We start from the raw sequence: 72,089 nt of genomic DNA, 5'->3' as shown, positions 1-72,089 counted from the left end.
AAACAGAAAATATTCAGATACAAACAAAAAGAAACACACGGAGGAAAAAGGATGATTTCATTGAAGTTCAAACAACAGGTACAGAAGTACACGAAGAGAAGGAAGACAAGATGCACAAAACAGATGCAGCAAAAGCAAAAACAAAACAACACAGACTCAATCTAAGACGACCCTAGCCTTGACAAGATCTTGGCCAGCATCTCTTGAACCCCATTGTTGTGCTCATTTTGCTTCTCTATGAAAGCTCTAAACTCATCCTGTTTCTTCTGAATATCTTCCAGAGTCGTTGCAAGACGAGAAGATTCATCAGAAGAAGCTTCACCGCTTCTAACCACAGGAATAGCATTGTGATCTGTAGCTTCCATAGATAGATCATTTGCAGGGATTTCCTCAACAGGAACTGATTCAGCAACATGATCTTCTACATCCGCTTCTTGCATAGAAGCATCTCCATATTTTGTAGCAGGAATTTCCGAATCTCCATTCTCAAGTGCCTGAAGAATGGCAGCAAGATTCCTGGGAGCAGAAGGACCTTCAACTTCTGGTGGGTCAACAACTTCTGGAATGACCAAGCTTGGGTTTTTCTCAGAAGGGTTTTCCCGCAGAAAGTCAAAGAGGGTCTTGAAATCCCCAAGTAGAACAGGATATTGAGGTATCCAGACCACAATTTCCCTGCAAGGGTTAGCTTCCATTGCAGCAGCCAGCCTTGCTTGTTCCAATTCATCCAGAAAGGGCTTCTCTTCCAAAAGATGTCTTCCTCTGAGACGAACAAACCAGAAGTCTTCATAGCTTCTCAGAATTCAACGAGGCCGTGGGGCAGCTTCTATACAGGCTTCCTGAAGTTCTAAAAACAGAGCATCTGATTTTCTGCATAGGATCCTCCAGAAGTTCCGCATAGCAACATCATTCAAGCCAGAACTTTCAGCAATTCTGAGAGTATCAAAGATACTTCTGAGATTCCTCTTTACTTTTTCAAAAATTTCACCAATAGGGTAGATGGGGTGGGATTTTAATTGGGTTTTTGAAAAGGCAGGGTTGGGGATGAAGTACGGTTGAGGTTCTCTATTCAACCTATAAGAAGATTCTGCTTCAGTATCAGAATCTAACACTACCACTTCAGCTTCAGGACGAGGCTTGGGAGTGTAGTTGCAATCACGGAGCAGCTGTTCATGTGATGCAGATGTTGGAAAAATAGAGTCACTATGGTTATTTAGAGAGGTAGAAGGAATAGGTTCAAAGGTGGCATGGGGAGGAGGTTGAGAGATGGAGATATTTGTGTGTGGTGGAAAGAGAGTTTGAAGAGGTGGTATATCCAGAACAGGATTGGTGGTGGGTGGAGACGAAGGAATGGTTACAGGAGAAGATGGAGGTGTAAGAACATGGACAGTTATAGGTGATTCAGATGTGGCTTTTTCTGGTTCAGGGATAGGGGCAACCTCTATTGGTGCAACTTCTGAGTTATCAGCAGGAGTAGAATCAGGTTCAGAAATACATATACCTTTGGATGCTTTCTGATGGGCTTTGACCACAGCCTCAGTCTTCTTCTGCTTCTTACTCTTCGGCTCTTCAACAATTTTTGTTTTGCCGCTAGAGATCTCTTTCATTCTGACGCTCGCCAGGACTTCCTGTTGATTCACAGCTTCTTGAACAACATTTTCTTCATCGGATTCTTGAAGAATCATCTTCCTTTTTCTGGTTTTCTTCTTCTCAACAACTTCAACAATCTCAGCATTGTTATTTGACTTCTTCTTCTTCTTTTTCTCAGCTTCCTTCTTTTTCTTCACAAAATCAACAGAAACAGCCTTAACAACTTTTGCAATGACTTCTTCTGGGACCACTTCTTTCTTGGTGGTAGCAGCAGGATGATCAAACTTTCTTTTGGTCCTTTCTTCCTTCTTGCGATTCACTATAATTGGAGCACCTTTCTCTTGATCTTTAAGACTTTTATCCTCTTTTTGTGACTTCAGATACCTAGTTCTGACTTCTGGTACCTCACTATTGAAGAAGGTTTTAAATTCAGCTAGAACTGGTTCTCTTCTGATTCTTGTTCCAGCAAGAGGTTGAGGAGTCTTAATGATAGCCTTAATCACTTTCATCTTCTTTAAAGTGAAGGCATTCAGACAGGCCCCAGTTGTGACAGCAAGGTCTTTGATAATACCTTCAGATTCCAGGTTTTCAACAATCTTGGAATGAACCAGAAGATTTGAGATAATTCTACCAAACGGAATGATGGTACAACTTTTTTCTCTGAAGGCATTTCTGGACTCCTTCACAGCCTTCCACATATGGTTGAAGATAATGTAGATAGCATCAACCTTCTTCTTAGTGGCAATGCAGTACAGAATGTATTTTTGCTCATTGTTGATGAAGTCAGAAGCATGTGTTCCTTTCCTGTGATAGAAACACCCAAGAAGAATCTTGGTCCAGATTTTGTAAAGATCTCTCAAGTCCTTGACATTCTTTGTTACATTTATGTCTGGGTAGAGAGTAGATAAAACATCTTCCCAATTTACCCTTTGATCGATTTCAAAAGCTCCTTCAGGGTTTTTCAGATCAAACATCACCCTTAAGATGTTCTCAGTTACTACCACAAACTTTCCATGGACGAAGGACAATATGGATTTTGGAGCGACAACTGCATGTACCCAGAATTCCTTGACAAGATCTGGGTAGACTGGTCCACAGAACTCAGCAAACAAAGAAGTCCATCCTTGAAAAATTATATCTTCTTTGAGATGAAAATCGTGTTCTTCAATGTTATCAAAATCAACCATAAGTTCACATAGAACTTCTAATTTATCCTTAGGAATGGAACACGCAACAACTGGAGTGAGTTCCTGATTAACTTCATCTTGAATATGGAGAGAAGTAGATGAACCAACATTTTGAGATGAAGAAGCAGCCATTGAAACAGAATGAACAGCTAGGAAGAACAAAATTCTGGGTTTTCCGTTAGGGTTTTAGAAGCGACTAAGAAGATTTCAAAAGAAAGTATGCAAGAAGAAAGAGAGACTCGGAGCGAAAAAGATATATGAGATGATTTGAAAAGAATATATAGAGACGGATTTAAAAAAAATGCAATAAGATTAGAAAATGAACAGTTACAGAATCAAGAGAAATCAATTTTCATTTATTGATAAGTGACGTTAGGTGAGAGAACGTGGTAAATGAAATGATTTAACACAGTTACCTAGGTCGGCGTTTTTTCAACTGCACGCTTTGTATAAACCGTACAGACACGTGTTCACCATCAGATAATGGATGACAGCTGTAAATTATGAATAGACTTTACGCCTTTTGATTCTGATCACTGCTTCTGATTGTCATTCTTAAGAAATGATCTGGTTCTGATAGGATCATCTTTCTTCCCAAGAATCACATCTTCTGAATGAGCTGAAGCAAGTCTAGGTGATCTTCTGATAGTTGGTTCTTCAGAAATTCTCAGATTCTCTAAAGATGCAGCGACTTGATCTTCTGATCCATTACTTCTGAGACTGCCAGCTTCTGCAGCTTTGCTTCTTGGTTCTACTGCTTCTGATATATCAATATCAAAATCTGCAAAATTCTCAAACTGCTTTGGTTTTTCAAGACCAAGCTTATCATCAAACCTGATATTGATTGATTCTTCTACAATCAATGTTTCAGTATTGTATACTCTGTAGCCTTTAGAGCGTTCAGAATATCCAAGAAGGAAACATTTTTGTGCTTTGAAATCAAACTTACCAAGATGATCTTTAGTATCCAGAATAAAACATACACATCCAAAAGGATGGAAATATGAAATGTTGGGCTTTCTGTTCTTCCACAATTAATAAGGAGTCTTATTTAGAATAGGTCTGATAGAGATTCTATTCTGAATATAACACGCAATGTTAATTGCTTCTGCCCAGAAATGCTTAGCCATATTGGTTTCATTGATCATGGTTCTGGCCATTTCTTGTAGAGTCCTATTCTTTCGCTCTACAACTCCATTTTGCTGTGGAGTTCTAGGGCAAGAGAAATCATGGGCAATACCATTTTCTTTGAAGAACTCCTCAAAGAATCTGTTCTCAAATTCGCCACCATGATCACTTCTGACCTTTATGATTTTACATTCTTTCTCAGATTGAATCTGAGTGCAGAATTCAAAGAACACTGAATGAGACTCATCCTTGTGTTTCAAGAACTTTACCCATGTCCAGCGGCTATAATCATTAACGATGACTAATCCATATTTCTTCCCTCTGACAGATGCTGTTTTGACTGGGCCAAACAGATCAATGTGGAAGAGTTCTAACGGCCTTGAGGTAGAAACAACATTCTTAGACTTGAATGCAGGTCTGGAGAACTTGCCCTTCTGACATGCTTCACAAAGAGCATCTGATTTGTATTTCAGATTTGGGAGTCCTCTGACCAGATTTAGTTTGTTAATCTGAGAAATCTTTCTCAAACTAGCATGTCCTAATCTTCTGTGCCAGACCCATTGCTCTTCAGAAACAGACATAAGACAAGTCACCTTCTGCTTCTCAAGATCAGAAAGATCAATCTTATAAATGTTGTTCTTCCTCTTGCCTGTAAATAGCATTGAGCCATCCTTCTGACTTACAGCCTTGCAAGACTTTTGATTGAAGATTATATCATAACCATTGTCACTTAATTGACTTATGGACAATAAGTTATGCGTTAATCCTTCTACAAGAAGTACATTAGTTATGGAAGGAGAGTTACCAAGACTTATGGTTCCTGAGCCAATGATTTTGCCCTTCTGATCTCCTCCAAACTTGACTTCTCCACCTAGTTTAAGCACCAGGTCTTGGAATGTAGACCTTCTTCCCGTCATGTGTCGCGAGCACCCAGAGTCCAGGTACCATGACATTTTGCTTTCTGTCCTCTTTGCCGCCAAGGATATCTGCAGTAGGAATAATCTTTTCCTTAGGTACCCACAATTTCTTGGGTCCTTTCTTGTTAGTTCTCCTCAAGTTCTGATTGAACTTGGGTTTAGCAAAATATTTAACAGGAGGAACAGCATGATATTTCTTATTCTGAGTTCCATGATATTTCTTAGGTTGTGTCACATGCTTCTTAGTGTGTGTTATGTGAAAACTTTGTGCATGTGATGTGTGCTTAATATCATGGGAGTGGCCAAATTTAAATTGGTTATATAGAGGCTTGTATGATATTTTCATATCATCCATAGAATCAAGCTTGTATGGGATTTCACCCTCATAACCAATGCCAACTCTCTTGTTCCCAGACACAGCATATATCATAGAAGCTAGCTGACTTTTGCCAATACTTCTAGATAAGAACTTCCTGAAACTTAAATCATATTCTTTCAGAATATGATTCAGATTGGGAGTGGATTTTTCTGAATCAGAAGGAGATCCAACATTATTGGATAATTTTAAAACTTTTTCTTTTAATTCAGAATTTTCCAACTCAAGCTTCTTAGTTTCAAATTCAAATTGCTTTTTCAGCTTTTTGTATTTGATACTAATATGAGCTTTTAATTCAAGAAGCTCTGTTAGACTGGAAACTAACTCTTCTCTAGATAGTTTAGAAAATACCTCTTCAGAATCTGATTCTGATGTGGATTCTAATCCAACATCTTCTGTCGCCATCAGCGCAAAGTTTGCCTGCTCTCCTTCAGAGTCTGATCCTGATTCTGATTCAGAATCATCCCATGTTGCCATAAGACCTTTCTTCTTATGAAACTTCTTCTTGGGATTCTCCTTCTGAAGTTTTGGACACTCATTCTTGAAATGTCCAGGCTCATTGCACTCATAGCAGACAGCCTTCTTCTTGTCAGATCTTCTGTCACCAAAAGATTCTCCTCGTTCAAATTTCTTTGAACTTCTGAAGCCTATGAACTTCCTTTGCTTGCTCTTCCAGAGTTGGTTCACCCTTCTGGAGATCATGGACAGTTCATCTTCTTCTTCAGATTCTGATTCTTCAGGATCTTCTTCTCTAGCCTGAAAAGCGTTAGTGCATTTTTTAACATTTGATTTTAATGCAATAGACTTACCTTTCTTCTGAGGTTCATTAGCGTCAAGTTCAATCTCATGACTCCTCAGGGCACTGATCAGCTCTTCCAAAGAAACTTCATTCAGATTCTTCGCAATCTTGAATGCAGTCACCATTGGGCCCCATCTTCTGGGCAAACTTCTGATGATCTTCGTTACATGATCAGCCTTGGTGTAGCCTTTGTCGAGAACTCTCAATCCAGCAGTCAGAGTTTGAAATCTTGAAAACATCTTTTCAATGTCTTCATCGTCCTCCATCTTGAAGGCTTCATACTTCTGGATTAGTGCAAGAGCTTTAGTCTCCTTGACTTGAGCATTTCCTTCATGAGTCATTTTCAAGGACTCATATATGTCATGGGCCGTTTCCTTGTTAGATATCTTCTCATACTCAGCATGAGAGATAGCATTCAGCAAAACAGTCCTGCATTTGTGATGATTCTTGAATTCTTTCTTTTGATCATCAGTCATTTCGCTTCTCGTGAGCCTTACACCAGTAGCTTTAACAGGATGTTTGTAACCATCCAACAGAAGATCCCATAGATCAGCATCTAGACCAAGAAAGTAACTTTCCAGTTTATCTTTCCAGTATTCAAAGTTTTCACCTTCAAATACTGGTGGTCTAGTATAACCATTGTTACCATTGTATTGCTCAGCAGAGCCAAATGTAGATGCAGCTGGATTTGTTGGATCTTCACCAGCCATCTTTTACTGAAGCGTTTTTCTCTTCCTGAATCTTTTCTAAACACGGTTAAGTGCTTGCACCTTAGAATCGGCGCTCTGATACCAATTGAAGGATAGAGAAACACTTAGAAAGGGGGGGTTTGAATAAGTGTAGTCTAAAAGCTTGAACGATAAAAACAATATGCACAGTTATTTTTATCTTGGTTCGTTGTTAACTAAACTACTCCAGTCCACCCCCACGGAGTGATTTACCTCACCTGAGGATTTAATCCACTAATCGCAACAGATTACAATGGTTTTCCACTTAGTCCGCGACTAAGTCTTCTAGAGTATCCTGATCACAACCTGATCACTCCAGGAACAAATGCTTAGACACAAGCTAAGACTTTCTTAGAGTATCCTGACCACCACGTGATCACTCTAATTACAACTGCTTAGACACAAGCTAAGACTTCCTAGAGTATCCTGATCAACACTTGATCACTCTAGTTACTTACAAATTAATGTAATCAATTCTAAGAGTATTACAAATGCTTCTGAAAAGCTATAATCACAACAGTGATATTTCTCTTAACGTTTAAGCTTAATCTCACTAATATATTACAACAGCAATGTAGTGAGTTTTGATGAAGATGAAGTTTCTGAGCTTTGAATTGAGCAGCGTTTCAGCAAGTTAATATTCAAAGAATTTGGTTCAAAGTTGTTCACAGTTGTTAACCTTGCTTCTCATCAGAACTTCATATTTATAGGCGTTTGAGAAGATGATCGTTGAGCGCATTTAATGCTTTGCGTATTCCGTACAGCTTTGCATTTAATGTTTCACGCTTTTGTCAACTACCTCGAGCCTTGTTCACGCTGTGTCTACTGACGTTGCCTTTAATAGCTTCCAACGTTCCTTTTGTCAGTCAGCGTAGCCTGCCACCTGTACTTTCTTCTGATCTGATGTTTGAATATAATATTTGAATATCATCAGAGTCAAACAGCTTGGTGCATAGCATCTTCTTGTCTTCTGACCTTGAAGTGCTTCTGAGCGTGATACCATGAGAACTTCAGTGCTTCTGCTTCTGATCCCAAGTTCTTCTGATGCTTTCATAGACCCATGTTCTGATTCTGCCTTGACCATCTTCTGATGTCTTGCCAGACCATGTTCTGATGTTGCATGCTGAACCTTCTGAGACAAAGCTTCTGAGCGCTGATTTGTGCATACTCTTTATATATTTCCTGAAATGGAAATTGCAATGTATTAGAGTACCACATTATCTCACACAAAATTCATATCCTTGTTATCATCAAAACTAAGAATATTGATCAGAACAAATCTTGTTCTAACAATATAACACCTCTCAAATCTTGGATTTAACCCTTCACCAGAACATGTTGTGTTGAGTTTGAATGTATTCCCCGGGGACGCCCTTCTTAACTCAGCACCATAAGACCAAAGGAGGTTGAATTGCTTACTAGAGTCACCTTCCATAATCTGTCTAGCAATCTGCCTTGCCTTGAATGCCCTACAACCTGGGATTTCTGTTGCATATCTAAGCCTAACATCTGCTACCACATCATTCAACTTCATCTTTGTGTTGTTCTTCAACCCATCCACAATTACCTTAGCCACCCAATCAGCTTTAGCACATCTATTAAAGAATTGTCTTCCACACTTGTGCTTAGAATACAAGGTTTTAATCCTAAAAGTAGTGGATGTTAGGACTCTACTACATAGCACAGTGTAGTCACACTTCTCCTTATCCTTACATACAACCCTATATCTATTGGCATCATTCTTTTCAAACTTAACTTCCCTCCCATTAAGAACATTGTGCTCTAGTATAGCATCTTTAAACTGCATAAGTGAACGAAACTCCATTCCAACTTTAAAAACAAAATCTTTAGTGAAAGATTCTTCTGCATTGAACCTTATAACACATGGTCTATCATCACCACTTTCATCATCAGCTCCACTATCCAATTCATCTGTCATGTATTCCTCCTCAATTACATGTGCCTTGCCCATCTCATCTGTAATAAATATGTTATTGTCTGGTTCATTAGGGACAACATTGTTTGTAACAGGTGGACTCCTAATTTCACTAGATTTACCTACACCAACTACTTCCTCAAAGTCATCTTCAAACCCATTCATCCTTTCTTCCTCACTGTCATCAAAGTGTACATCCTTGATAGACTCATCACTTGAATCTCCACTGCATTCAGCTAATGGTTCTTTCTCTGATGCACAAGACTTACCTGTCCCTTTTTGCCTAACAGAGTCCATAAAAGTCAGCTCTCCTTCATCTGGTTTTGGCTCACAATATATCTCAACTTCAGTTTCATGACCAATAGCATAAGCAGCCAACTCAGCAGAATCTCCATCATCTCTGAATGGTTTTAAATCAGCTTCAAACGATCCTTCTTCATGTTTCCACCACATCTTAACCATCTTAAAATCAAACTCAGGGTCAATACTCTTCACTAAATCACAGGCCTCAAAGAAAGACCAATAGTGAACATCTTGACCACTAAAAGCATACATTTCCCCACCATCATATTTCAGTTCAGGGTCTTTTACAAACTTGCCCCTTGTGTAGAAAATTACTTTAAACTTAGACATTTCCTATTACGACAACAAAATACTTAATTCAATTTCTAATTAGGGCAACAAAAGACGACAACAAAAGTACATATGCTGTACTCAACAGATACGACATAATAATCAGAATCTTTGTCCTATAGTAGTTAATGTTTGTTTAACAACCACTATCATTAGAAAATAGCAAGAAGTCGAAAAAAGATGAACCATTCACATACCTGGTCCACGCAAAGTCGAACGAACGAATCAGCTCCACTAGGCTTCATTTTGGGACCACAAGGTGCTTCGTTTTAGGACCACAAAGATGCTTCTTGTCTGGGATGTTGGGACCACGATGTTGAAAGATGATGCTTTATCTAGGGTTTGCAGTTGAAAAGAGGAGAGCTTGAGTGAAAACGAAATGGTTAATCTGTGGGTGAGTATTTGTTTAAGTGAGTTTACCCTTATCATATCCACGCTGGCGAATCAGAATAAAATAAAATCCACGTATGCGTTACACGTCACCCTCCGTTAGTGGAATCTAACGGGAGGGACTAATAATGGGGACGAAAAATATTACAGGGATCAAAGTTCGAAGAAAAATTTTGTAGGGACTAAAACTGAAAAGTGCCATATTTACAGGGACTAAAAACTTATTTAACCCTTGAAAAAAATTATTTTTCTTTATAATTGTGACTTTCAAAATTCAAAGTAGTAATGCTTATTATCTTGTCAAAATTACATTTAATATTTATTATGGAGAGAGAAAAAAATAAATTGAAATAATAAATAGTTAAAAATATTATAGATAAAATGAAAGTTATTATCCCTCCGGTCTCATTTATAAAAAAAAATTCTCTTTTTAAATACATTGAATAAATAATGTATCTAGACACATATTATCCAAATACATTATTTATTCAATTTATCTAAAAATAGAATCTTTTCTTATAAATGAGACCGGAGGACGAGTTAGTAATTATTAAGAAGGGTGCTATGCTTACACCCAAAAGTTAACACCCAGGGGTTACACCGTAAAAAATACTGCCCTGATTTCATTTATTTGTTTGAGTCAGTACAATGAAAAAATAGTGATTAAATATTTTAAAAAACAAAAGAGTAGTATTATACGGTGTAGGTGTCCCAATCAGTGTACCAATAACATTTCTCAATTATTAATTCTTTGATACGTGTAGAAAGTAAAAAAAAAAAAAAATTATAAAGTAACGGAAGAATATAACCTATGATTGAAAAATCAGCCAAACTACAACGATGAAGGGTTCATTTCACTTGAGATTGCGACTGCAACTGCATGCAATGATGTATGTAACAACTTGAGCGTAGCAGCTCCAAACTTTGCTCATTTCCTTTCCATGTGCTATTGTTTTTCATTCATTCAATCGCTATCTATAATAAATTGCTCGTGTTTTTCAATTTTCCTTCCGTGAACGTGAATTGAACGTTCTTCCTGCATTATTGTATTCTGAATATTCAATTTTAATTCTTTAATTCACCCTTTTTAGGTTAATCACAACATGAATGAACCTCAACAAAAGCAATTTAGAATGTGAAAACACACACCACAAGATTCCTTTTTATTATATTATTATTATTATTATTTATATCTTATTGCCATAACGTGAATATGTATTACTCTATTGACAAATTTGTTTTCTTCTGCCATATTCTTAGTACATTCCATTTTGAAGTGCTTAGGTGTTATTTTGGATTAAGACTCTGCTTTTGTTGTAGATTTCAGTTCATTTGATGCAATGGGAGTGTTTGAGAGTTTCACCCTTTCAGATTGGTGTCATAGTAATCAGCATTGTTTGGAATTAGCCAAAAAGCATATGAGCAGTAGGAGGGAGGCAGCTTCTTTCACCTTAGGTTTAGTAAGTGTTATTGTTTGGGTTGTTGCTGAGATTCCTCAAATCATCACAAACTACAAAGCCAAATCAACTGATGGTCTATCTGCCACTTTCTTGATCACATGGATTATTGGGTATGTTAGTATGTTACCTTTTTATTAAGATATTCTCAGGGCTGATTGCGCTTTTCTTATCTGATTCCGTTTAGAAAATTGTAAAGAATTGGATGGGATGCGTCTCATCCGATCTGCGGGTGCACTTCACATACACATGTCTATTCTAGCCTCCTAGAATCGTTCGTCTAGTATTTTCATTCACTATTTTGATACTGCTTATTTATGTATTGCAGGGATCTATTCAACCTATTTGGATGCATACTGGAACCTGCAACAGTGAGTGTCTCTCTCTAATGTCTTCTTGAATATTGAAGTAGTTTGCTTCTTAAGTTTTAAAGTTTTCTATTCTTCCAAACAAGTACCCCCTTTACAGTATTCATATTGGACTTTGTAACATATGCCGATACGTAATTGGTATTGACTTCTTTTATTTCTTTATGCAGCTTCCAACTCAGTTATATATGGCAGTGGTAAGGACTCTAGCTGAAGACTGATGGGTTATGTTACCTAGGAAATCGTTATTGTTATCTGAATTTCCATTTCTCAATTAGACTGCACGATGTTACATTTTTACTGATGTATTGATATGCAGCTGTATACCTTCGTAACTGTAGCACTTGGTTCACAATCCATTTACTATGGCTACATATACAAGAGACAGCTCAAGGTGCAAATTCGTATCCCTATGCTGAGATACATTCAGTAAACTCAAATTGTGTTATACAATATTTTCATCTGTATTCTATCATTGCATGAATAAGCAGGTTGAGACACCAACAAAAGTCAGTGATGCTGAACAGAGTCATGAATTTGATGATTTCAGTAGAGGAGCTGTTCTGAGTTCTCCTATTCCTCTTCCAGCACATCTTCCAAGCATATCTACTGGAAGAGAATTATTCTACCAGTAATAAACCTTTCTCTGTTAAGCTGTTCAAAACTTATTTATCTTCAATGTGTTTAAACAGAGAAAAAAGTTTAATAATCCACTTATTTCTTTGAAATTCTGTGTTGACATCACTTTAGTCTGAAATATAAGTGACATTATTAGTCCCTCAATAATAGAAATTGACATAAAAAACATCCTTTTGTGCACAAACTGTGAAATTAAGGACCAAATTACTTTCATTTCCTTATTGGGGCACTAAATTGATGTCAACTTCTTGTGATTGAGGGGCTGAGTTGATGCCATTTTTTATTTATTGACGGACTAAATTGATGTCACTTTCTTAAGATGATTAAAACAATGTCACTCTCTATCTTCTTGGAAGAGGAAGGTTAAGATGATAGAAAATTATTTCATCATGTCCTATCTTGAAGCAAATCTGACACTGCATGCGAGTCCTACCTCCATTTCTACCACCACTACCTCTAACGTTGCTGAATCTACCTCCACTAACACCACGAGATCCATCAAATTGCCGTGAGGACTCTTGACTTGTAATTTGTGACTGAGCTTCTTGAGAGGCAATCGAGTCAGAGTTAGGCAGTGGTACTGCACAATGGCGGGGTCTCCAATTGATTAAAGAATGTCTGCCATCTACTGAATGCGACCCAGGTACTGCGCAATGGCGGGGTCTCCTTTTTCGATAAACTCGAGTTCATAGCAAAGTTGGGGCGACTTTCACATAGATCCGCGTTCTTTGTAACTGATCTATGGCTGTTCATATTTCAAGTGCGTGGACGCATCTAACAACTCTAGGAAGAACTGAATCTGAGAGAGTAGTGAGCAGCCATGTGAAAAAGAGAGATGATTGTTCAGGTTCAGTGGAAGCCACGGAGATGGATCATACGCTCATGATACTATAATACAGAAAAAAAGATGATGAATGCATATTCATCTTTAGTTTGTTAGAAGTGAAAGAAGTGGAAAATTGTTATTGAATTGAACAGTAAAAGTGAAGATTAGTTACAATGAATAGCTAGCTTGCGTTTTATAGAATGCTTGAGTTGAACTGAGTGTAACTGACTCAGTGACAGCTCAGCACGAGGTGGTTATAACAGCCTTCTAGAGTTTTCTAACTAACTTCTTCCTATTGTAATTCTGTTTTGTTAATTGAATACAAAACAGTTACTGCTACTATAATCTAATAAGATGTCTCTCTTTCTCTGTCCAAGAATATTCTAGAATATGAATTCTTCATCCTCGCTACTTTTCAAATACTATTGGGCTTCTTGGTATGGATGACCTCTTTTGTGGTAATACAACGAGAATAAGCATAAAGCTACACAAGATATCTAGTTAGCCTTGCTTTCTCAATATTTCAGATAGTTCTTTGTATACTCATTTATGTTTTGAATTCATTAGGTCAGCAAGATCTCTGACCAAGACTCATACACCAACATCAGGATCCATCTTAGCCCAAAGAATGACTCCTAATTCTCCTTTTCTAGATTCTTTGAAAGAGAACTTGCTTGGTTCAGCCTTTGCCAGACAATCTGCCCCATCTTTGAAGATAAAGTCTACTCTATGTTTGGTAAACATCTAGTTCTACTACTACTTCATATATGATTAGGACATTGTTAGCATTTAAATCTAATTGCATCTAGGCTTTATTCAGGTGTCCACATTAAGTTTTTTTGGTGTTATCAATCTCTATAAATCAGTAGATAAAGGAATTAATCCCATGGTCTCAAACCCAAGACAGCAATTTGTGGTTTATGTCGGAAGAAAGCTTTTCCAGGTACAAGTCACAGCTCTGTTACATGTGTTGCAAAAATCGATCGTTGTACTTGAATATTCACCTACATGTTTATTATTTTGTTGACAAAACCATGTATTTTTTTTATTTCATTGGTACTTTTACGAAACATCTTTTAACCAAAACAAAGACCAACGACTTGATCTTTTGGAATTATAGGTTCATGACTGTTATATTTATGTTAAAACTTTCAATCATTTTAAAGCAAAAATAAAATGAGATATTCTTCGCGGTATTTGTCATGAATTCCTGCAGGTCAGTGGGGATCAGTTGTTGGAAAATGGTGCATCAGGAAACAGTAGCATTGGGACTTTCCTTGGTTGGGCAATGACATTTCTATATTTGAGTGGAAGGATGCCTCAAATTTGGTTAAATGTGAGTTATGTACTTACTTTCCTGTAGCCTAGTATGTGGTTACTTGATATAAGTCTATTCATTGTTGGATCACACACTTCAACTGGTTGTGTATACTAATGCATATCTCAACAATTTTGCAGATCAGAAGGGGACATGCTGAGGTTAGAAACTCTAAATATTAATGCTGCAATCCTTTATAAATTCTGTTTGTGTTTATCATTAGCAACTGTAAATCCCTTCAACAGATTCACCCTTATGAGAGTAGTAAAAGATATTTTATTTCTAGTTGCACGAAGCATTGTTCATGCTTAGTGAGAAAAGTTTGAAGTCTTTTATGATCTGTAGGGCCTGAATCCTTTGATGTTTCTCTTTGCTTTAATCGGGAATGCTACTTATGTTGCAAGGTAAGCTTCTGCTTCATAATTCATATTATCTTCTCTGTTTTAAGTATCGGCGCCAAAGTAACTTTTGTCAATTGAAAATACAGCAAAGGTGTGAAATTATCACTTGGATTTAATGAGCATGCACTTTATCTTTTTATGCAGCATACTTGTGAGCAGCTTGGATTGGTCAAATATCAGACCAAATCTACCATGGTTGGTAGATGCAGGAGGATGTGTCCTTCTTGATTTTTTTGTATCCTTTTAATTTTAGATATTTTTCTTATAAAATTATTCTTGCAAGAGAACAGTTGATTCTACATAGTTTAAGTTATATGTAGGATCAGCAAAGATAACCTTGGTTCAGATTATTCACTTTGAACCTCTTGGCTATGTCTCATAATGTTAAACTAACAAGAGGTCTAATACATGTCTACCTTAATATCTGTTTTAGATTTTAATGCAGTTTCTATATTTTCGCTGCCAAACCTCGCCGGGCCTGTAAATAAATATAAACAGCATACTGCTTCTTATTGAGGAGGAAACAAGGATATTCAGGTTCCGTACTCTCTCCTGTATGTATGTACATGTGTTTCTGTGACATGTTATGATGTGTTTATCAGTTTATTCATACCATGTATTGGAGGCTGCTAAGACTAATTGCTCATGAAACAGGATATACACATATTACTATTAATAATGTTGTCTTTCATGGTTAATTTTCATTTCAGTTGATCATAAATATTGGTGATTCTCTCCAATTTCAACCAGATCTGGATTATTTCATAAAGCTGACTTGATGTATGTTCATAGAAATCTTTCAACCTCTCCACCAAGTTGGCCTTCATATGTGAGCTTGAAGCTGTATTGGTGAATGATACCTGCTTAATTGTAAGATCATTGGCCTGGTGGCCAGAAAAACAAGAGGAAGTGGTTACGTTCATTTGAATCGGCAATTTTGTATGAGGCTGATGCTGCCATTTTGCATTCCTTTTCAACTTCCTAGCTACGTTCATATTATTGATGCCATTTATAAAGACATTAGTTATTATTCTTCAACTTTTAATCCACACTTGTGTTTTGTTGGTCTAACTCAATTGATAACCAATGTAATTGCTTGTATTTATGTAGTTTGGTCTTAAATTTAAATGTTTTTTTTACTTGCTCAAGAAGACTCTTCCCAGCATGTAATCCTAAAAGATTTATACAGCAAGTAGTTTTCGAATTTAAAAATAAAATTTGGTATTTACTTGTATTCATAGGCTATAAGATGTTCTGAGGTAGCATTAAGCCTGGGAAGCTTTACCCTTGGGGTTTCAGTGGCACCATTAGACCCTTGAAGGCATAACACAATATACACCGATGCATCACGACCGAGTTCTAGATCATATACACGCTTCCCTGCAGCGTATTCTCCCATAAGTTGGTAGGATCTTTCTGATTGATCCATTGCAACACAAATATCATCGCTACCTGCTCAAATCCGAGTTAAAACAAGTGATATCAAGATTCACATTTCACTTTTGCTACAGATTTAGATACAACTAGCAAATATCATACATGCTATATTACATTTCAAGGTTCGAATTACTCACATGCAGCTAACTCTATCTGTGTCTTGTAGATAAATTCCAAAACTTCTGAGATATCTTTCTCAAACATAAGAAACGGTCCATTAGAGAATTCCATCTTTCGCAGTTTACATAGTCCCTCTCCCAGCTCCATCATAGCTCCTTTGTGATTCTAAATTCATCACATCAATATAATCCAAATAAAATCATCTACTGAACAAATGGAAACTAATAAAAAGACGCGAATAATATTCAAAACCTGATTGAATAGATGATGAAACCCAACAGCACATTGCAATATTCCATGAATTAATGTTCTTGAGGGATCTTCAGCATTGTGCCAAAGGGATTCAAGGTAGTCATGACATTTGTAGTACTCTCCACCATTAAAGAGAGTCACTGCTTCATCAAAGTTGTGCTCATCTTCATCTTCATCTTCCTCTTCTTTAGTGAAATACCTGTATGAAACAACAAAATGCTTGGAGTTGCTGGTTCTGAGGTTTAGGTGCTGCTTTGAAAGAGTCAGTGGATTGAAAGAAGGTGAAGTAAAAGTGATGGGGTTGAATTGAAGAAAACGAAGGTAGGGATGAAGGAACTTGGGTGAAGTATGATAGATAGTTTTGTGGAAATAAGAAAAAGAAGAAGATGGAAGAAGAGCCATAGATGATGAATGGTGAGAAAAGCTTAAGTTTTTTCTCTTTTAGTCATATTTTCATTCACTTTTTTTTTTTATGTGGTGGGAGTGGAAGTTTGTGACAAACAACAAAAAGAAAGACTTTCTTGCACACTTAAAATTTATGTATGGCTCCAAAACAAACAGAAAATATTTATGATACTTTGCTTTTTCTTTTGAGAAAATTTTAATATTTAACATTTATTTTTGGGTCTTATGATTAAAATTTCAAAGATGAATAAATGAGATCTTGCGAATTTGAATTCGCACCGTTGCAGTTTGATATCTCTTCAAAACTATTAATTGTGTTGGATTAACGAGACGATTTAAGTCAATCTACTATTAAGTTATTAAAAAAGAAGTCCACCATTCTATCCAAATTACTTTTTCTGTTCCAACAATTTATAAAGCAAAAAGGACTAAATTGTCTTATCAAAATTCAACAATTTTATTCAATTTCCAAATAAATCAAAATGCAACACATGTCCCTCAATCTTTCACATTTCAAATTATCATTTTTCTTTTCTCTCTCTCTCTCTCTAATATTTTCACTTTCATTTTAATTTTCTCTCTCTCAATTTTCTCTTTTCTTTTTTATTTTTTAAACATAAATAAACTAATAAATTGAATTAACATAATTATTAAAAATATTATTTTCAAATGTCAAAATTATTCATAATTATTTAAAAAATATTTTCAAATGTCAAAATATCTACTTTTTTCACTATCAGAAAAATAACTATTTTATTTTAGTTAATATTATATTTATTTAAAACACAAAATTCTTATTTTTAAATATCAATATTTCTATTTTTTCACTAAAAAATATCCAAAAAAAAGCATATTTTATATACTTAGTGAAAAGTCTTATTTTTTGTTTGTGTCAAACCAAAATAATTTTATTTCATTTAAAAAGGTAAGTTATATTTTAAATTCATCAAATTAACATTTGGATTAGAATATTTAAATTGACATTATTTTTTTAATATAAAAATATATATATTTTTATTGTTTTTGACACCATTGTTATCAATGAGTGTCTAATTTTAGAAATATTTTATATCTTTCTTAATTACATACACAAATCAGAAAAATGAGTGTTATAGAATCTAAAGAGAGAGTGAGACTTTGCATTGTTCTAACTGAATTTACAATTCTATTATCAATTGATGATTTTTTAGTAACATGAGGTAGCACCTTGTTACTTATAGAGGTAATGAGGTGATTTTCTATAGTAGGTTACAATCATGGAATTGACAAGTGTCAGTTATATAGATATTTACTTACTAACTGCATTAATACCCCTCACAAACTCATGGGGATGCCACAACCCTTAGATTGTGCTTCAATGAGAGAAAAGCAGTGGAAGCTAGAGGTTTCATTAATACATCAGCCCAGTGGTCAGTGTCAAGAATATGTAAAACTTGCACTTGTTTAGCGAGAACCTTTTCTCTAACAAAGAAAAGGTCAATATCTAAGTGTTTGGTTTTGGTATGAGTCGACAAGGGTGGATGGATATGAGAGATTTCCATATCAAGAAATTGATGTAGATGGTGATCTCATAGAAGAAGTGATGATGATGGTTGAATTAAAACCAATTAATTTGGATTAAACCATGAATGATTTGAATTGGTTGGCAGCCGTGAAAAAAGAACTCATGGCAATCAAGAAGAATAAGACCCAAGAGCTTGTCGAAAGAGATAGCAAGAAGCTAATTGATGTGAAGTGGATATACAAGTTAAAACGAAGGCTAAATATTGAAATTTCCAAGCATAAGGCAAGACTAATGGCGAAAGGTTTTATGCAAAAACCCCGTATTGATTTCAATGAAGTGTACACATCGGTTGTAAGGTTGGAGACAATCAAGATTGTTGTGTCAACTGTTGCACACAAAGGATGGAAGATACATTAATTAGATGTAAATTCAGTATTTCTGACTGGACCATTAGAAGAATAGGCATATGTCACTCAACAACCCAGATTCTAAATCAAACGGCAAAAGCAGAAGGTGTACATGTTGAGAAAGGCTCTATATGGCTTGAAACAAGCCTCAAGGGCTTGGTATAAGAGAATAGATAACTTCCTAATCGAAGCAGATTTCACAATGTGTGTCTCTAAACTTGGATAGTATATGTCCATAATGCAGATAAGGTCAGTCAAATAAGTTTATGCTTATATGTGGATGATTTGTTGATCACTAGGGCAGATGAAGTAGAGATATGAAGAGTCATCTTGAAGCTAATGCAGGAATTTGAAATGTTCGACCTAGGGAAGTTGTCATATTTCTTAGGAATGGAGTTCAAAGACACATGTGAATGAGTGTTGTTGCACGAGAAGAAGTATGCTCAAGATATCTTGAAAAATTTCAAGATAAGAAACTATAATGCAGATGCCACGCCATTAGAAACTTGAACAAAGGATACAAATGACAAGTTCGTAAGTGCATTAATGTATAAACATATCATTGGATCCTTGAGGTATCTTTACAATACCAGGTCGAATAGTTGTCAAAATGTCGAATTGTTGAGCAGATTCATGGAGAAACTTCAAGAATGTCATCTCAGAGCAGTCAAGAGAGTGTTGAGATACATCAAAGGTACGATTGATCATGGTGTGTTGATCCCGGAGCAGAAGAATACCATTACAAATGGAGAAATACATGGTTACACTAATTCATATTTCTGTGGAGATCAGGACGAGAAGAAGAGTAATGCAAGCTTAATATTCATGATAGGAGGCGCTCCGATCTCTTTGAGGTTGAGGCAGAAAATCATTGTCACTTTGTCATCATTTGAAGCTAAGTATGTGGTTGCATCATATGCAACATATCAAGCACTATGGATAGAGATATTGTTAGAAGGGCTCAAGATTATGGAACCTAAGAAAATGAAGATGTTGGTAGATAATAAGTTAGCTATCGACCTAGCCATTCATCCTATGTGTCATGGTCGATGTTGACACATAAAGAGGAGATATCATTTTCTTAGGGATTAAACACTACTACAAAACATGCATGCAACAACGCCATGCTCATCACGGTTCAGTCCTACACCGTGGTGACATCTATAAACTAACGCGCTACAAATTTTTTTTATTAAGAACTATTAGAATATAACAATGGTTAAAGATCCAACCGTAGTGATACAATCAAGGTTTCATAGTTTTGAACATCAGCGCACTCAAATATGTTATTCCTTTAACGTTAAGGCGCACCATTTCTTTTTTATTTATTCTTAAATAAAAAACTTAAAGGGTTATGACTACGGTTGGTACGTTCCACCGTTTTGATTTTTTTAATTTTTTACTTAAAAATTTTATTGGTAAATTAAACTCTGGTGCTTCTTTATGAAATTTCATATGCAATTAATATATCATAACGGTTTTAGGTATTGAACGTGGTGGTATCTAATTAAGATTTTAGACTTCTGGGTAGCTAGTCTCTTCAGTATTTATTTTTCCACTGAAAAAAAGAAACTAGAGGAAATAACTCTAACGTTCAATAATGTGAAACAATACATGATTTCAACCCTATCAACATCATTCACCCTAGTTTGTATCTTCACTATCCATTCTTCACTGTGTATTTGTCATTTCGTTAGCATCGTCGAGGAGGTTGACAAGACTGTCATGATCATCGATGTTGAGAAGAAAAATACACCAACACCGTTGTCACCGTTGAGAAGGAAAACAACAACAACATCATTACTGGAAGGAAGGAAGACAACACCAACACCGACACCAACAAAGTATTTTCATCATTTATTTAGTCATCACGTTTAAGGTATGTAAAATATTGTATCCATGAATCTACAGTAAACTTCATTTTCCATTGTTGCTGTTATTGTTTATGTTGTGGTTGTTCTTTATGTTTTTATTTATGTTCTTGTTGTTAATGTTCTTGTTGTTTTTCAACATAGATGTCAACCTTGTCGAGTTCTTCAAATACTAGCGAAGAAACTAAAACAAATAATACTTGTGAAAATGAAACTCAAACATAGGATACTCAATCTAAAATATCACAAAGAGGTGTTGTAACACCCCAAATCTACCCTGCAATTAATAGGAAAATCAGAATGCAAAATCTTGAAAACAACATCATGACTCGAGGCGCCGCATTTATCAACTTAAACAAATCTCAAGCAAGCTCATATATAATATACATAACACATATAACAGAGGAAATCATAATCGCTAGTCATTCAAAATCCAAACAACGTTATAACATCGCAATGGAATTCAATAACAACATAATCCAAATCATAACATCTTTGCCAACATGGCCACATTATCCAACATGTTTCAAAATAAAGAGAACAACAACAAAATCCAGCAAGATATAACGACATAATCAAAACAAGCAAACATCCCCCGAGTGCTACGTATCAGAGCATAAACATACCGACTCGAGCTATAAGGTAAACAACTACTCCACGTCGTTATCTGCACGTTACTAAGAAAGGATAACATTCAAACAGAATGGGGTGAGACATCAAACAGTATAAAGGAACGTATGATAATATTCAAAGAAAGGAAAGGATCATACATAGTTCACCACTTCTCATCACAAAGCATCTTACCACAATTTTCATCACAAAACAACTTCTAACACGACAACAATGTTATTAATCAATTATGACAATATATTCAAATTCACAATTATGATTTCATCACATCACAACAAACATCTCATCATCACGTCACAACAAACATCCCATCATTCCAACAACTCAAACACATTTCAAATGCAATTCAAATGTTACTCGACTTAAGAAAATGCATGTGATACCATTTGGAGTAAAACTCCCGTCTCAAACAATTTCCATTGGGCCGTCTCAAATATTTTCCATTTAGGCCGTCTCAAACATTTGCCACTTGGGTCGTCTCAAACAATGCAATGGATGTGACTCAATGATGCAGCATCCATACATACATAATACCTACAACGCGTCACAACAACTACTAAACCTCATCAATCAAATGTTGAATTCTACGACAATAACAATATCATTACTATTCATAGTAATGCATCACGTCTCAACCACGTCTTTACAACATATCAACATACACAGGTTTAAGGCACAACTCACGACTGACTACATTAAGAAGCCTAAGACCGGTCTTGCTCGTCCATGGATAAGATATAGTTTTATATCGAAGAAGCAATGGAAATCTTTTACGAGGAAACGTCGTTCTGAGGAATTCAAAGTTAGTACTAGTCTTATTTATCCGATAATTTTATGCCAATGAGTTATAGATACTAATCATTTATATTTTTCACTATGTTAATAACAGGTTAAAAGTTAAGTAGGAATAAAAACAAGGCAAAAATGTACCCCCATAGATTGTCTCGCGGGGGTTATATGAAACTTGAGAAAACAATCATGCTTTAAAAAAAAACACAAACGAGAGATGTTGATAGTCTTGCAATCACTTTGATTTTAAGAGAATTTGAGTATCAACAAACTTTATTATGTTATGTTTAATTGGTTGGAAATTGATTGGCTTATGACTAGTTGAAAGGTTAATTTGAGAATTCAATTGTTAACATTGATGGTCTTATTGCCATACCATAATGCTTGCGCGTATCCGAATTCCAATAACTTGTTCGGTTTAGACGACTTTTGATCTAAACGCAAAACTTTCGCTAGCCAAAGTATAAATTCTTTTCAAAAACCTTAAAACTTGTAATTTTAAAATACAGGATCTATTCACCACCCCTCTAGATAAAGTCTTGTCGTCTAACAAGAGAGAATCCTAGGATATATATATATATATATATATGGTACGTATCACATGAGAACTTTAGTTATTATGAGAACTGAGAACTTTGTTTCTCCGATTTTAGAGTTTCTACGCTAATCTCTCGTATTGTTATTTTGTTCATCTTTTTTCTCCAAATTTATTATTTTTCCAATGCTTTTGTATCTCTCTCACTTTATTACACCCTATTCAATTTCATGGCCTTTGCCCTGACATGTGATTTTGTTTTCCTTTTGATGACAAGAGTTCATTAATTCAATAACCCCACAATTTGTAAGGTTTGAAATTGAGGATGTTTATTTTAATTTTAAAAAATTAGATTTGGTTTTTATTTTTAAAAATGATTTTTGTAAAATGTTTCTCAAAATATTAAAGGTTTTTTTAAAATTTGTTTTTTATAAAATGAAAAATTAATTTTGACATTCTATAGCATAAACATTTATTAATAAAAATCAAAACATAGTTGAAAACACAACTTTTTAAAAAAGTTATCTTTCAAAAATGATTTGCATGAAAAATCATTTAAAATTAAATGATTTTAAATAAAATTTAATTTGTTAAAAAAAATTTAAACCTAAAACAATATTTTTAGAATAACTATTTAAAATTAATTTTCAATTGAACTTTTAAAAAAAAATGTAAATTATAATATATATATATATATATATATATATATATATATATATATATATATATATATATATATATATATATATATATATATATATATATATATATATATATATATATATAACATTATAAAAATCATTAAAAAAACTGAAACAAACAGGTCATGATTATTTGATGATGGAAGAGTTAGATTGAAAGAAATTTTGATTCTATTATTGAAGATTTAAACACACCTTTTTTTTTATTAAATCTATTTAATATAAATTTTAAGGTTGTCATGCTGACAATCCTAGACAAAAACTCTAGCATTTGCTTACGTGTCATTTTCACATAGCCTCATGCTTATGTGTCATCCTCACAAAATTCTACCAATTTTTTAATTTAATAATGAAGAAAATATGGTATGCTCATCTACTTAATATAAATCTAAGTCTGTCCCTACATAGAAAGTAAAAAAATAATAATAATAATAACTATAATAATAATAAACATAATAAAAATAATAATTATTATACTTATAACTAAAATAATAATAATATAATATTCAACAACCACTAATAATAATAATAATAGAAATAATAAATTTTAATATAATATTCATCTAATAATAAAATAATAATAATAATAATAATATAATATAATATAATATTCAACTAACATAATTAAAAATACTATTATTCATAAAAATTAAAACTATTTATCTAATATGCACCCAACTATAATATTTAACACTATATTAATAATTATTAGAAATATATGAGGAATAAATGAAACAATTATCTAACAATATAACAAAAATATATATGTTAAAGATTTTAAGTGACACAAATATTATAAAAATAATAATTTAAATACAGAACTAAAGATTAACGGATATAATAGTTTAAAATTTATTAACATTTTATTTTAATACTTTATAATATGATATAATTTTTTTTAAATATTGTATTTAAATATAAATTTAATTAATAAATAAATTTGAGAATTCGAATTTTGAAGTGATAAAATAAAATAGAAATATGAAAAGGTATATTTTGATCTAATATTATTTTTAAAATCTACAAATAATATAATTTTGGTTAATATCAATAAAGTTTTTAATAACTATTTTACTTATATTTTTAGAAAAACACGGTAATTTAGAATTTATATAAAATAAAAAATCATTTTAATTATTAGAAACTTATGAGGAATAAATGAAACAATTATTTAACATATAACAACAAATATATATATATATATATATATATATATATATATATATATATATATATATATATATATATATATATATATATATATATATATTTTGTAAGCAAGATATAATATAACGGAGAACAAAGGGTTTTTCAACCTGATTACACAGAGAAACGAGATAACCCGACAAAAAGCGAAGATTACAAACCAATTACAACTACGACAAAAAGTGCAAAGGATCCATGCAGAACTCGTAGAAAGAGTAATTGGGGTAAGTAATTTTTCCGCAAAAAGACCACCTCCACACCAAGTGCTTAATGTTCCAAAAAGTATTATTCACATTCCAAGCATCCTTCCGAAAGCAACTTCCATTCCTAACCAACCAAATAATCTAAGTGGTAGCTAGCCATACCACACCCAACTTCCTATCTTTTACTTTTTTACTATGAAAAAAATAAGTGCCAATCAATAAAATTCGACAAACACTCATCATCTACCGTATCCCCTTTACCAACCCAAATAGCTACCTCACTCCAAATATTTTTCACCACCAAACAACTAAAAAATAAATGATTACAAGTTTCCAAATAATAACCACAAAACAAGCACTTTGAATCATCCAAAGAGATAGAAATACCTCGGATCTTCAACAAATCTTTCACCGGTAGCCTATTAAGAAATAATCTCCAACCGAAGGCCTTGATTTTGAAAGGTACTTCCAATTTCCACAACAACCCAAAAGCTCCATCATTCCTATTAGGGGGCCATAATGAATGCGAAGTTTGTTATAGAAATTGTAACAAGAAGCTACCGAAAAAACCTTATCCTCGGAGTTATTCCACACAACGGAATCATTTCCCTCCAACCAACCTCTAAATCCCACTACCATCCCTTTAAAGTCCGCATACACCTCCTCCAAACAAAATTCTTCCACCTCTACCTCGGATATACCGAAATCTCCCTAAATCCACACTCCATCATTCCACCCTCCCATGGCCGCCACCGAAATAAACTTCAACCGAGAAATGTCATATAAATCCGGGAACATATCTTTCAAAGTAAAATCATACAACCACCTAGCCTCGCAAAACGGAGTAGAATAGCCATTATGAACGAAAAACCTACACAAATCAACAATAGGGTCAAGAGAAGAAGAAGAATTTTTTTTAAAACATCCTTCCACCAAAACGAACACTTTGAAAGAACTTTGTGTGTGTGTGTGTTAAAGAATTGAAGTAGAAAAAATATTATAAAAGTGATAATTTGAAAAAGAACTAAAGATTAACTGATATAATAATTTAAAATTTATTAACCTTTTATTTTAATATTTTATAATATGATATAAAATATTTTTTAATCATTGTATTTTAATATATGTTATTTTTAGAGAATAGATAACTTTATTATTCCACAAATATAAGTTTTATTAGTAAAGAAATTAGAGATATTGAATTTTGAAGTGATAAAAAAATGTTTAAAGGTATATTTTGATCTAATATTATTTTTACAATTTACAAATAATATTTTTCAGTTAATATCAATAAAGTTTTTAATATCCGCTTTACACATATTTTTAGAAAATGTAGTAATTCAAAATTTATATAAATTAACAAATTATTATATTCTTACTCGATTTATTTTATTGAAAAATGTATTTCAATAATAATTACTAACTTATATAATTTTTTTCTTTTTAGTTTTTAATATTATCATCATTGTATTTTAATTACAATTTATTTTTGAAACAAAAATTAGTTATAATCATTATAATTATTGCAAAAATTAATATATATATATATATATATATATATATATATATATATATATATATATATAATATATATATATATATATATATATATATATATAATTTCGATCATATTCAAATATATTTTGTAATATAATTTTTAATTATAATTTTGCAGGTTTTGCAATTTGAATGAGAGTCTAATCGGCACAAGCTCCTACAAACAAAAATCGTAGCATCAATTTTGAAATATACGTCTCTTGCAATCATCTAGAGAATCTAAATTCTAAAAACAATAATATATATGTTTATGTTAATTTCAATTTTGTGGTATAGCAACATCGAATCGTTGGTGTTGTTATTCTTTATAAACAAATTCTATTCGTTTATGACAAACTATTTCTAACAATCAAGATTCGTACACTATAATTAGTGCATATTGACAATATTTAATCATCATTTTAATTTTTATGAAGTTTTGTTTCTTATTTATTTCTTTCTGATTGTAATACTAACCTACATTCCTATTAAACCATTAATGACTTATTAAAAATATTAAAATATTTTTCTCACTATTTATAATTATTTATCATTTCAAATTGTAACTCTAAAAATAATGAAAACTTCATTTTACTATATTAAGGACATTATCAATCGATGAAAATCTATAATAATATTTGAATATTGTAATAAACTCATATATAAAATAATATTTGAATAAACTAATTAGAAAAAAATCCTATAAACATAATAAAGTGATCCTTATATTATTCTTAAAATTTAACTTTTTCTCAAATATCTGTTTATAAAACTAAATATAATAATTACTTAAATAAAATCATTTAAAAAAATTCCAAAAAAAAACCAATAATATAAAATTTTGAAGTTTAAAAGTATTATATACAATAATAATAATATATTATGGATCAACCATGCGTATATAGTAAGAATTTATTATTTTAATGATGGGAGAGTAAGATGGAAGGAAATTTTGTTGTGGAACGCGGGTAAATTGTGTATGAGATCAATACTTACCCTTCTTTTTCTTCTTCCTAATTTATTTTCTTATTGTTATTTTGTTTAAATTTTGATGTTTTTGTTTTGTTGGATACACAGAAAAGAATCAAGCGGTTTAGAAAATGTACTGACAGGATTTTAGCTCATGATAGAAATTAGTTTAATATTACCATAAAACTATCCCATTCATGTCACTTGTAGATCAAATACTAATGACTCTTATTCCATTGTTTTGGTGTCAAGAAAAGCATATAAAATGCAAAATAAAGCAACGATAAGATTCAAATGTACAAACAAAAGTATGCTTTTTTTTTCTTAAAGAAAATGCTAAAAACTAAGAACATTACTTCATTTCTTTCACATGATTAGATTCCACATATAACTAAAGTATGAAAGAGGCTTATAAGAAAGAAAAAAACCATAGTACGAGAGATTGTATATGCTTAACTTATTGATATTTTCTTTGATCGTACTTTGCCTTTGTGTTTTATAAAGTATTGGAATCTGATTAAATTTATGCATACCAATTCACACATTTCATTCACATATGATGTTTTTCTTTGGCCATAATTTACTTCTATGTTGGACAAAGTATTGGAATCTAATTAAGTTTATATATATCATCTTACCTTTCTCTTATATTAATCATCTAAGTTGTATCATTTGTTCAAAAGTTCTATAATATATACTTTCTCTGAAGTATTTGTTCTAATTGGTAAGTGTTTGGTAATAATAATAATAATAATAATAATAATAATAATAATAATAATAATAATAATAATAATAATAATAATAATAATAATAATTATTATTATTATTATTATTATTTATTATTATTATTATTATTATTATTATTATTATTATTATTATTATTATTAAACTACAGACCAGTTTGATCTAATCATTAGTAATTTTTCTTGAATATCAGTTGTCTACAACTGTGATAACCAACATCCGTCTTTTCCAAACACAAAGAGCTTCTTCCGGTAAGATTTTCTAACATTCTTTATTTCATACTAAAATAACATATTGTTGTCAATGTTTTATTTGTTTATTTTCTACACGGCCACATGATTATAATTGTTCTTTTTTTTTAATAAGTAATGATATATATATATATATATATATATATATATATATATATATATATATATATATATATATATATATATATATATATATATATATATATATATATATATATATATATATATATATATATATATATATATATATATATATATATATATATTTTAAAGGTATTGCACTGACAGTGTAAATAAACTTTACACATACATCCAATCAAAATCGTTACACTTGTCATGTCATATTAATTTTTTTTAATTAAATTGTAATTTAATTGAATACATGGTTATGATTAGTTGACAGTATCACTGCATATTCCTTTTCCTCATTATTAAATTTTTAGTGTCATTTTGTATATCAGTGCGCTTAGACTCATTTGTTATAACTTTTAAATCTACTTGTCGTATCTGAAATTTATAATTTATAAATTTTAAATTTATGGTTAATGAAATTTAGAAATGTTAGTAGTTATTGAGTTTCGGCACCATATATATATATATATATATATATATATATATATATATATATATATATATATATATATATATATATATATATATATATATTTAAGAGTTCTAAGAATCTCAGAGTGCAACTCTTTGAAATATGTATTTACTTCTGTCATTGTTAAAGCAATTTCAAATCTTGAGAAGTTAGAAGTAAGAGATTGTGAAATGATCGAGAATATAGTGGTTTGGGGAAGAGATGATAAAGAGGATGACAATATCAAAGAACATGTGATAATGAACGAGTTTGGTAAACTATGTCATTTATCACTTTTAAATCTTCCAAAGCTTGTGAATGTTTATTTAGACTCTGTTGAGATAGAATGTCCATCCTTGAGGACGTTTGAGATTGTTGGTTGTCCCATGTTAGAGATATCTTTATTACCAACCTATATCCCTGCAAATCAAGACAAAGACACAAATTCATTGAATATAGAAGATAATTCAAGCTCTTCTACTTGGACCCCTATAGAATGTGTGCCATTTCTTCCCAAGTTCAGTCGTAAGAGAACCACAAATAAGAGAATTAATAAGGTATGAAATTTCCTTGCATTACATTTAACCCTTGAGCATTTAGTCTTTAATCCTAAATAATATCAGTAATTCGAACATTAGAGGATGATATACATTCCATTTTTGAAATGAATACCAAGAAAGTAAAATGTCATATGCGTGCTCTTGAGAAACTAAACATTGAGAAATGTGATTTGTTGGATGTAATATTTTTTGATGAAGAAAAATTCAAATTCCTAATTTCATCTCACCTGAAAACCATCAAAATTGAAAAGTGTGACAAGTTAAAATCCATCATGGCTAAAAGAGAAGAGAGACAAGACATGATAAACTATTTTACTCAACTAGAAGTTCTTCACTTGAAAGAGCTTCCAAATCTTGTGAGATTTTATTTTTCTGGATTATACGAATCCCAAGACAAACAACAACACAAGGTGGGTAGTAGAATTATTTACCCTTCTAACTGCATGCATATTTAGCAAAATGATTTTTTGATTTTAATTTTGTAGGTTGGATGTGTGGATGATCACAAAAGGATAAGCAGCCATCCATTCATAGATGAATCCTTGTTTCCAAACCTAACTTCTTTGCTTATAGAAACTTGCAACAAAATTAGCATATTGTTCTCTCAGTCATCCTTGAATAATCTTGAACAACTTGAGAAGTTAGAAGTACGAAATTGCCAGAACATGCAAGAAATAGTATCTCAAGAAAAGATAGAAGTAACGTCAAATAAGATTGTGTTGGGAAAGTTAAAACATCTAATTCTTTTGAAGCTACCAAACCTTAAGGCCTTTTGCCTAAGTTCCTATAATTTCTTTTTCCCATCGTTGCAAAATGTGGTAATTGAAGATTGTCCCAATGTAGATGTTTTTTCGCAAGGATTTTCAAATACACCAAAGCTTGAGAAGGTCACCATGGAGATTGGTTCACTTCACATAGACTATATGCATAAGAGAGACATCAATTCCACTATAAGAGGATTTAAAGAATTTGTAAGTCACATCTTAGAATATCTAAATTTTATCATTAGTTGATAATTATTTCACTAATCGTTTTGGAAAATACATTTATGAATATTTTGTAGGTGGAATCACTAGGATCAAATATGTCCGTGGTGCATTATGAAGGAGACTTCCTCGACATCTCAAATATAAATATCAATGCATTCAATGAGATTGTAAGCTTCCATAAGCTAACATATATTGGGGTTTCATGTTGCCACAATTTGAAGAGTTTGTTCTCCCATTCTATGGCTAAAAGTCTTGGGAAACTTGAAACTCTAATGGTCAAGGATTGTAAAATTATGGAGGAGATAATAAGAAAGGAAGATGGAAATATTGAAGTAGGCAACAAGTTCAAGAATTTATTTCCCAATTTGGAGATGTTAAAACTTGGTCGTCTTCCTAATTTGGAACGTGTTTGTTCAATTGATTATGATTATGATCTCCCATTGTGTGCCACTGGAGAGGATGAAATCAATAGTAAGATTCAAATTACATTTCCTAATTTAAAGAAGTTGGCGTTTTATGAAGTTCCGAAGCTCAAGTGTTTTTGTTCTGGAACATATGACTACAACATCATGGTCTCCTCAATTCAAGAGTGTTGTAATATGGGAACACTTCCCCGTGAAAATATTATTGTAAGCACACCCAAGCTTCATCAAGTTCAATGCAATTGGACTCATATGCTTACACTTGGTGACCTTAATTTGACTATATATTATTTCCTAAATTCAGAGAAATTCAAGGTATACACACATGAAGTCTCCCAACTTGAATATTATAAATTATTTTGAATACAGACGACAACACGTGCTCGTATGTTGTGTGCAGGTGGAGTTGGAAAAATTAGAAACATTTAGCAATATTGAGGCAGAGCTTGTTGACTACATCAAAAGAGTATCAGAGCTACGTATTGTAAACAATCACAAGCTATTGAATTTCATCCCATCAAAGATGATGCACATGATTTCTCACACGAAGTCTCTCTACTTTCAAGAATGTGAGTTCTTAGAAGAGATATTTGAATCGAATGATGATGGTATGCTATACCAGTTAGAGACCATAAAATTGTTTTCTCTTCCAAAGTTGAAGTACATTTGGAAAAATCTTGGTCAGAGTTTAGCCTTTCAGAGAGTTCAATATATAAATATAACAAAATGCAATTATTTGAAATATGTGTTTTTAGATATTTCCATAGCCACAAGCCTTCCACGTTTGTTTTCGATTAGAGTGTATGAATGTGACGAGATAGAGGACATCATTGAGAATAATTCTAATTCTCTCAATTGTTCACAACAACAACAGAAGGCTGAGAAGATCATATTCCCATCATTGGCCAGAATTGAACTAAGAAACTTGCCCAACCTCAAACGTTTTTGTCGAAGCTCTTACCCTTCCTATGTTGAGATTCCACAATTGAATGATTTATTCATTCAAAATTGCCCAAAGATGAAAACCTTTTGGCCTGATGGAATATTATACACACCAAGGCTTCGAAAAATTTTAGTGGACAATGTCAAATTCTTCAATGTTGCAGATGTGAATGAGGTTATAAAAGAATAGAGTAAATCATAATGAAGGCAAATGTTGGTGTGAAGTTTGAAATTCACAATTATAAGGTTAGTATATAAGTATGAGTGTGTCAGGCTTGGATCTAAACTCTTGATTAGTTATAAAAATTTACTTTTGAGTGCTCTATATAATATGTGACTTTTTATTCTTGATTGTAGAATGAAGCCCAAAAAGAGCGTTTGGTGACTAAGCTTGCATTCATCCCCTTCATTCTATTATGAGAGATTAAAAGTTTAGAGGAAGGTAAGGTTTATTATTTTTCTCATTTGATTATATTAATCTTACCTGTTGGATCAATTATAATGTTTAAGACTAAAATCAATTATCCTAACTGTGATCATTGGCTTACAATATTCATAGTGTTTAGCTTGATGTAATTATGAGAATGTTATGTTGGATGAGTGGGGTAGGCAAGACAAGATATGATTAGAAATAAGTAATTAGAGATAAAGTTAGGATAACTGTCTGTATAGGAAAATGGTAATCTTTGGTTTATTCATGCATGGGGAAGACTCGTGGAAGAACCATTATGGAGGCCAAAGAAAACTATAGGTCAAACCATTAAGAGAGATATATAATTAACCGGTCTATCTAAGATATGTTCCACTACAAAATATTATGACATCTTCTAATCCATGTAACCTACACCACCTCCTGAGAATAAAGCTTTGATGCCATCTAATGAGGAAAAGCTTTGGTCCATGTAACCTACACAAACAGTGATGATAACTATGAAATGTGGAAACTAATCAGAAAGGATAATCTAAGATATCAAGATAAGAATATAATCCTATGAGATAATCTAAGTTACTTTAGGATGATATCCAGCCTCTTTGACTCCTTTGTCCAAAGCTTGATCCTTGTTACCTTCATTCTTATGCAGAAGAGTTAAACTTTGGCATAAGGTAGGATGGCTCCATGTGTAGTTCATGCCTCAAGCACAAATCACCTGCATTAGGGGGCATGTTAGATAAAAGCAATTTGTGTATTAAACAAAGACCAACGACTTCATCTTTTGGAATTATTGGTTCATGACTGTTTTATTTATGTTAGAACTTTCAATCATTTTAAAGCAAAAATAAAATGAAATATTCTTTGCGGTATTTGTCATGAATTCCTGCAGGTTAGTGGGGATCAGTTGTTGGAAAATGGTGCATCAGGAAACAGTAGCATTGGGACTTTCCTTGGTTGGGCAATGACATTCCGATATTTGAGTGGAAGGATGCCTCAAATTTGGTTAAATGTGAGTTATGTTTTATATTTACTTTCCAGTAGCTTAGTATGTACTACACATAAAAATGTGGTTACATGATATAAGTCTATTCGTTGTACTAATGCATATCTCAACAATTTTGCAGATCAGAAGGGGACATGCTGAGGTCAGAGGCTCTAACTATTAACGCTGCGATCCTTTATAAATTCTGTTTGTGTTTATTATTAGCAACTGTAAATCCCTTCACCAGATTCACCCTTATGAGAGCAGTAAAAGATATTCTATTTCTAGTTGCACGAAGCATTATTCATGCTTAGGGAAGAATTTGAAGTCTTTTATGATTTGTAGGGCCTGAATCCTTTGATGTTTCTCTTTGCTTTAATTGGGAATGCCACTTATGTTGCAAGGTAAGCTTCTGCTTCATAATTCATACTACCTTCTCTGTTTTAAGTATTGGCACCAAAGTAACTTTTGCCAATTGAAAATACAGCAAAGGTGTGAAATTATCATTTGTATTTAATGAGCATATACTTTATCATTTTATGCAGCATACTTGTGAGCAGCTTGAATTGGTCAACAATCAGACCCAATCTACCATGGCTGGTAGATGCAGGAGGATGCGTCCTTCTTGATTTTTTTGTATCCTTTTAATTTTAGATATTTATCTTAGAAAATCTATGTAGCTTCATAATGTTAAAATAATAAGAGATCTAACATATGTCTACCTTAATATCTGTTTTAGATTTTGATGCAGTTTTTATATTTTCGCTGCCGAACCTCCCCAGACCTATAAATAAATATAAAACATCATACTGCTTATTGAGCAGGAAACAAGGATATTCAGGTTCCGTACTCTCTCCTGTATGTATGTATGTACATGTGCTTCTGTGACATGTTATGATATGTATGTACATGTGCTTCTGTGACATGTTATGATGTGTTTATCAGTGTATTCATACCATGTATTGGCGTAGAGGCTGCTAAGACTAATTGCTCATGAAACAGAATATACACATATTACTTTGAATTTCTCCCTATGGTGCAATCATATTCTGATTAATTATGTTTTCTTCCATGGTTAATTTTCATTTCAGTTGATCATATATATTGGTGATTTTCTCCAATTTCAACCAGATCTGGATTATTTCATAAAGCTGACTGACATGATGCATGTTCATAGAAATCTTTAAATCTATCTCTCGACCAACTTGGCCTTGATATGTGAGCTTGAAGCTGAATTGGTGAATGGTGACACATACTTAACTGTAAGATCATTGGCCTGATGGCCTACAATTTTGTTTGAGGTTGATGCTCCCATTGCAACACAAATATCATTGTTGCCTGCTCCAATCCAATTTAAAACAAGTGATATCAAGTTTACATAGTCCCTCTCCCTACTCCATCATAGCTCCTTTGTGATTCTAAAATCTAAATTCAGCACATCAACATAATCCAAAAAAAAGTCATCTATTAAACAAAATGAAAATTAATAAAAAGACGCGAGTAATATTCAAAACCTGATTGAATAGATGATGAAACCCAACAGCACATTGCAATATGCCATGAATTAATGTTCTTGATGGCTCTTCAGCATTGTGTCAAAGGGATTCAAGGTAGTCATGACATTTGTAGTACTCTCCACCATTAAAGAGAGTCACTGCTTCATCAAAGCTGTGTTCTTCTTCTTCATCTTCATCTTCCTCTTCTTTAGTGAAACACTTGTATGAAACAACAAAATGGTTGGAGTTGCTGGTTTTGAGGTTTAGGTGCTGCTTTGAAAGTGTCAGTGGATTGAAAGAAGGTGAAGTAAGAGTGATGGGGGTTGAATTGAAGAAAACGAAGGTAGGGATGAAGGAATTTGGGTGAAGTATGATAGATAGTTTTGTGGAAATAAGAAGAAGATGGAAGAAGAGCCATAGACGAAGAATGGTGAGTGTAATACGCTGAACTGACTTTGTTGAAAATGTCGCGGTAAGCAAGAGTCGCCACCGACTTTTATTTTAGCCAAATTAATAGAAAGGCTAAAAGAAACGGAAAAACCTCTTAAAAGATTGAGTTCGGGAGTAATTTATACAAAAGGAAAGGTGTAAGGCACCCTTTGCATCCATGGTTTTCCATGGGATCTTAATTGTTTGCTCACTTTAAAATGTTTGAAAATGTTTAGAAACGAAATAAGACTTTATCTTGTAAATAAGCGTAGCTTTTTGAAGATTTTTGAGAAAAGAGTAGAAAAGGATTTAAACCAGAACAAGCAATTAGGAGCTAATTACCTTTACATTGTAGAAGAGTTCTTTTAGCCTTTCAGGGCTATCCATACCATAGGAGGGCAGGAAGTCCTTTTATTTGGAGGTTGAAGGGTCATTGAGAGTTCGTTCGCCATAAGACTGTCCCTTGCCATAGAGAAAGCAGGTAGTCTAAGGGAAGGAAAAGAATAGTCATTATTAGGCAACCAAGAGGACACCTCAACAATAATCGAAAGGGACTATCACATTATCGTAGGCAACTTCGAGGGACAAGATCATATAACCGAACCGAAGGCAGTATCATTGGGACTTAAAGGCAACTTTTGCTGAGGCGTCCTCGTATTCGAGGGACTTGACTATTCTGCACTGAAAAGGCAACAAGGCAACAGGCAACAGGCAACAAAAGGGGTTACCATAAAAGGTGTGTGGGTGCACAATCACATGATTCAATTCAGATAATTATCTTGTAAATTAGTTATTCTAAATTCAGTTCGAGTTTTCACGCCCTAAATTACTAACCACGCAATAATAATATAATGCATAACAGTTTTAAGTGCCTTCAAGGCCACACAATACAACCAGGAGCAGTTACAAAATAAGCCATGGGAAAGGGGGAAAAAGCAATAAAATAAACCCCAACAGGGCAATAAGTTTAACACAAGTAATAATTAAAGAAGAAATTAAAAAGGAATGAGTTTTAGGGTTACCGAAGGTTCGAGCTTTGACCGATTGGTTAACCCTGAAAATCAATAAAGGCAAAAGAGGGGGTGAGTGTAGGAGGAACTCATTAACAGATGAAGTAAACCCTAATTTAACCTATAAAGCAAAAAATTGAAAATAAAATGATATTTAAAAAAGAATTAGAACTTAGCTTTTTGATTGGTATGGCACGTAGTCGGAGGATCTTGAGGTAACCCTGAAAAGTTGCACAAAGAAAAGAATTTTTAGTGCATGAATGATCTAACGACAAACCTCGCAAACCCTGATTTAGGGCACAAGTTAACCATGGTTAATAAAATAAATAAAAACCAAATTAATTAATTATTGGTTTTCAACTTAATTAATTAAATCAGCAAAAATAGGTTTTCGATTAAATTGTCTAACCCTAATAAGTATTTTAATCAATTAAACAATGTTAACCTAATTAAATATTTAAACAATTAAATTAATTTAATCATTTAAATATTTAAATCAAATAACCAAAAAATTATTATTAATAATCAAATTAAATTAATTAATTAATTTGAAATAAAAGTTATTGAAAATAAATGTTTTTAGATAATAAAAAAAAAGTTGAAAGAATTTTAATTAAAATAAAATTTATTAAACAAATAAAATAAAAAAGAACAAAAGAAAATAAATAAAACTAATTTATGCAATAAAAAAAAAATTGGAACTTAGCGTGAGTGATCCAGTGTTGCAGGTCTCTGGAGGTCCATGGTAGGTACTCAAGCTCTGGTGCGTTGGATCTTGTTTAGCCTTGATTTGAGGGCTGCCAACGTGAGTATGCATCATGAGCCAGCGTGGATGTGTGGCACTGGATCCTAGGAGATCCCAAACAAGCGCGCACGCGCTTCTGTTTGAATGGGCCACTCACGTGATGACACGATTCCATCTTCTTCCCTCCTTCCGTCGTCTTAGGTCTGTAACGACTTTTAGTGACGGCATGCCTCCATGGCTAGAACCCGTGTTTCACGAATACGAGCAAACAACACCAAAAATATTTCGCGAGGCTATTGTAACGTTCGTCTAACCTTCACGAAGACAACCATAGCCTCAATTGGACCTATGTTTACCTGTACAAAAAACCTATTTGAAGCTTTCAAAACCTAACAATGTGGAAGATTCATAACAGCATAGAAACGCAATTAAAGCTCCAAAAACGATCAGTATATCATAACAAACGCATATATGCAATTGGATTTTAATATGGATGCTTGAACAAACGTAATCGATTCAGTTTAAATTTAGACAAACCGTGGCTTATAGGAGCTTATTCGTGATGATTCAGGACTTTGCAAAGATTGGTACACCTTCAAGGATGTCCAGGGAACGTGTATGAATGATCAAAATTCCTTGAATTGGCCTGCAACTATGAAACCGATTTTGGAAAATTCTTGACTTTTGCAAGCTCGGTTAGGGTTCTAATAGCTGCAAAAAAACTCCTTTTTCAGGTCTTGTGAATGTTATGTATATATATTGGAAGGGTTTAGGTCAACTAATTTGGAGAAAATCTAATCTAATCATTGATTTGCAAATTTGAGAAAATTTGATTCATGAATGTTTCTAATTATGGCCAAATTGATCCAATCTCCTTCCAATTATCATGTGAACGAAATTTGATTGAATTTTGAGACATTATTGATGATTTTATTGGATCCAAATCATATCTTTACCAAATATTTGATTTTTACTTGATTATTTCAATTTTAAATGAATAAAAAAATCATATAAAATTGAATAAATCTCATAAATTCGTGGCAATGTGATTTGATATCTTAGATGACTTGGGGAACAAGATTGGGCCAAAAAAGATTGGGTCTCTTTGCAAGAAAGTCCATTTTGAAGCCTTTTCTTTCACATTTTTTCCTTTGAAATTGCCCAACTTTGACAAGGCATATCTCCCTCAATTTTTAAAATATGGAGGAGTTCTAGGAATTTTTGGAATCCTCAAGATGTCCTCTACAAGCCACTTTGTATGCTTTATTCCATTTGAAGAATTTATCTTGATGATATAGGCTTTGACAAAAAACTGATTTTGGTTGACTTTCAAAAAGGACCTATAATCTTTTGATCCATATATTTCAAATGAAGCATTTTTGGACTTGGCTTGTGAGAGACAAAATTGTAGAGGATCCAATTTCCTTCAGAATGAGTTTTGGATGGGAAATTTTTTATGTTCCATGTGAGAGTTATGGCTTGTCAAAGTTCAGTTGACTTTTTCCTATGAAAACCCTAATTTAGAAACTTTTGGTTCTATTGATTTCTGATCTTTTCTTGGTGAATCATGATCAATCCTTGATCAAATGATGAATGATACTTCAAAATAAGGTCGTTGACAAAAAATCAGGAGTTTTGACTGTACTTTGACCACAGTTGACTTTTAGGTCAAACTAGTCGACTGTTGACTTTCTAAGCAATTGAGTGATCAGTCCTTGGAATTGAAACCTGAACTTTGTCATGGAGATAGTTTGAAACATCATAATCCATATGAGATCCATTGGATATTTTGATTCATTGATTTTATTCAAGAAAGTCAAAACCCTAATTCCTTGAGCAATTGTTTAGGAGAATGTGTCTTTGAGTCTTGAGCTTGAAAAAGAGAAATGAGATGGGCAAATTTTGGGGTATGACAGTGAGAAAAGCTTGAGTTTTTTCTCTTTAAGTCATATTTTCATTCACTTTTTTTTTGTGGTGAGAGTGTCTAATTGTAGCATTGAGTGATAAATATTTTGTATATCTCATGGTTTTAAATTGCGGTCTGCAACCGCAATTGCGGCCGCAATATTACTGATGTGGTAGCCTCCACATCGAGCCGCAATTGCGGTGTGATTTATAATCATACGTCCAACAACACTAAAATTCGTATCAAACACCTTCACTCATGTTTATTCATATATTTTCATCATAACTCAACACTTGAGAACCCATAAACTCAATTTACATGTGATTTGTAATGTAAAATATTAACATTAAGTGTTTTTTAATGGTGTATTTCAAATATTTCCTAATTTAAACTCACGCCGCAACGGCCGCAATGTGCATCGCAGCAACCGCAATCGTAACACCCACAACCGCAACCGCAACCGCAATTCAAAACCATGGTATATCTTTCTTCACTACATACACAAATCAGAAAGTGAGCAAAGAATGAAATTTAATTCAACATTCTGAATATTTTAAAGAAAAATAACTAACTAGATATGGAAAAGATAAGTGATATAAGAAAATTAATTTTGAAATATATTAAATATTCAATATGTTTGATCTAGTATATCTGCCATTGATCAAAAAAAATGTTGGATATTTGTTGTTGTTGGTGGTGAATATGTGGCAGTTCTTGAATAAAGGTGTTGATGAAGATTGTACTTGAAAAATTCAAAGTGTGTGAATTTCACATTAATCTTTAAGAGCAATACACTCTCACCAATTATAGTATATTGAATGCAAGTGAGATTAACGGCGAATTCCCTTCAGGATACTTTGAATTTCTTAATGTGAATTGCACAAACACACTAAACGTATCTTTTGATAATATGTTACAAAATATGTTTCATACACTTTTCTCATACATTAATAAAGTAAAGGATGATTTTAAAGTAATTGAAATGGTGGAAAAATAGGTGTATATATTTCTATTTTCGTGTCCTTTTATGTTTTTCAAGTGTCTCTATTTTATAGAGAAAATGATGTCATTTGGTGAAGAGAAACACCATTTTAATTTAATTCCGCATCTAATAATGAACGAATATAATATTATAACGTTCATAAGTTATCACAAGCAATGCAACGGGGCACTTTATAATAAAATAGACTTGCTTTACCACCAGACCAATTTAAAGTTCCAAATAATATTTTTAAAATATCTAACAGAAATGGACAATGAATGAAATTTAATTCAATATATTATTATTTTAGAGAAAAATATATAATTATATATGGAAAAAGATAAAGAGAAAATATGATATACATTGATAATGTAAAATAGTTTTACACTATCAACCAATCACAACCATATTTAGCGCCAAGTCATACTGTTATTTTTAAAAAAATTATATGATATGGTTGATTGATAAATCCCAATTCGATGATAGTGTTGTTTATTGTGATCTTTGCTAAGCAAACACTAGTCTTCCAAATCAAACATTTGGATAACTTACAAGATCGACTAGATTGATCCTAGGACATGTGTCATAGTTTTTTGTTTATGATTAAGGTTACAATAGAATTCATGTTTCGACAATATTACTTCTTAATGAATACTAAAGCTTTTCTTGAAAGCAATAAATGATAAGAACATAAAGTAAAGTAATTCAATTAAATAAAGTAAATGATCCTGAATAATAAAGGTTTCAATTGGGAAATAAAGGAAATGTAAAGAGTGTGTAAAAGACTTTGTACTGATAATGTAAATGGCTTTGAAATAAAAATAACGGCCTTTCTATACGTATGTTCTCTGCAACTCTTTTATCTAACGCTGGTACTTTGTGTATTTGAGTAATTTGTACAAAATGAACACCCCAAATCCTAACATTAAAACTCCTATTTATACTAATTCAACCCTAACGGCCCTTATCCAAAAACATGCCACGTTCGTCATTTGTATGATCCTTTTGAATAATAGACATCCACACATCTTCAACGAAGGGTTTGATCGATTTCAAATTTCAAATTCTTTCTTCCTGTGAGCGCCAAGTCTTCGACGCGTTTTATCCAAATAACTTCAAATTTTAAATCTGTCAACGGATACGACTATTCGATCCTGATAACTTGGGCTTTTGTATCATCTTATCCAATCGAAGCCCAAATCACAAAGAATATTTTGTCTTACTCTTCGACCCAACTACTGTCGAAATTATCAGTTAACAAATTGGCCCATCAAAAATGTGTATTTTGTTACGCAGAGAAATGCTCATTTTTGAATACCATATGGAACTTCGACAGGCTAAACCTATTATTATAATCATTTACTGCTGTGACGTTATGAGTAATGATTACACCTTTTTTCAAAACATCCATTTAGACGTGCGTGCAGCAGTTCCCATCATTTCTATCAAAACAATCAGTTTCCAAGAAAAAGAAAAGAGTAACCTCTCTTTCTTCCCCATAGGGAGATAACACGTTCCCCACTAACTCTTTGATAGGAAACTTTCCAACTGCCACAAACCTGTTATAAATACCTCATCTTCCCCACTTCATTACTTTCGCTTCTGCAAATTTGAAACCCTTAAGCATTCTCAGAGCAAAACCCATATTTTCCTTCTAAGAACTTCAGTTAACTTAACTTTCTTCAACAATGTCTCCCACTAAGAAGAACACAAGTCTAAAATCAAAAAAGAAACCGGAATTTCAAAGGATTCTACTCCTCAAATTAAACTTCTTAGCAAACTTATGACCTCTGGGAATCAGAAAGCCATCAATTAGCATTCATGTATTCATCATGATCATCGTTTAATTTTATTTTTGAGAATTATGGTTCTTAGTTATTCATACGAATAATCTTGAGATACACTTAAAATAAATGATATCAAAGGTCACCATCATATTCCTTGTTAAAAATCGAGTGAAAATCATGTTTGGATCATTTAATTTGGTTGAGAATTGAGGGAGATAGAAATTCAAATATTTGAAAGAAGCGTGAGGTTGAAGACGACCATGGCGCTATTTTTTGAATCTCTGAAACGTTTAAAAATATAATAAAATGAAGTCATTTGGTAAACAAGCCACGCACGTGGCTCAGTTGGCAATGTTTTGTGTTGTGGACTTCAAGGGCATGGGTTCAAGCCCTTGTAAGACCAAAACTTTTTTGTACCACTATATTTAACTATTTTCTTTTACAACTACACTTAATTAATTCACCTATCAAAATTAATTATTTTCAATTGATTTTTTACACACTCCTCATTATATATATATATATATATATATATATATATATATATGAATATTAAAAAAAATCACATAAATAATATTTATTAGATATATTTTTAATTAGGTGAAAAAGTCATATTTTCAAGTATTTTAATACTTATAAAAATTATAGTTTTGATTTCTTTTCTCATCTAATCATTTTTAAACCCCATGTGATTAAACATTATTTTTTTTAAACAACGTTTGATGTACATACCATGTTCACCTTGATTTGATTGCCTTTAACACCTTAAGTCAAACTATTTCTTAGTATCGATTGATCAAACGCTCAGAGTTTTCAGTCAACACAACTCTTCATGTTTTAAAACTACTTTCAAATCATTTAGGCCCCTTGATTTTTAAAGAGTGTAAGACGCAACCCTTTTTTTTATTTATCTTCAACTTTCAAATATACAGTTCAATTTCAAATACAATTGGGCATCTCTCTGAGTATAAGCCCCATCCTCTGTAAATATTTGTTTGTTTTAAAACCTTGCTTTCTGTATAACTTTCTCATCCTCTTTTAATCTCTGGTACTAAGAGGGACATTATTCCTGGTGAAACTGCTCTTAGACATTTGGGCCTCTCTTCTGAGTTATAAGCCCTAAATCTTCCCTTCTGTCAATATTTTCATCTGTTTTTTAAAACAAAACTCTTATGCTATGAGGGGCACTATTCCCGGTGAAACAACTCTTAGACCTTTGGGCCTCTCTTCTGAGCTATAAACCTCAAACTTCTATTCTTCTTTTTCAAAACCTTCAACTGTTTTTCAACTAAAACTTTAACTGTTTTCAATTCAAATCTTCGGGCTCATCCTTGAGTATAAATCTCATCCCTTCTTTCTCATCTCAGATTCTTGGGCCTCTATTACAGTATAAAACCCAACACCTTTTTGTCCATACATTAAATAAACATTTTGGGCCTCTCCTTGAGTTATAAGACCCAACACCTTTCCTTTAAAATAAAACACTTCACTGTTTTCATCAAAACATTCAACTGTTTAATAAGGCCATATACACACATCATTCTCGGGCCTCCTCTTCAAACTGTAAGTTTTTATGGTTTCATTTATTGCTTTAATACCTTGGCAAATATAAAATGTGTTTATATATACTGCTTAGATCCCCTTCAGAGAAAAACCTGAGAAAGATAAATTATATATATATAGGACTATGACTAGGATTGAGGATTACTTCCCGGTGAAGCCTCTCCTAATAAGACAACATATATTCTTGCCACAAGATGAATCATTCCCGGTGAAAAATCTTTAAACCCCTAGATCAAACAATTGGGCACACCCACCTGAAGAGGAATTATTCTCGGTGAAACCTCTTATCCCTTTTGCTTAGAGCCAATTTAGGCAAGCCAACATAGATTTCTCTTATGCTACAACAAGGACCCTCGATCAGCCTCCTCTTAGGCTCACAATACAAGGACCCACAAGCTTCTTATAAGCAGTTCCCTTTAGCTTCCTCTTGAGCTTGTATACAAGGACCCTCAGGCTTTTTAAAAGCATAGGAGATGTCTTTAGTCACCTTTATCCAAACTCATGTGAGAATCAAATCCTTCAAATACACAATCAGAATCATTAAAGTATTCAAACCCTTTCACTGTATCAATCCTTGGGACCAAGATATATGGAAAATCGCAGTCACCCATCTTTCCTCAATTGAGTCAGCCTCAATTTTGGGATTTATACAAGACACCAAAACAAACTATCATACAGTCTTTCAAAATACAGTCGGTCAAAACTCTTTCCCTAGTAGAGTCAACCTTAATCTTGGGCTTTAAGCAAGAAGTATTCCACTCCCCAAAAGAGTTAGCCTCAATCTTAGGCTTCTTACCATACAGAAATAAACCATACTCATATAATCCCTTCAAAGAAAGCCTCGGTCTTTGGCTTCATACAAGATAGAAATAATTCAAAGTCCATTCCTTAGTGAGTCAGCCTCAATTATGGGCTTAGTACATAACAGAAAAAATTCACCAGTCTCCACTAGATAGAGTATCCCCTCTGAGTTAGCCTTAATTCTGGGCTTATTACAAAACACATACAAATCTTTCAGTCAAAATAATCCCCAGTGAATACATCTCCAACAGAGTCAGTCTCAAATATCCATTTAACCCTCAATCTTGGGCCTTTTGCAAGAGAATGAAAAATTTATATCTTCTATACAGAACTGAGACATGATTCATTTCTACAGAAGAGATATTCCTTCTATTACACCACATTTAAAAAAATACAAACATTATAAATCATTTCTCATTTAGGTGATGTAAGTGGCATGCTTTGTTGATTAAATAATCCAGACTTGTTGTCCTTCCCTTATGATTACTTCTTTCCCGTACAGAGATGCAACTGGCATACTTGGAACATTCCAAGTAAGGTTCCTCTCTTACTTTGAATAGAATACCTCTTTTTTTCCTCAAAAAATGTTTGTGGTGGAATAGATGAGATATCTCTCTATTAAGATGATGACTTGTCTCTTTTCTCTAAAATAGAGATCAATTTTAGCTTCAATCTTGGGCTTTGAACAAGACAGAAAATTCAATCCATTTCCCTATTAGTTCCCCGAACTACAGAAAGCTCTGACTTCCATTAGGGATATGTAGGCATGAGATTCACAAGAAATCTTTGCGAGCGAACAAACAACCAAAAAACAACCAGTTTCCCTGTCTTCTTTCAATTCTCTCTCCAATCACAAAGGAGAAACTTTCCCAGTAACCAAATAGCAAACCCAAAGCATAAACATAAACAGTAAAGGGCTCCCGTTGAGTACTACGGATACTTATGGCGATAATACCTTCCCTCTGTATAACCAACCTCCCGGGCCCTTAGATCTCTCCTTGGTGCTGCACACACCTAAATACCCAGGGTTTATTTAGATTTTCCCCCTTCCTTTGTTTAGGATAAATTAAAAGTTATAATGTACCGCAAAAAGGTGGTAACACCCAAAAAGCGCGTGATAGGTATGTAGGCACAAGATGTTATGTCTTGCCAAGAATAGTTTTAAAAATCAAACAAAATCTCTTTTGCTCTCTCGTTTTTTTAACACAGATTTGCAAAAATGTTCCTGTGGAGTACCATAGATGTATGGGGTGTTAATACCTTTCCCTTGCATAGTCAAACCCGTACCTAAGATCTCTTCTTTTTATTAGTTTTGGTTTGAAAAATTTCCTTGGGTTTATTTCGCTCTTTTCCCTTTTTTTTTGGAATCAATAAAACACGGTGGCGACTTTCAATAAAATAACGAGTCAAGTCAATCAATGGCTTTGATCTAAATTTTCCCCGCTACATGTAACCTAAGAAAATGAAGTTGTTTGTAGATAACATCCAATGTGTCATGGTCGAAGTTATCACATAGAAAGGAGGTATCATTTTCTTAGAGTTCAAATAAATAAATGAAAGCTTGAACTTGAGTATTGCAAGTCAAAACTACAACTAGCATACATACTCACTAAGCCTTTGAAGAAAGTCGGGTTTGATGAGTTCAAGAGAAGCATCAGGATGAAAAGCCTTGAAAGCATGAATTAGAAGGTGTGTTAGAAGCTAATGATTTAGTGTTTTAATTCGGTGTTCGACTATGGTGTGTTTTGTAAACCCCCAAATTTAGTTATTTAATTTTAATTGAATTTATATTAATTAATTTTATTTATTTGATTGGTATATGTGATTTATGGAATATATTGTTAATTAATTAATTAAATTAGAGAGAAAAACGCAAAAAAAAAAATTGCAGCTAGACATAAAAGGAGATTAACCGTCTTATTTCATGTGTAAGTTGAGTTTCGTGAGTCTGTTTGAGGTGTCGTCAGTTGCATTTTAAAGAGGGTTTAAAGATATTTTAAATGGAGAGTTTCATAATTTTATGTGCTATCTTGAAGTGAGACAATTTTAGAGTTAAGTCCAGAGTTTTGGGAAACCCTTTAGCAATTTAAGGAATTAAATATGTTTATAAATAACTTTATTTGAGTTAATTGATATGTTTTAGAGTTGATTTAAAGAGATGAGTTTGATATATTTTGAATAAAATTGTAGGCTTATGATATTATATAGCTAATTAAGATTTAGATTTTATTTATCTAAGGTTGATACGCAAAAAAGAGTTAAAATTGAGAAGACAAATAACTTATAAGAATATTATTAAGTTGTTTGAGTGAAGATTTGAGTAATTTGACATCATAGTGGCTTGTGCGTAATTTTTATTTTTACCCAGTTGATGATCTTTAGGGCTAATTGAGATATAATTGAATAATTTTGAGTTTGGTGACCTTTCGTTGCCTTTAAATAAGTTTAAGAGTCATATTTATTACATTTGAGTTGTTATAGTTGTTATAGAGTTGTCTAAGTTATGTTCAAGGTGTTTAGAGTTATGTTTGAGTTGTTTTACACTTCACCTATGAACTCTGACATTTTTTGACTTGACCCTATTAAACCTATAAAAGTTGTAGAATTTTATTATTATCCTGTTGGTGGCTTTACTCAAGTAATGATGAGTTTTACTATGTTGATGAGTATTATTGAGCTAAAACGTTAATAATTTTGCTTTATTGATGAGAGTTGTGGAATATTATATGATTATGTATTGAGTTATAATTGTATAATATGCGGAGTTGAGTTGTTCATAGAGAACTACCGTGTTGGCCTTGCATTGGCAAATTTGTGGGTTCATAGAGAACCTTGTTGAGTACGAGATATGAAAGTTATTTGTTGTTAAGTATGAGATATTGAATATTATTGTTATGATTTATGCATTCATGTATATTGGAGATAGGTAGAACTTCAGTCCGACAATGTCATGATATAGAGTGAACCAATGATGGTCTCATGTTCAGAGAGAATACTGCTCCAGAGAGGAACGAGAGTTGTGGATAATTCAATATCATGCATTTGACATCCAAAACTTTGGTACCATGTGCATTTTGGAGGAAAAGTATATTGCATTATACTTTTACATTGTGATTGTTGTAGTTGTTGTTGTGAATTATTGCGTGAGAATTCTATTTGATGTTATTATAAACTATTTTTGCTGTTTAATGCACTGTTAACTTCTGTAAAGTTATTCTCACACATGTTTATTATTTTGTGGTGTTATGTACTCTTGTGTAGTACAAATAATCAGGTAGAGGAGTAGCTGGTGTTGAGCTGGAGGGAGGCTTTTAGGCCTCTTCTATTATTTTGCTGGTTTCCACGTTATTTAGTTTTTGTTAGTACTCTGGTCTGAAACACTGAGTTTAGGATATTTTAATAGATGTTTTTGAGTTATTGTTGGATTATTTAATAAATCAAATATTTGATTTTATTGAGATATTATTATAAAGCATGTTTTGAAGTTGAATTTCATTGCTATTTTATGTTTTATTTGAAAAAAATATTGTTTGTTGAGCATGTGTAACACCTGTTTTTGAGCAAATAATTATTTATCTTTTATAAATAAAGAGTTTTAAGATTTTAGGGTGTTATATGTTCGACCTAGACGAACAAAATTGAATAGAATTAGTTGCATTCGACAGATTTGTCGCAAAGTCTTTTTTATTTATATTATCCACATGTACATCACAAAGAAACAAAAGTATTTTTTTTTTCTTGACGGAAATGCTAAAAACTAATCACATTACTTCATTTCTTTCATATGATTGGATTCCACACATAACTAAAGTATGAGAGAGGCTTATAAGAAGAAAAAACCAAGTGTTTGATAATTTGACACTTTAATGTTTTTGTGTTTAATTGGTTGGAAATTGATTGGCTTGTGACTACTTGAGCTGTTAATTTGAGAATTCAATTGTTAATATTAATGGTCACATTGTCATACCATATACAGTTGTGTGTATCTGAGTTCCAATAAATTGTTTGGTTTAGACGACTTTCGATCTAAACGCGAAACTTCCGCTAGGCAAAGTATAAACTCTTTTAAAAAATCAAACTTGTAATTTTAAAATAGGGGATCTATTCACCATCCTCTAGATAAGATCTCGTCGTCTAACAAGAGAGAATTTAAGGATATATATATATATATATATATATATATATATATATATATATATATATATATATATATATATATATATATATATATATATATATATATATATATATATATATATATATATATAAAAGTTTTTCTTTAAAAGACGCACTAGTCAAAAGCACTTTAAGTTTGTATTTGGTTTTCTTTGTTCTCTTATCTTTTTGTATTAGAGTGTTGTGAGATGTAGTTAAATATTTATTTTTGACAGTATGGGTTAACTAGGACCTAAGATAGTTGAGGGTATATTATGCGTTGTAACAATTTTCAAAGAGTTATTCTCTAGTTGCCATTCGACAACGACCATAAGTTTTTCTCTGATTTTGGAATTTCCACGTTAATATCTTGTCTTATTATTTTATTTTTCTTTTTCCCTCTATATGTTTGTTATTTTTTCCCAATGTTTTTCTCTCTATCACTTTTTTACACCCTACTCAATTTCACGACCTTTTCTCCGGCATGTGATTTTTTTCCTTCTGATGACAAAAGTTCATTAATTCAACTAGTAACAAACCTGCACGTACCGTGCATACGCACGGGATCTGGTCTGTTATGCGCATTTGTTTACATGATATATTTATTTTAAATAAAAGGTTGAAAAAGAAAAAAAAATATTTAGATCAATAATAAAAAAATTCGTATACAAAAGTATCTAGATCAATAATAATTTTTTTCGTATACCATTTTTTTGATGAAAAATATTTGATTATAAATAGCATTTCTCGTATGTAAAATTATTTAGATCAATAATAACTTTTTCCGGTATATAAATATTATTTTTGTTTAGGTATCATTTACAAAAATATTTGGATCAATAGTAAATTTTCTTATATAAAAATATTTAAATCAATAATAATTTTTTTATCTTATACCATTTTTTAATCAAAAATATTTGGATCATAAATACCATTTTCGTATATAAAAATATAGAACAATAATAGATTTTTTCCCGTATACAAATATCATTTTGTTTAGGTATCAATTACAAAACTATTTTGATCAATAGTAATTTTCGTATATAAAAATATTTAGATCAATAATAGATTTTTTCTCGTATACCATTTTTGAATAAAAAATATTTGAATCATAAATATCATTTTTCGTATATAAAAATATATAGATAAATACTAGATTTTTCCCATATACAAATATTATTTGGGTTTAATGGATATGCACTGCTAGTGTAAAATAGTTTTACATTGTCATCCAATAAAAAACCATCAATCTCTCATGTCATAATTTTTATAAAAATAAAAGAGTGATTCAATTGAATACATGGTTGTGATTGGTTGACAGTGTAAAATTATTTTATACTGTCAATGCATCACCCATTTTCTCATATTATTTTTGTTTAGGTATCATTTGCAAAAATATTTGGATCAATAGTAAATTTTTGTATATAAAAATATTTAGATCAATAATATTTTTTTCTCGTATACCATTTTGGAATAAAAAAATTTGGATCATAAATACCATTTTTTGTATATAAAAATATAAAGATAAATAATATTTTATCTGTATACAAACATTATTTTTATTTAGGTATCATTTACAAAAATATTTGGATCAATTGTAAATTTTCGTATATTAAAAAAATTTAGATCAATAATAGATTTTTTCTCATATACCATTTTTGAATAAAAAATATTTGAATTATAAATATTATTTTTTCTATATAAAAATATATAGATCAATAATAGATTTTCTTCCATATACAAATATTATTTTTATTTAAACAAAATCATAATCTATATGATTAAAAATATATTTAGAGAGATGAACTAAATCATAATCTATATTATTTAAAAATATAAAGGTTTTTTTTTTAATTTTTTTTTTAAATTGAAAGACTAATTTTGACATCATAAACACGTGTTATTAAAAATCAAAACGTAGTCGAAAACACTATTTTAAATAGTTTTAAAAATAAGTGATTTTTAAAAAATTTAATTTCAAAAAAAAGTTTCAATGATATGATAAAATATCTATTTTTAGAATGACTATTTAAACAAAATTTTCGATTGAACTTTTTATGGATAAAAATTTGTAAATATTTTCAATAAAAAAATATATACATTATAAAAATCATTAACAAAGACTGAAACAAACGGACCATGATTATTGAATTTCAATTTTGATTCTATTATTCACTACTAGAAATACACGTATTACCTGCGGAATTTCCTGCGGAAAATATTCCGCAGGTATACCTGCGGATTTTCCTGAGACTTTATTAAAATAAATAAATTTTCTACGGATTCAGGTTTGACAGCAAATTCCGCAGGAAGTCCTGCGGATTTTACTGCGGAACGTATATTTTAAACCAAATATTTATCACTAACATAAATTTCGCAGGTAATTTCGCAGGACATATTAACTTTTATTAAAACCAAACTGTAATACAAAATCCGCAGGTAATTCCGCAGGAAAGTTTTCTGCGATATTACCTGCAGATTTGACACATTTCAATATTTAAAAAAATTAATCATTATTTTTTCTATTTTATTAATTTTATTTATGGTGGTTTTTTATTTAGTTTAATTTTAGTTTTTTATCTTAATTTTTGATATGTTATTAATTATTTTTATAATGTGTATTAGTTAATTTTTATTTTTAATTTTAATCTTAATTTTTATTAAATTAAATAAATGGTTTTTTATTTAGTTTAATTTTACTTTTTTATCTTAATTTTTTTTATGTTATTAATTATTTTTATAATGTATTTTAGTTAATATTTATTTTTAATTTTAATCTTAATTTTTAATAAAATAAATAAATGGTATGCAGATTTTAGTTAATATTTATTTTTAATTTTAATCTTAATTTCAAAAACCTAAGAAACCACCACTCACTCACTCTAACGTTGTAGCTACTCAACTTCAAACACCTAAAAATCACTTCGTTCCTGGTGTTCTTCTCTTGTGTTCAACCGTGTTCTGTTGCCATCACCGCATATTCGCCGGTGTTCTGTTGCCGCAATCTCGCCGGAGCCTAGCGTCATGGTCTTCTTCATCTTCACACTTCAACTCAGGTATTCTCTTGACATTATATACATTTCGTTCCTGGGAGTCCCATCACCGCATCTTCACACTTTAATAAGAAATACCAGTGCTATCAAGTTATGGCTTAAGCTAAAAATCAATTGAAATCATGAATGTTACAAGAGTTTCAGTTTCCATAGCTAGGGTTTCGTTCCTGTTTTTCTGATGTGGTAAATTTGTTCCTATTCATTTCTTAAATTAGATGATTTTAAGTTAGGTTGAATATAAACTTATGTGATTTTTGTAAACAAGGTGTTTGTTGAAATGATTTTAGTCTTAGGCATCAAAGTTGTTGTCTTGTAACTGGTGAAGGGCTTAAGGCTCTTGGTATGGCAGTGAGTAATGGTCTTGAAGAATTGGCACTCATAAACTGTGATGTGGTTGAAAGGGATAAAGGATTGCTTGCAACTTTGGGTCAACTTAGGGAGAAAGAATTGGTTGTGTGTTGATATGATTATATTCTTCTCCTAATCAACTGTTACGTTGTTTTTATATATTTGCAGTCTGTTCCAATCTATGTCTCAGAAATGGCACCTTATAAATACAGTGGAGGTCTAAACATGTGTTTCCAATTGTCAATTACTATTGGTATATTTTCAGCAAATCTCTGCAACTACTACTTTTCAAAGTTACTGAATGGTGAAGGATGGCGATTAAGCTTGGGGCTAGGTGTTGTACCTGCGACGATTTTTGTTGTAGGCTCATTTTGTCTTCCTGATTCCCCAAACTCACTTGTTGCACGTGGTCATCACGAAGCTGCAAGAAAGGAGCTTGTGAAAATTCGCGGCACTAATGATGTTGATGCAGAGTTTAAAGAAATTATTACTGCTAGTGAAGCCTCGGATAAAGTGAAACACCCTTGGAGATCATTGTTTGAGAGACACAAGCTTCCGACAAGGTTTTTTGACAAAACCGAATTCGTATGCTATAATTGAGCATTCTTGTTTTTTTATTTCAAGTATTTGTGTCTTATTCTCATTTCATCAAGTTGTGTTCTTTCTAAACCAAATAATAGTTTTTTAAGATATAGAGAGACTCTTCATTTCAGATCATCCCTCATCCTCAGTCACTTTCATAACAACAAAATATGTCTATTTCAATGGTTAGTTTTTGTGTATGAAAATAGGTGTCAGAAGGATTTTGGTTAGTCTTAAATATCCTAAGAAACATGAAGGATATTTATCTGTCGGTGCCAGAATGTTATTTTTCTAACCAATGATTCACCTCAATGCTTATTATTTTGTCATGTCTTCTGACAGGGATATATTCGAGACTCCGCATTTGAACCGCGTCGTTGGATTGCTCCTGGACAAGACTCTATACATACTGCTGCTTGTTAATTTAGAGGTATCTCATGATCTTTCATACTGTTAATCTAGAGTAATTGTAAACAGGGGGTGGTCACTGTGCTTTGGCATTATGTACCAAAAATGATTCTTGACAAGTCTTCTATGTTTTGTGCTTTTGTCTTCATATTAGAAGCCACTTTTTTTCTTGTTCATTGGTTGACTTGGTTTTAATTGGATTGAATTTTAGGGGAGTTTGTTTTGTTAAAGTAATTACTTGCTATTTCATTTAGAAAAAAAAACAAGGCTTTTTCATTTTCTATAGGTGTTTTTGAAGTTATAAAAACATAAACTAATTTCAACTTAAGTTAAGAATGGTGAATTGAAGTACAAACAAATGGCTGCATATTTAATAATTATGAGTTTTCATTTAAGTGGGGGCTCCAACTGATTAACAAAAGATGCTTCATATGTCCATTCCTTGGTTTCTCTAATTCCATGTGATTTTATCAGTTATATCTGTAATTCTTTTGTTTATGTTGAGAAAAAACAGATTATATTGCAATTGTAACAAACTCTATGCTGAGTCAGCATAGTTGTAACTAACTGAGCAGTTACTCGTCCTTATAAACAGCAGTAGGCTATTTCTTGTAATAGTAGAATCATTTTATATCAATTTATAAAATTTTCATAACAGAATTATCTCGTTCTCGTTTCTAGATTAATAACACTTCATCCTCTCTACTTTTCTAATATAACATATGTTTTTATTTTTTCTCATTTTGTCTCGTAATTTAATTTTTTTATTTTCTTCTATTTCTTATGGTGGAAAGCAGATTCGGTGGAGAGATTTCACATTTCAGCATTTATCTTATTCGTTTTGGCTCAGAATATTCTTGAGGCAGAGGGTCCCTGGTTTGAAAGCTTTCTTTATGACAGCAAATTGTGCCTCCTGTGCTGAATTCTTTCTCTGAACAAGATAGCAGAGTTTGTTATTATGCTTGTGAAGCACTATATAACATAGTTAAGGTAAGAATTCAACTGTTTGGATATATTCAGATTCGATCCAATCATCTACTTATGTGTAATGACATATTTTAATTTTTGACAGGTTGTGAGAGGGGAGTTTATTGTATTCTTCAACCAGATCTTTGATGCATTATGCAAGCTTTCTGCAGACTCTGATGCAAATGTACAAAGTGCTGCTCATCTCTTAGATCGGTTTGTGAAGGTATATGTTTTTTTTGGAATCCTTAAAGCCTTTGTGTGGCTGCTGTATGTCGCTACCGCGAAAATTAACAGAGTCGCCACTAACATATTTATCCTAAAAAGGAAGGGAATGCCAGCAAACCACAAAACAAAACAACGGTCTCACGACCAGAGAAAAAGGGTAAGGGAGTCGGTTACGCGAGGGGAAGGTATTAGCACCCCTCGCGCCCATCGTACTCGATGGTATCCACGCCTGTGTCTAAAACTATGGGTGTGTAACAAATCTATGCTAATTTGGACTAAAATGAATGCAGAATGTAGGGAAAAGAAAGGATTGTGCTCGCACGGGCCCTACCCCGCTGCCTACGTATCTGTTTTGCAGAATCAAAGCTACCGTAGCTCGGCTAACTAATTTTTGTTTGTTTTGTGTTTTTTAGGTGAACGAGTTACATTCACACTCCGCTGCTCGACCTTTGGAGACTTATGCTTGGGAATGGAGCGGAAATAACAAGCTCTTAAGAAAAGAAAATCAAAGAGTGTGGTTTGTGTTTTAAAAGATGCATGAGGAAAGCCTAAGCTAAGGGGGAAAGCTTGCTACCTAATGTTAGCATACAAAGGGTACAAGTCTAAGCTAAGCTATCAACCTACGAGGGAAAAGGGAAGCAAACAATGAGCACACAAACGAGCATCCACTCGTAAAACAAACAAACCAACGGTACTGACCGAATGGTAGAAAAGCGGTCCCGCCATAGCCAAGGGGAGCAGCTCAACCCAAGTCAACCAAGCATTAGACCTCGCGAAAATGATCGGGCCATAGACAAGAGGGCGGACTCCTCTCAGCAACCAAGCCGTCACGGATCGTAAAGGAAAACGGTGCATGCGTACACCGAGCATCAACGTCGAGCAACGCGAGCTATAGGAAAGGCGGGGGTTCGGCTACATGAACCCTTTTCCTGACATACTCGATAACAAGATCTTGTGCAGGTTCAGAAGCGAGCAACACGTAGCGTGCGCATACTGAACAGACTCGATGAGACTAGGCGGGGGTTGATTGCTAACCCTTTCCGCATGCCTTCCATGAGGACTTAACGGAGTGCCATATAGGACTTATTACACCGTGACTCCCTGCCGCAAAGCACAAATGTAAACACACCAACAAAAACAGAGCCTCTTTCGAGGACTTGGCCAGATGCATGTCTAAGTCCTACTTCTCATGTTAAAGGATGATGCGAGAAAGCGATAAGTGCGAGAGAAATAAAATGAAACGGGATCAATACCAAAGGGATGATGATCCGTAAACTAAAGCGAAGCAAAGCGAAGAAACTAGAATCCCGCAAGCGAGCTAGCAAAGCAAAAGCAAATGGTCAGCACACCGATTAGCCATAAGGCGCACAAATGTCGACTCGCATGTCGAGCATAATCACAATACACCTGCAAGAGGAACAAGCAAACCAAACAAGCAGATATAAAGCGATAAGATCGTGTCTCCATGTCGAGAGCACGATACGAGTCAATGAGATATAATCGTATTCCGCAAGTGAAGCGGAACACTCAAGCAATGAGTATCAATCGGTGACCTTCCAAAAGCCTTGCATACTAGCACACAAGTTAGAGATAACAAACATCGCAATCGGAATTGCGTTATTGCTATAAACCAAAAGAAACGGGCAAGTAATGTAAACATGAAATGGACAATGAAACATCAAAGAGAAATCAAACGTGAAAGGTCTAGAAACTAATGAAAACAAAGTATCTAGCTAGATAATACATATCATAAGCTTTCCGACGATATAAAGAACGAGCAAATCGGAGTTACGAGCAAAAAGTTATGCAAGATTGAAGTTAGCAAAGAAAAACACAAAAATTACACTCAGGAACCGGTTCCCACCTAGGGACAACCCGGTTCCCCATACAAAGAACTAGAGGCAGAAACTGGGAACCGGTTCCCACCTAGGGACAACCCGGTTCCTGGTACAAAAACACAGAGAAAGGCCAAATTAGCAAGCTGGGAACCGGTTCCCACCTAGGGACAACCCGGTTCCTGGTACAAAATCACAGAGGTAAAAACAACGCAGGAACCGGTTCCCACCTAGGGACAACCCGGTTCCTGGTACAAAAAACCAGAGAGCCAACATTTTTGGATTGAGTGGGAACCGGTTCTCGCCTGGGACAACCCGGTTCCTGGCCTAGAAAAACAGAATTTTATGCATTTTTAAAGCCTTGGAGCCATTCGCACTCAATCCAAAAACGCACCAACTCAAAAGTAAACGCAAACGAACATCAAATATCATAGTATACATGCAGCCACGCATCAAATGATCTACATGTCAACAATTATGCCAAGTGCGACGCGTCAAACAAAGCAAATATCAATCGAGAATATGGCACATGCATTTATACGAATACATTGAGTACACCGCAAGCAACACAAATTATCAACAACACTTATACACACAAAATCACTAACAAATCAACGGATTCAACCACGAGTAACACAATTCATCATCAACGGATATCAATTATATGCATCAAACATTATATCTAGCCACAATTCACATGAACACGATCAATTCGAGCAAAAATACGCAAATTCACCGATCAATCATCCTCAATCATCAATTAATCAAGAACGAAAAGTAGATCTAGATCCGAATTCACATAATAATCAACAATTAAGCACTTAATTCAAGATCCGAAAGCTTACCGAATGAAGATCTAACCGAAGCGCGAACACGGACACGATACGGACGCGAACACGACACGAACGCGACGCGAACACGAAAACGAAATCCGGAGTGAGGGAGAGAGAGAAGCGCGACACTCTATGTGGAGAGAGGAAGAGGATTAGAACTTCGATCTTGATTCTTCAATCCATGTTCTTGATCTTGGTGGAAATTGATGAATCTTGATGAAAGTTTTATGTGATATGTGGTTTTGATCTATAAGAATTGATAGAGAATTGAGAGAATGTGTTTGTGAAGAATTGGTGAATTGAAATTATGAGAGTCCTCTCTTGATTTGTGAAGAGCAAAATGTTTATATATTGTCAACGCGAAATGTCCAAATTGCCCTCGGTGCGTCTCATTTTGGCTTGCTTTTAAGGAAACTCGGTTTGGCTCTGAATTCCTGAACAAAACCAATGCCATTACGAAGATGACCAAATTTGTGACCCGTCGCCGCGAGAATCACCTCAATCCGATAAGCGATGAAGAAAATACGCCTGTTTGAATGACGAGAAACGTCGATTCATCTGGCGCGACTATACGAAATTTTGTGCGTACCGCTCAAAGAACTCGATAAAACCCCATCTTCGGCTCAAAATCTGAACAGGCATGTGTGACGAAGAATCGAAGCTAACGAAATTTATGAGAGAATGCCGCCGGAATGGACTTCATACGATAAAAATCGAAGAAGTTATAAATTTTCGAACTTGGCGCGACATACCCGAAAACACACTTTTTACCGAAACAACGCGACGATCCTTAAAATTCTGGGAATTTTCTATGCATATTCGGCCTTCGGTCCGAACATATGAAATCTTGGTAATGATGCCATGGAGCTTCAGTTAAATTTTCAAGCGAATCCGGCGAGCGGATTAGGAGATATGAATTTTCCGAGGCGCAAAACCCTACATTCAGCACTATTTTTCACTATGAAACCTCAAGTAATTTGCAAATTTGACAACCTTCCTCAAAGAATTGGCTCCCAAGCCGAACACGAAAGTTGTAGATATCGTCGAAATAGTGGGGACATCGCGGGAACTTAGCTTGTATCACCTTTCAACTAGTATTTATGAATTTTCTCGTACTTTCACCGTTTAAACCATTCTTTCACACTTTAACCTCTTAAACCCATGCAAACTCTTTATTATTTTTCTTCCATTTTTGAATGACGAAATAAACGTCATTATTAACTTATAGCTCAAATAAAGAAGGCAAATTTTGGGGTGCAACAGCTGCCCCTATTCAAACTTCTTGAACCTGACGAGCGAGAAACGAAAGTTTCGAACCGTTGAGGTGGAAGGAGATTGAATACCAAAATGAACTCGAAAATTTGCACTCTTGATCAATAGAAGATTCCATCTTGAAATAAGAAGGAATGTACCACCCCGCGAGCAGGGAGAAAAAACTTCAATTGATCTGGATAGTAAATATGCTCCAACTTGTGAAAAAGGAGGAACGGGCACCCACAGGCAGGGGAAAACACTTCAAATGATCTGGGCATCAAGAGAAGGAACATCTCGACTGATCTGGGTATCAGACGTTGCAGATGTCTCCGAACTTGCATCGGGATAGATGTCTTAAGTCGATCTGGGAATCGAGGGAGATACGCCGGTTGATCTGGACATCAACGGGTAATAGGTATCTCTGATCTGGGAATCTGGGCAGACATCTCTTCTGATGCAATTAAATCATCAGGTAGATATTCCTACTAATCTGGGAATTAGCGACTAGCTCCTTCGTAAGACCACGGGGATCCGGAGGCGGTTCCTTCAACTGAACTGATAATCAGGATAGGAACAATATCTCTTCCGAACTGTGTACGCCGGGGAAAGAATGCCTTTAAACTGATATGGACATGATGCCAGAAAATAAGTAGGACAATCTTCATCTGAAAGACAAAGTCGATCAGGCAAACATCTCCATCTGATCTGATGATATCAGTGGCTTGCTCCTTAGTAAGATCACGGGAGATCCGGAGGCGGTTCCTTCAACTAATCTGAAACTGGATATTAGGATAGGAACGGATGTTTCTTCCGAACTGTGTACGCCGGGTAAAGAAAACGTCCTCAACTGATAGTAAGGTATCAGGACTGGGCAAACGAGTTTCTTCTTCTGAACGAACTAAATCGTCATGGAGTAGATATTTCCAACTGATCTGATGTATCAGAGGGCTTGCTCCTTCGGAAGATCTTGGGAGATCCGGAGGCGGTTCCTTCAACTGAAAGTCTGATTTATCAGGAATGGGAACAAATATCTTCCACCGATCTGGGGGCATCGGGAATAGGAATGTCTTTGAACTGATCTGAGCTGTGCCAGAAAATAAGTAGAACAATCCTCTTCTGATTTGAAATATCAGGATAAGCGCCTGTAATGACTAGGCGAATATTGCTCTCTAGGGAGCATTTGAATCTGGATAACTTTCCTGTAGAAAGAAACAAATATGATATGATTTATGCATGATGTATGTATGAATGTGTATGGAATAACGTTTCCGAGAAGGAAGACGCTATACGCTTTTGAGAATGCAATGCAAATGATGCATGATTCAAACGTTGCTTGGGGAGACAACGGAGGAGCACTGAATTGCTGAAGAAGTCCTGGAGAGAGCACATGGAACTCTGCGGGGAGGACAAGATGAGTGACTAGAAGTCACAAACTACGAGCTGCCAAAGATGGATCAGAAATCTGCTGGAGACGATCAAATCTAGATGCGAGCTCTGCTTGGGGAATAAATCTTGCTTGAAGATAAGAACATCCCACTTAACTGCTTGGGGAATACCCTGACAACTTCATTGGAGAAGGAAATTCTCGACATACTGGGGATGAAGAGATAAGAGCAAGTCGTGGAGATAACTCTGGTGAGGAGTAACCAACTTGCTGGTGTAGGACGCATTCTGCTGGGGAAATCCTAGATGAGAACAGATCCTGCTGAGGATGCATATGAATCTCTGCTGAGGAAAGAAACTCAGTGAGGGGAGATGAACACTTTTGCAAAGCAAGCTGCTGAGGATATGAGAGATCCATTGGGAATAAGGAACTTGACATAAGAACCTTTTGTTAAGATAACTCCACTGGGGAATAAGATAACTCTCCTGGGGAACACAGGTCAATCTGTTGGGGAGAGAAAACCCTCTACTGGGGAAAATGAGGCATTCAGGCAAGGAACCTCATTAAGAGCTTGCTGGGGAATCAGATACCATTCTATCATGACTCAACTGGGGAGAAAGCATTCCGTCGGGAATAAGACTTCCGAAGCATGGAGAATGCATCGAAATGTGCTTTATTGAGGATATGAGAATCTTGGAACAAAGAAAATCTCATCTGAATGTACTCCGTTGGGGAATGAGAATCTCTCCTTAGGAAGCACTCGGCTGGGGAGCAAGAATCTCTGCTGATTTGGTCCGTCGATATGCGGATGCGAAGCGTTTGCAAGGACGTACCTGCGAGACAAACAAATGAACATGTCCCAGGATATAGCATAGCACCTTGGCCTGCCATCCTGGTTACACAAGACTTCGAAGTAGATTCAAAGGTTATATCATTTCTAATCATGTATTGTAAAAGCAATGCAGTTTTCATATGCAAAGTTTAACACAAACTCAGGACGTTTTATGCAAACAAAACAGTAAAAGAAAACAGTTGTTCAAGATAAAAAGGATCTTTATTAATTGCAAAAGAAATGCTCATAAAAGAGCGAACACATTTCAGAGGTAGTTCCTAGTAAGAGGTAACCACACATTTAGTGAGTACAAGAGAAATGGCAACGTGAAACGGATATCCATTGGTTACGATCCCGCTATCACTTTTATAACTCTGACGTTCTCATCTCCTTGCTTTGGAAGACCGTACTCATTAGGATTGATCACTGCCCGATTTTAACAACTGATTGGTATGACATCACCGAACTTGTGGACCCGACGGGGTTTGTGAGTGCCTTTAGGGATTTGAGTTGCCAGGTGCAAACTCAAGAACACGGAGTCTTGCTTATCCCTCGGTCGGGAGCCCTAAACAAAGTGATTGGATGTTGTGCATGCTTTAGGGATTTGAGCTGCCAGGTGCGAACTCAAGAACACAGAGTCTTGCTTATCCCTCGGTCGGGAGCCCTAAGCATGTATGAAGAGTGATTGCCAAGGTGGCATGCGAGATGTAGCCCTTCGCTTTTGTCCCTTTTTTGCCTAAGCCGCCCTTTCGGGTTTTCAACTTAGCGGGTATATTTGTTTCTTTTTCATTCTTTTGCCTGATTCATTTTCTTCTTTTTTTTCTTTCTTCTTTTTTCTTTTCTATTTTTTTTCTTTTTTCTTTTTTATCTATTTTTTCTTTTTTTTTCTTTATCTATTTTTTTTCTTCTTTTTTTTTTATCAGGTCTATGCGAAGTAGTTTTTGACTACATCTGCGTTCACAGGGTGCGGAAAGTTCTCGCCATCCATCGTTGCAAGCATCATGGCGCCGCCAGAGAATACTTTCTGCACAACAAAAGGGCCTTCATACGTCGGGGTCCACTTGCCTCGTGGATCGCCCTGAGGGAGAATGATTCTTTTGAGTACCAGGTCGCCTGGTTTGTAGCTTTGGGGTCGCACCCGCTTGTCAAAAGCTTTTCTCATCTTCTTTTGGTACACCTGACCATGACCAATGGCTGCTAAACGCTTCTCATCAATGAGGTTCAACTGATCCATCCGATTTTGTATCCATTCTGACTCGTCAAGCTCGACGTCTTTCATAATCCTCAAGGAAGGAATCTCAACTTCAACTGGTAATACTGCTTCCATACCATAAACAAGTGAGAAAGGAGTTGCCCCAGTCGATGTATGCACGGAGGTGCGATAACCATGCAAAGCAAACGGGAGCATCTCATGCCAATCTCGGTAAGTCACTACCATCTTCTGCACAATCTTCTTAATGTTCTTGTTGGCCGCTTCGACAGCGCCATTCATCTTTGGACGATACGGAGAAGAATTGTGATGCTTAATCTTGAAGGACTCACAAAGCTCCTTCATCAACTTGTTATTGAGATTTGATCCATTATCAGTAATGATCTTCTCAGGAATCCCATAACGGCATATTATGTTGTGCTTGATAAAACGAGTAATCACTTGCTTGGTGACATTCGCATAAGATGCGGCTTCAACCCACTTGGTGAAGTAATCGATGGCAACCAAAATGAAGCGATGTCCATTAGAAGCAGTAGGCTTAATCTCTCTAATCATATCAATGCCCCACATTGCAAAAGGCCACGGAGAAGTCAAGACATTCAAAGCCACAGGCGGCACGTGCACTTTATCGGCATAGATCTGACACTTGTGACAAATTCTGACATGGTTATGACAATCAGTTTCCATAGTGGACCAATAATAACCAGCCCTCAAGATCTTCTTAGCCATTGTATGCCCACTTGAATGGGTACCTAACTCGCCTTCGTGCATTTCCTCTATGATTTTCGAAGCTTCTTCCTTCACAACACATCGGAGCAACACACCGTCATGATGCCTCTTGTACAACACCCCACCGTTGAGGTAAAACTTAGCTGCAAACCTTCTCAGAAACTTCTTATCAGTCACCGACGCTTCGGGAGGATACTCTTGAGTTTCGAGGAACTTTTTGACATCATGATACCAGGGATTACCATCCAATTCAACATCAGCCTCAAAGCAAAATGCCGGCTCATCCAACCTGTTAATGGTGATGTTAGGCGCTTCATTGGCCCATTTCACTTTGAACATGGAAGCCAAAGTAGCGAGAGCATCAGCAAGATTGTTCTCTTCTCTAGAAATATGCTCGAATGTGATCTCATCAAAATACGGAATGAGTCTCATCACATGCTCCCTGTAAGGAATCAGATTCTGATGGCGAGTTTCCCAATCTCCATTGATCTGGCTAATGACAAGATTGGAATCCCCATAAACTTTCAAGTACTTGATTCGCAAATCGATCGCAGCTTCGATACCATAGATGCAGGCTTCATACTCAGCCATGTTATTAGTGCAATCAAAACAGATTCTGGCCGTAAACGGAATATGAAAACCTGATGGAGAAGTAATTACAGCTCCAACACCATTCCCGAGTGCATTAGAGACACCATCGAACACGAGCGTCCATCGCGATCCTGGTTCGGGTCCTTCCTCTGGTCCGGGAATGTTACAATCTCTGATGTACAGAACATCCTCATCGGGGAATTCAAACTTCATCGCTTCATAATCTTCGACAGGTTGATGCGCAAGATAATCTGCCAACACACTACTTTTGATGGCTTTCTGGGTAGTATACTGGATATCATATTCGGTCAAGATCATTTGCCACCTGGCTACTCTTCCGGAAAGAGCGGGCTTCTCAAAGATGTATTTGATAGGATCCATCTTGGAAATCAATAAGGTGGTGTGAACCAACATATACTGCCTCAGCCGACGAGCAGCCCATACCAAAGCACAACAAGTTTTCTCGAGCAGTGAGTATCGGGATTCACAGTCGGTAAACTTTTTGCTAAGGTAGTATATTGCATGCTCTTTTTGGCCAGACTCGTCATGTTGACCTAGCACACATCCCATTGAATTTTCAAGAACTGTGAGGTACATAATCAAAGGCCTTCCTGGAACTGGAGGCATTAGTATTGGAGGTTCCTGCAGATACTCTTTCACTTTTTCGAATGCTTTTTGACAATCATTATTCCACCTGGCCGTCTGATCTTTTCTTAGCAACTTGAATATTGGTTCACAAGTGGCCGTAAGATGAGAGATGAATCTAGCAATGTAGTTCAATCTCCCTAAGAAACCACGAACCTCTTTTTCTGTTCTTGGCTCAGGCATCTCTTGTATGGCTTTTATTTTTGCAGGATCAACCTCAATACCTTTTCCACTAACAACAAAGCCCAACAACTTTCCGGATCGCACTCCGAAAGTGCATTTGTTTGGATTCAACCTCAGTCTGAATTCCCGAAGCCTTTCAAACAACTTCTGCAAATGAACCAAATGCTCTTCTTCAGTATGAGACTTTGCAATCATGTCGTCGACATACACTTCAATCTCTTTGTGAATCATGTCGTGAAAAAGAGTCACCATGGCGCGCTGATACGTTGCCCCTGCATTTTTCAACCCAAAAGGCATGACTTTATAGCAGAAAGTTCCCCACGGTGTGATAAACGTTGTTTTCTCCATGTCTTCTGGTGCCATCTTGATCTGATTATACCCAGAGAAGCCATCCATGAAGGAAAACACTTTGAAAGGAGCAGTGTTATCCACCAACACATCAATGTGAGGAAGAGGAAAATCATCTTTCGGACTCGCCCTATTCAGATCTCTGTAATCAACACACATCCTGACCTTTCCGTCCTTCTTAGGTACAGGAACAATATTCGCAACCCACGGCGGGTAATTCACCACTTGCAGAAAGCCAGCATCAAACTGTTTTTCAACCTCTTTCTTAATCTTCTCAGACATATCTGGGCGAGTCCTTCGAAGCTTCTGCTTGACAGGAGGACTATCTTCCTTGAGAGGTAAGCGGTGTACTACAATATCTGTATCGAGACCAGGCATATCCTCATAAGACCAAGCAAAGATGTCCGCATACTCTTTCAACATAGCAATAATACTCTGCTTCACACTATTCTCAAGCGCAGCCCCTATCTTGACTTCTCGAACTTGCTCTTTAGTGCCAACATTTACCATCTCAATTACCTCCTGATGCGGTTGAATCGCTTTCTTTTCTTGTTTCAATAATCTGGCCAACTCATCGGGGAGATCACAATCTTCATAAGCTTCCTCCTCGGCTTGGTAGATCGGATTGTCAAAATCATAATAAGCAATAGCGGAACTGTTACCAATGGAATCCGTGGTAGTGGAATATCTGCATGATTGATGTTTTTATTTTAGTTTTATTTTTTATTAAGCTATGTGCAAGTGTGTGCAAAAAACATTGCCATTTAAAGGAAAAAGTTAAAAAGAAAGACAAAGAGCAAAACATCTGAATGCAAAAAACGTCCTTTTATGATTAACTTTGAAAATGCAAACTGCATGGCCCTACAAATGATTCACTACGCCTTGGGCAGAGCGTAGGAATTATGGCATGATAAGAAAAGTACAAACAAGGGATTTACTCCTGAGCTTGTGTAACTTGGATGACATCTTCAATTGTCCAGTTGCGAGGTATCTCCCCAGGAATACTTGGACGGATCCAGCTATCAAAGTCACAATCACTATCCGCTTCCTCACCATTGACAATGGCATTAACCTGACCATCTCGAATGACACCCCCACTCACAAACTTGATCGGGCTGAGTACATCGGACTTGGGCGATGCATTCTGCTTTCCAGGATTGAAACCGAGACCATTCTTGTCAAATTTGGGATGCACGTCAATTACTTGCCCCCAGCCTTCCACTCTTCCATTCTCAACAACAACCTGAGCATCTTTCAAAGAGGACATAACCGTTTCTGGCTTCGTTATCTCATAAAGAGGAGTTCTCACAGTATTCACAGCCTCAAACGCTTGAAATGGCGTCTCATGTATTTCACCTTCGATCTCCACATATCGGAAAGAGGACAAGTGACTCACGATATAATCTTCTTCACCACAAACCGTCACCACCTTACTGTCAACCGGATACTTCAACTTCTGATGAAGAGTGGATGTCACAGCGCCAGCCTTGTGAATCCACGGTCGTCCCAACAAACAACAGTAAGCGGGTTGAATATCCATCACGTAAAAGGTTACAGTAAAGATCTGAGGACCCACTTGGATGGGTAGATCTACCTCCCCGAACACAGACCTCCTTGAACCATCAAAGGCGCGTACTACCAACTCACTAGGCCTTAACTCAACACCAGCATAGTCAATTCGCATGAGAGCTGATTTAGGAAGTACATTTAAAGAAGACCCAGTATCAACCAAAACACGGGACAAGGTCGTCCCCTTACACTCAATCGAAATATGCAAAGCCTTGTTATGGTTTCTCCCTTCTGGCGGAAGATCACAATCTGTAAATCCCAAACCGTTCCCAGCGGAGATATTATTGGCTACCGCCTCTAGCTGATTCACGGATATTTCATGCGGGACATAAGCACCATTCAGAATTCTCAAGAGAGCATCTCTATGACTTTCTGAGCACATCAGTAATTGCAAGATGGAGATCTTTGACTGGGTCTGACCCAACTGCTCAACAACCTTGTAATCAGACTTCCTGATGATTCTTAATAATTCTTCCACATCCTTGGAAGACACAGCACTATCAGGTGCCCCACTTTGGGTCGGAGAATTCTGGACATCAGTCACTACTTGTTTTCCTTTGGCCTTAGCCAAAGCATCTGTATTGTTCTGAACAAGCTGAGGGGAGAACACCCTACCACTGCGAGTAATTCTACCAGTACCGGAAAAATTATCAGTGTTTGCAACTGAGGCTTCCACAAAACTCTGTTTAGATGACACACCCTCCTCCTTCGTACCATAGTAATACACGTCTGAACCATAATGCCAAGGGACGGCTTTCTCACTCTCATATGGAATAGGCCCAGGCACAGTAATCATCAATGCCACTGGTTGTTCCTCATACGGGATACTGACAGGTATCTGAATAGGCACTTGGATACTGTTATACCCCAAAATTTGCCCACATATTTTTCAAAGAAAACTCCAATCTGAAAATTAAGAGTTTCATATAATCATGGATTTTTATTTCAACAAATATCCTGACATATGAAATACTTAGTTTTTAGAATTCTTCTTACAGTAATTTGGCTTGCAGTTGAATTTATTCTTACGCAAACGCCAAATACTGTTTATTACTTCACACATGCTATTTATTTATTTACAGATAAATAGTACTGACGCAATTGGTACAGAGTTAAATCTTTTTGCAGGCGCAGAATCAGGAAACTCAGACTGTACTGGTAACAAGTAGATTATTATTATCTTTTGTTTCCCACTAATTTTTGTACTATATTCCATTATTTTCAAAAATCTTTTCAAATCTCTTTTTCAAAAATCAAATCTCTCTTTTTTTCCAACACTATCTCCACTTTCTTTCAAATCTTATTTCCACTCAAATTTTCCTTTTTGTACGGAATCACACTATTCCCCAACGTCTCTATCCTTCTTTCCATCCTATAAATACCTCTCATTCTTCCATAAAATCTCACATCAAACTCTAATTCATTTCTCAAATTTCCACTTCATAATCCATCTTCTCTTCTTCCCTAACAAGAATGGCAAAGTGGATAGAGACACTACTTCTTACAGTCATCACCATTGCTACGGTGATCATGACTTTCTTCTGCCTACATAGTCCTGAGGAGTGTGGACCTGCAATGGCTATGCTCCCAATCATCTACATGTTATTGTTCATAGCATGGGTCATTAATCGTCATTCTTAAAATTTGCAGTATTTCTTATTTCTTAAATGTACCGTTCATTTGTCGTACTGTTCAATGTAGTATGTAATATTTGTACTGTCAGTATTAAATGTTGTACTATTTGTCATAATATTGCTTAATTACTAAGATAATATTTTGTGTGTTTTCTGCCAGTCAAATATTTCTATTTCTGTGCATTAAATGATTTTCAGGGATATTATCGGTAAGTTTGCCCGCATACGGTAAATATTAGTTATTTATTATGTCTGTGTTTTTCTAACAAGTCATGTAAATAAACTTTCATTTTTCGCATAAAACAAAAACAAAAAAACAAAAACAACAAAAAAGAAAATTAACTTTGACTGTTGATTTTTCACTTTTAACTGCTGTTTCAATACCTGAACAGTCAGTTGACAGCCAAACTGCTGGCAGTACAATTCTCAGTGTTTTGTACCATCAATCAAATCAATCTTTCACAATTCAAAATTCCAAGATTTTTGTTCAAGAAGTCTTCTGAATATCACATGATTAGCAGAGACTCAACACTGCACAAAAATCAGGTACGTTTAACTGTCTCCTACACAAACAGTCCCTAATCAGGGTTTTTCTTGTTTTTACAGGAGCAACAAGTTTTTGAGAGCTCAAATGGATTTCATATACATCCATACATCTCAAAGTACCATCATACAAATTTTCAAACTTCAATTCACTCAGACGCACCGTCAGCAGCTCAAACAGTCAACAGACGACCCGTTTGACCAGAAAAGTCAACTGACAGTCAAAAATGAAATTTTTTGTCAAAGTCCATATTTTGTCAAAGGATTCAACATTTGATCATTGGATGATCACAATTCATCAAGGAAAGATCAAAAATCAACAAAACCCTAAGATTCAAAATTAGGGTTTTTGCCTGAAAAGTCAACTCAACTTTGACTGATCATAACTCTCTCATCCTTCATCCAAAAAATGCCAACCAAAGCTCATTGGGAAGGAAATTCAATTATCTTTCAAATGCCATTGATCCCATGGTCATTGGATTCACCATTTGAAAACTATGGCCAAAGACATTACAGGTCATTTTCAAAATCAACAAAAAGACACTTTTTTCAAAAGGACACACAAGGAGAACCAAAAATCATTTTGATATGAGACCAAAGACATTGGTTAGAGGACTCTTTGAGGTTTCCAAAAAGTGCAAGATCTCCTTCATATGACAAAAATTGAAGGATTTACACCTTGTTGAAGTTGGCTAAATTTTGGGAAAATGCATGAAATCAACATTGCTCAAAAATGTTTTTTTTCCAAAAGATGCCAAGTTTTTATGGTCCAAACATCTTTGCCATGTTACTATGGGCCTCCCACGACCAAGACAAATCCCACTTCTATATTATCCATTTTTTGACATAATTTTATCTTATTTTAAGATTAAAATTAAAGGAAAATTGCAAGGATAATTAGTAGCTTGATCTCTAAGCATGACTCACCTCCAAAGTCTTCAATTTTCTGCAGAAGATTGGTGTCCAAGGCAAGAGCATTGAATGGAGTCAAAGTTGGTCAAAAATTCAAGGTTTTTTAATATTAAAGAACCAAACTTTCAACAAAGGCAACAAAGCTTCTTAGCTTGAGTTCCAAGCAACTTTGGGCTATAAATGAGCTATCATACTTCAGCAACAAAGAGAGCCAAAAAGAGACACGAAATATAGCAAAAGCATAGCCAAGAAACCTCTAAAAATTCTCAAAATTCTCCAAACTTTGTAATTTTCGAATTATATATTTCAATCACTATCAATACAAACCAATTGCTCTAATCATCTCCTGGCACTTAATATAGTAAGTTAGAAGCAATAATCATGGCTATATACTCATAGAACTCGTGTTTAAAGAATAACATATTCGTGCATATTATCAACTTTTGATATCTATACTATAAGCTTATTTAAACAAAATCTAATGCCTTTGCCATCCCTTTGAGATCATATGGGGTAGATCTAACGTCTAACATGTGAGTTTAAAGCCCAGAATCGTGGGGTGCCATGGTTGAAGCTTAAAGCTTCAACCTTTTCGTTTTCATACTTAGCGTGATCAAATGAGAAAACTAACCTCACCATTGGACTCAGGAGGTCATCTTTAGTAGATCTGGGCCATTGTGGTTTTTATTTTCATGCGTTTTTGTAGGTTTCAAAAAATCCAGAAATTCGAAGGTGGAATCCGCAGGTAAAATCGCAGGTAAGTCCGCAGCTAAATCCGCAGGTAACTTGGAGAAGATGATGAACAGTGTAGTTGAACGTTTGACTGCACGCGTGGACAAATCTTGCTTCTCCATTGGCCAGTTTTGGCGCGTGTGGACCCCATCAAGAGTTTGAATTCATTTTGAATTCAGTGCATGCAGTCTTATCATTATGTCATGTTCTCTTCAATCTGGGCCATAGATCTTCACTAAAAAATGAATCCAACGCATCACAACACGCAGCCTATACCATGGGCTTCACTAATTTCCACACCAGATTAGTATCCTTTTTAATTTTCTATTTTATTTTATTTTTATTGCAAAAATAATCAAAAAATAGTTTTAAAATCCAAAAAATTCCACAAAAAATATTTTAAACTTCTAAAATAATATATTATTTTCTGAAATAAAAAATATTTTATTTTTCTTCAAAATTTCAATATTTTACATAATTAATTAGTATGTACTTATATATTTGCTTATTAATTATTTTAATTAGTCAAAAAATCATAAAAAAAAATTGTTCTTTGTGTTAAATATTGTTTATATATTATAAACTAATTTTGTACATATTTAGGATTATTTTTCTCATTAAGTTTTAATTATTTGTGTAATTATTTATATAATTATGTATTAATTAACTTAAAAAATCCAAAGACTTCTTCAAAAATTCAAAAAAAAATTAGTTTTGTTCTAAAATTAATTGACAAACCTTTTGTACATATTTTAAACTTATTTTCTAGGTTTAAACCTATTTTCATCTTTTTCTTCATTTTAATTTAATTAATCAAGTATTAATTATAATTAAAATAAATCCTAAAAAACCCAAAAACATGCCTTTTATTTTTCTTGCAATTTAAAATTCCTAGATAAATGTATAGGATGTCAAATTCATGTAAATAGGCTAGTTTACATTTCCCGCACAATCGATGTAATAGCGTAGATTTACTTTCCGCACTTTACATTTCCGCACTTTAATTTCCCGCAAATATAAACTGCGTGTATGTCAAAGATAAAACTGAACCGTTAGATCACTAACTTCAAAGATAAATATCTGAATCCAATCACAATCACACTTGCACCTCTTCAGGTAATCCTTTCTCATTCTTTCAAAATCAAAGTCAAAATTACACTGTTTCAAGTACAAAATCGAACCTTGCTTTTATATCCGATGACAGGATAGATTTTTAAAGGAAACAAGGATAAAGACCTTATAACTCAGGGTAGACCTCCTAGTTTGCTTGCTCAAATCAAAACAAACAAAATTCTCATACACTGCTGTTTCTTTCAAAACTTTCCAAAAAGACAATACTTTGTATACATCCAAACACGGATTATTACAAAGTTAACGTTCTTTTCAAAACATCTTTCGAAAGATAAATAAGCATTTTGTATACATCCACACACGGATCATTACAAAATTCAATTTACAAAAGTATTTGAAACCACATATGAGCATTCTAAAGCAATTGAAAAGTGATCGAAAAACAAGTGAGCTAAGCAAACTTAAGAGCCCATGGATAACCATGGATACAAAGGGTGCTAACACCTTCCCTTTGTATAACCTACCCCCTTACCCAGAATTTCTTAAAGGTCTTTTTTCTGTTTCTTTTATAAACCTATCCTTAATTGGATAAAATAAAAGGTCGGTGGCGACTCTGTGATATTTTCAGAAATGCGAAAGCATTAAGCGACATAAAAAAGGAGTCAGTTCACGTATCTCTACAGATCAGAGGTATGGCCCGGTATTGAAAAAATCGGAGGTCCACAGATACATATTGGAGCAACCGGCTCATAAGGAATTGAGATCACAGACACTTCACCGTCATTACTCTTCACACCTCTCAACCTTCGATAAAATTGAAGAGGACCCTCATCAATCAGCTTTTGTACCATAGCTTTCAAATCAGCACAACCTTCGGGTTGACTTTTGCAATTCTCACAATCAACACCACAGCCCGGGAAAATGCCACTATTAACCAGATGTTGTTTCACAGACACAAGAGGGAAGGTCAAACAGCCCACGTCAGATATAACACTTATCTCTTCACTCTCAATGGCATTCACACCCGAACCTCCGTGAGCAGGCATCGGATTATTAACAATATTGGGTGTAGGAGTGAACTGAATTATCTTTTGATCCAACAAGTCCTGGACTTTGTTCTTCAGTGCAATGCACCTCTCTGTATCATGACCAACGGCACCTGAGTGGAAGGCACATCGTGCGTTTGCATTGTAATTCGGAGATTGTGTGTCCGGAGCATTCGGAGCATCTCTCAAAGTAATCTTCTCAATCTTGAGCAAATGTTGTAGCACTTGAGCATAGGTCATAGGAATCGGATCAATCTTTCTGTGAGGCCTGGTCCTGGGAGGATAGCGATCATTATTGGAATGATGTCCTTGCTGATGTTGTTGTTGCAGTACTGGAATCATGACAGCATTAACCTGCGAATTGTTTCTCCCTGAACCTCTTCTTCCATATATGGCATCCGCATTTCCTTCCTTCCTTCGGGCATAACCCTCAGCTTGTTTCTTACCACTAGGAGTATTAGAAGAAGCTCCCAACTGAATTTTCCCCATCTTTAGACCCATCTCAACACGCTCGCCATATCTCACCATTTCAGAAAAGTTGGCTGAAGCACTACAGGCCAAGTAATAGTGTCCAGACAAAGTACTGGTGAACATGTCAATCATCTCACGCTCAGTCATAGGTGGTTGAACTCTTGCAGCTAACTCACGCCATTTCTGAGCGTACTCCTTGAAAGATTCTTTAGACCCCTGGACCAAACTCTGCAACTGAGTCCTATTGGGCGCCATGTCAACATTGTACTGATAGTGCTTAATGAAAGCCTCCACAAGATCTCTCCAAGAATGAATATGAGTGCGCTCGAGTTGAACATACCACTCCAAGGAAGCCCCAGCAAGACTATCCTGGAAGAAGTGCATCAGAAAACCCTCATCCTCAGAGTATACTGACATCTTACGATAATAAGCCTTGACATGAGTCATAGGGCAAGTCGCCCCATTGTATTTGTCAAAAGATGGCACTTTGAATTTCGGGGGAATCCTCACACCAGGAACCAACCCCAAGTCATTGATATCCATGCCTAACACCCCTTTGCCTTCAACAGCTCTGAGACGTTCTTCAATCAGACGATACCTCTCGGCTTCCTCAGGTGCACCATCAGCACTATGCCTCGATACCTGAT

The 72,089-nt window shown here is 34.4% G+C and overlaps 5 protein-coding genes and 1 long non-coding RNA gene across 7 annotated transcripts in view; 3 read left to right on the top strand and 3 right to left on the bottom strand.

The window, feature by feature from the left end:
- LOC131614646 (uncharacterized) overlaps positions 1-9,536 on the bottom strand; it is a 12,020-nt gene extending 2,484 nt beyond the window's left edge. The window contains exons 1-2 of the mRNA XM_058886206.1: positions 9,489-9,536; positions 8,024-9,294 (exon numbers count right to left, since the gene is read on the bottom strand). Coding sequence (XP_058742189.1) covers positions 8,024-9,294; positions 9,489-9,536 — 1,319 coding nt within the window. The remainder of the gene's footprint in view (positions 1-8,023; positions 9,295-9,488) is intronic.
- A 939-nt stretch (positions 9,537-10,475) lies between these two features.
- LOC131609968 (probable vacuolar amino acid transporter YPQ2) lies at positions 10,476-15,626 on the top strand. 2 transcript variants are annotated; one of them, XR_009286381.1, is made up of 14 exons: positions 10,476-10,571; positions 11,002-11,251; positions 11,467-11,509; positions 11,677-11,703; positions 11,826-11,900; positions 11,998-12,137; positions 13,539-13,707; positions 13,792-13,914; positions 14,188-14,307; positions 14,430-14,450; positions 14,635-14,693; positions 14,835-14,925; positions 15,124-15,227; positions 15,401-15,626. XR_009286381.1 is itself a non-coding variant. In XM_058881813.1 (13 exons), exons 2-13 carry the CDS (start codon positions 11,022-11,024, stop codon positions 15,172-15,174), a joined length of 1,149 nt encoding a protein of 382 aa, XP_058737796.1. In that variant the 5' UTR covers positions 10,476-10,571; positions 11,002-11,021; the 3' UTR covers positions 15,175-15,626. The 2 variants fall into 2 exon arrangements, 1 of the variants encoding a protein (XP_058737796.1); XM_058881813.1 differs by having other exon boundaries at positions 15,124-15,626.
- Positions 15,627-15,766: 140 nt separating this feature from the next.
- On the bottom strand, positions 15,767-16,995 carry LOC131609969 (uncharacterized). The gene is made up of 3 exons (XM_058881814.1): positions 16,500-16,995; positions 16,265-16,412; positions 15,767-16,142 (listed from the first exon to the last, which is right to left on the bottom strand). The coding sequence occupies exons 1-3, from the start codon at positions 16,899-16,901 to the stop codon at positions 15,916-15,918; spliced, it is 777 nt and encodes a 258-aa protein (XP_058737797.1). The 5' UTR covers positions 16,902-16,995; the 3' UTR covers positions 15,767-15,915.
- Positions 16,996-29,024: 12,029 nt separating this feature from the next.
- LOC131609967 (uncharacterized) lies at positions 29,025-34,164 on the top strand. Its single transcript, XM_058881812.1, has 10 exons — positions 29,025-29,390; positions 29,879-30,364; positions 30,457-31,119; positions 31,205-31,992; positions 32,104-32,188; positions 33,069-33,188; positions 33,304-33,324; positions 33,507-33,565; positions 33,707-33,797; positions 33,901-34,164. The coding sequence occupies exons 1-4, from the start codon at positions 29,025-29,027 to the stop codon at positions 31,934-31,936; spliced, it is 2,247 nt and encodes a 748-aa protein (XP_058737795.1). The 3' UTR covers positions 31,937-31,992; positions 32,104-32,188; positions 33,069-33,188; positions 33,304-33,324; positions 33,507-33,565; positions 33,707-33,797; positions 33,901-34,164.
- Positions 34,165-38,983: 4,819 nt separating this feature from the next.
- On the bottom strand, positions 38,984-39,734 carry LOC131609971 (uncharacterized). Its single transcript, XR_009286382.1, has 2 exons — positions 39,549-39,734; positions 38,984-39,240 (listed from the first exon to the last, which is right to left on the bottom strand). It is a non-coding gene; the product is annotated as an uncharacterized LOC131609971 (long non-coding RNA).
- Positions 39,735-51,059: 11,325 nt separating this feature from the next.
- LOC131614645 (sugar carrier protein C-like) lies at positions 51,060-52,441 on the top strand. Its single transcript, XM_058886205.1, has 4 exons — positions 51,060-51,091; positions 51,376-51,538; positions 51,605-52,021; positions 52,361-52,441. The coding sequence occupies exons 1-4, from the start codon at positions 51,060-51,062 to the stop codon at positions 52,439-52,441; spliced, it is 693 nt and encodes a 230-aa protein (XP_058742188.1).
- The last annotated feature ends 19,648 nt before the right edge of the window (positions 52,442-72,089 follow it).

This window comes from Vicia villosa, linkage group LG6 (assembly GCF_029867415.1).
Source record: "Vicia villosa cultivar HV-30 ecotype Madison, WI linkage group LG6, Vvil1.0, whole genome shotgun sequence".
Lineage (NCBI taxonomy): Eukaryota > Viridiplantae > Streptophyta > Magnoliopsida > Fabales > Fabaceae > Vicia > Vicia villosa.
This window is presented reverse-complemented; position numbering and strand designations above follow the sequence as displayed.

Bases quoted from the DNA above. Each gene is read 5' to 3' on its own strand.
- LOC131609969 (XM_058881814.1), bottom strand. From the start codon at position 16,901: ATGGCTCTTCTTCCATCTTCTTCTTTTTCTTATTTCCACAAAACTATC. The intron at 16,413-16,499 runs GTTTTGAATATT...TGATGAATTTAG, and splicing joins TTCATCATCTATTCAATCAG to AATCACAAAGGAGCTATGAT. The intron at 16,143-16,264 runs GTGAGTAATTCG...GGATTTGAGCAG, and splicing joins ACAGATAGAGTTAGCTGCAT to GTAGCGATGATATTTGTGTT.
- LOC131609968 (XM_058881813.1), top strand. From the start codon at position 11,022: ATGGGAGTGTTTGAGAGTTTCACCCTTTCAGATTGGTGTCATAGTAAT. The intron at 12,138-13,538 runs GTAATAAACCTT...TGAATTCATTAG, and splicing joins GGAAGAGAATTATTCTACCA to GTCAGCAAGATCTCTGACCA. The intron at 13,708-13,791 runs GTAAACATCTAG...GGCTTTATTCAG, and splicing joins TAAAGTCTACTCTATGTTTG to GTGTCCACATTAAGTTTTTT.
- LOC131609967 (XM_058881812.1), top strand. From the start codon at position 29,025: ATGATCGAGAATATAGTGGTTTGGGGAAGAGATGATAAAGAGGATGAC. The intron at 29,391-29,878 runs GTATGAAATTTC...TTAATTTTGTAG, and splicing joins CAAATAAGAGAATTAATAAG to GTTGGATGTGTGGATGATCA. The intron at 30,365-30,456 runs GTAAGTCACATC...AATATTTTGTAG, and splicing joins TAAGAGGATTTAAAGAATTT to GTGGAATCACTAGGATCAAA.
- LOC131614645 (XM_058886205.1), top strand. From the start codon at position 51,060: ATGGTCTTCTTCATCTTCACACTTCAACTCAG. The intron at 51,092-51,375 runs GTATTCTCTTGA...AAATGATTTTAG, and splicing joins ATCTTCACACTTCAACTCAG to TCTTAGGCATCAAAGTTGTT. The intron at 52,022-52,360 runs GTATGCTATAAT...GTCTTCTGACAG, and splicing joins TTTTTGACAAAACCGAATTC to GGATATATTCGAGACTCCGC.